The 51163-nt window shown below is 42.5% G+C and overlaps 4 protein-coding genes across 4 annotated transcripts; 3 read left to right on the top strand and 1 right to left on the bottom strand.

Annotated features, from left to right (window-relative positions):
- Window positions 1–289: 289 nt before the first annotated feature.
- LOC139651621 (splicing factor U2AF 65 kDa subunit-like) lies at window positions 290–11632 on the top strand. Its single transcript, XM_071528622.1, has 11 exons — window positions 290–408; window positions 1315–1489; window positions 2357–2460; window positions 3374–3525; window positions 3645–3761; window positions 4458–4596; window positions 4711–4790; window positions 7599–7721; window positions 7811–7897; window positions 8757–8999; window positions 10036–11632. Exons 1-11 carry the CDS (start codon window positions 360–362, stop codon window positions 10165–10167), a joined length of 1401 nt encoding a protein of 466 aa, XP_071384723.1. The 5' UTR covers window positions 290–359; the 3' UTR covers window positions 10168–11632.
- Window positions 11633–12612: 980 nt separating this feature from the next.
- On the top strand, window positions 12613–34462 carry LOC139651617 (protein outspread-like). The gene is made up of 22 exons (XM_071528615.1): window positions 12613–12771; window positions 14292–14369; window positions 14475–14540; window positions 14975–15126; window positions 15892–15976; window positions 16086–16260; window positions 17699–17909; window positions 19933–20062; window positions 22910–23008; window positions 23830–23886; window positions 24024–24092; window positions 24199–24288; window positions 24372–24481; window positions 25090–25627; window positions 26232–26336; window positions 26481–28997; window positions 29677–29824; window positions 30568–30685; window positions 30996–31155; window positions 32544–32645; window positions 33197–33283; window positions 33398–34462. Exons 1-22 carry the CDS (start codon window positions 12646–12648, stop codon window positions 33539–33541), a joined length of 5367 nt encoding a protein of 1788 aa, XP_071384716.1. The 5' UTR covers window positions 12613–12645; the 3' UTR covers window positions 33542–34462.
- A 1679-nt stretch (window positions 34463–36141) lies between these two features.
- Window positions 36142–41889, top strand: LOC139651609 (uncharacterized). The gene is made up of 5 exons (XM_071528599.1): window positions 36142–38250; window positions 38347–38440; window positions 39150–39199; window positions 39609–39677; window positions 39861–41889. Exons 1-4 carry the CDS (start codon window positions 36142–36144, stop codon window positions 39648–39650), a joined length of 2295 nt encoding a protein of 764 aa, XP_071384700.1. The 3' UTR covers window positions 39651–39677; window positions 39861–41889.
- Window positions 41890–47383: 5494 nt separating this feature from the next.
- Window positions 47384–50927, bottom strand: LOC139651618 (serine/threonine-protein kinase SBK1-like). Its single transcript, XM_071528616.1, has 2 exons — window positions 50729–50927; window positions 47384–50330 (listed from the first exon to the last, which is right to left on the bottom strand). Exons 1-2 carry the CDS (start codon window positions 50921–50923, stop codon window positions 49509–49511), a joined length of 1017 nt encoding a protein of 338 aa, XP_071384717.1. The 5' UTR covers window positions 50924–50927; the 3' UTR covers window positions 47384–49508.
- Window positions 50928–51163: the final 236 nt, after the last annotated feature.

The raw sequence follows: 51163 nt of genomic DNA, 5'->3' as shown, positions 1-51163 counted from the left end.
GAAATCATGTCTTTTGCTCAGTGGGAAGTTGTCAGGTATACGTTTGGTGTTAAAACTGTGATTTTTGGTAGATCTAGGGCAATCATAAAGCATTTCAATTGTTTTTTTCTGACTGCTAATTTTTAAAATAATTCATTTTTTTTTTATTTCACAACTACTAAACGTAAAAGCCAATGTTGGACACCAGGGGTTTTATTTTGAAAGTTTAACCGGAATTGATATGTTTATTCCTATCTGCCTTGACACTGGAAAGAATTTTGTGGTTCCCCCTGTAGTGATACAGCACGGCAGGCTGGTTTATAGCTGCCCCAACATTAGCCAAACCTGCAGTCATTTTATATATAAAGATAACTGCTAAAATGTCGGATTTCGAGGAATTTGAGAAACAGCTGAGCGAGAATCGACAAGGTGAGTGTTGTGTTCTGTGCTCCAATTTGGTTTGCAGGCTAGCATGCTACGTAGCTCCCCATATTATCTTATGCATGAATAACCTGACAAGGGCTTTACTGTGCAGTTTTCTAGGCTACGACTGAGCCTGCTTATTGCCCATTTAATGTAATTAATATTAGCTGTGGCTTTGTCATGCCGGTAACCTTAACCTCACCCTAGCCGCAACCTAGCCTGCATTGCTAAACCTTACATACAGGACTGAACAGTGTCATGGACCAGTGGATGTAGTTATTGCTAGGTTATTGGAATCCCCGCTACCTGTCATTCTCCTGCACAGAGAACAGCACGCCAAATTCTATTCAAAATCGGGTTATACAATATGGTATTGTTTATCGGCAAAGACACATACCTGATAGAACATAATTTAAGACATTGTCTGAATCGTTATGATCCACTTTTCAATTCGGCATACATTGAATACACCGAGCAGCACACGTTTAAATAAAATTTCACCTTTTAGCACTGCTTTGTCAGTTATTCCTACAATCTTCTTCCACCAAAATAAACAAATTCTAAAAGTTGACATTTTATCGAAACAGTGCTACTTGGTGGATCAGATGTATGCCGAAATGAAGAGTACCTCTTATGGATTCGGTAAAGGTCTGAAGTCATGTTCCACCAGATATACACGTTTGCCGACAAGCAAGGCCAGATTAAACTGTCCGATTTCTGAATGAAGTACGACTTGATGTTCTCCTCATGAGAGAGAGAGAGATAGAGAGAGACAGAGAGAGAGAGAGAGAGAGAGAGAGAGAGAGAGAGACGTGAACGTTATCAGGGCTAGGTTATTGGTAGTTAACATGGATGAGGATGGCTGTAATACAGCGCTGAACCATTGCTCCATCTCTCTCCCCGACTGCACAGAGCGAGAGAAAGAGAGACACAAAAAGCGGAGCCGCAGCGGATCTACCGGCCGGGGTGACAAGCATCGTAGCTGGAGCAAAGACAGAGGCAGCCGCAGCCGAGAGAAGCGGAGCCGCAGCAGGGACAGGAAGAGCCGCGACCGGAGGAGCTCCTCCCGGGACCACAAGAAGCACAGGTCGGTGTGTTCAACCAGCCTCCAGCAGCCCAGCACTGAGCCAGCTCACCGGTGCAGAGCGTTGTGTCAAGTATTAAAGTTGCACTAGGCAAGATTTTTATGTAAAAATACACCCATCTTATCTGCCTAAATAACAAAGTGGGGCTGCAAAAGAGAAAAGCGCCCTATATATTTGTCTAATTTGGGCTATGAACACTTCCCTGCCCACAGTAAGTGATAAATCAAATTTAAGGGAAAAATCTATAAACACTGTTGGAACAAACAACTATAGTGATGTGCATTTCTGGCCCCATTTTGTTGGTAGTATATTTTAATTTCTTTCTTTTCTTTCTTTCTTTCTTTATTCCTGTAGATAACTAGCTAAATGTAGACGATGTGACATCACGTAGAGATATTTACAGTGCAGCTACAATTTGGAGGAGGTTTTGGTGTCAGTCCTTCAGAATCAAAGAGCAAAGGGTTTCTTTCTAGACTCACCATTTTGCACCAACGTTCAACAATCATACAGGGAGAAATCCACCGTAGAAGAGGCAGATACCAATTTCTCCACCAACAGTTGCCTCAATAGACCAGAATGCAATGCACAGCTTGTATCTTTGTGGATTTGTCAACTTCTATCTCTCTCGTCCCTTTGTTATCCTTTGATATAAAGCGTCACAGACCGGCTGGGTTGGTAAACATGAGCATGTTGTGTGCAGTTTACTGACATCACCTTAGATGAGTTCTGGGTATTGAAGTTCAGATTTTTCAAGCAGTTACCTCTCGTTGCCATTTGGAGCCATCAATGTGCGAAGTTGACTAGTGCAGCTTTCTTATCCCCTCTGCTTGAGCTTCTTTTTTTTTTTTTTGCTCATTTCTTGTATTTAGCTACTCTCCAAGAAGAACAAGGAAGAAAAGAACCTGCAAGTACTGGGATGTTCCTCCTCCTGGCTTTGAACACATTACACCAATGCAATATAAAGCTATGCAAGGTATTTGTCCTCTTCTCTTTGCTTGTCAGCCTTCTTCAGAGTATTTCTTGTAGGAGGTTTGCAGTGGTTCATGCATTTTAACTTGTATCCAGGGGCCTGAGCAGAGCTGCAGTCAAGACCACCTTAGTCGAGTTCATATCAGTTCCAAGACCAGGTCCAGTTGAGACCAAGTCAAGACCGAGACCAGAGCGAAGCAAGTCCTACTGAAGACTAAAATAGGCAATAATACATTTGCTACATTTCTTTCCAAATGCAGGCATAATGATTAAGGAGTTTCTTAAGGATTACCAGAAAAGGAGATCTCTCTGTAGGAGCTGTTCGCTCTGTCTTTAAACATCCAACTCATCAATGCATAGGAATTGACTAGAAGTTTTAGGACCGGTGTCTAAAGGCAAAATCCCTTGAATTGTTTGTAACGCTGGGGAGAAAATAAACCAAACATCAGGAAAAGTACACATTTTTGACATTTTTAGATAGGCAGGAAGAAGTTGAGTCCACATCCAGTGGTGGCAGAGACCAAGACGAGTCAGAGTCAAAATAGGCACAAGAACCAAGACAAGACAGTCCAACAAGTCAGAAAAGGTGTTCTTGAGAGCTCTGGGCCTGAGTGTCTGTCATCAGCAGTCAACTGTGTATGGTGTTACTCATTTCACACAGCCTCTCTGGCTCTCTGCATAATCACAGGAGAGCAGCATGGATTCTGCTGCCTGACCCTTTTATAAAACCAGCTGTACTTAGTTGACATTTACATGACCTGGAGGGGGTTACATTAACGCTCGCTCCAAATGAGTCATCTGCAAATTAGTCATCCCTATTTTCTTCTTGTAAAAAAAATATTAAGGAGCGGAGGTTGCAGACAGTCACTGTGGGTCATGCTAAGTTTCCCATGCTTCTCTCTTTCGTTCTCCCACAGCGGCTGGGCAGATACCAACAATAGCTCTGCTGGCAACATCCACTACCAGCGGAGTGGCTGCAACACCAACCCAAGTGCCCATAGTTGGCAGTCAGATGACAAGACAAGCCAGACGCCTTTATGTTGGCAATATTCCCTTTGGGGTAACTGAGGTAAAGTTCCTAACGCGGCACCTTTGTCCTCCTATGACCAGACACTGATATGTTTTAGTCACGGTATTTCAAGCCAGGGCTTTGCAAACACGTTGGATTTCATTTTCTCCCTCTCTTAGGAGTCCATGGCAGAGTTCTTCAACGCCCAGATGAGGCTTGCAGGCCTTTCACAAGCCCCTAGCAACCCTGTGCTCGCTGTGCAGATTAATCAGGATAAGAACTTTGCATTCCTAGAGGTGGGTGATTACAATTCTGTCATTTCTACAAAGTCGTTCCTTAAAAGATCCCATTATAACTAAAGTGGTTTGATGTTAAAGGTGCAATAAGTAAGGCGCAAAATGACCATAATATATCTGTGCGGGGTTGATAGGGTTGTTGATCAATACCAGTGACTAAATAATTAGGGCCCAATCACACAGGATGCGTTTTTAGCAGCAGATGACAGCTTTTGCTAGTTGTTTTCAATGTGACTGAAGCTTTTTGCGTGCTGCTTTTGTGTTGTTGGTGCCTCACGTTTTTTCCGCTCTATGTGGCTTTGGAAGAGCAGCTTGAACTCACAGTGGAAGGATCGCCCTACATCACTGTCGTGTTTTTCTCTACGGTCCAATCGGATCAACGGAGGTGTGGTGACTCTTGTACACAATAAACATGGCGGATGAGCGAGAGCTTTAGCTCAATTTAAAAAATGACTATTTGTGTCAATTACAGGCCACCGTATGCCAGAGACCTGTCAGTGTTCTTGCAATTCCTTCGTCACCATAGAGCTCGATAAACGTCATAGATTACTTAATGCTCCTTTAACATGTTATTATACATTTTTATCATGTTACTGCAAGTGGATGTGGACTGAAAAGGACACTGTTACAGAAGGACAACATACCAGCTCGTACTTATTTGCTTGTCTCAAATCTCAAAGTTATTTTCCTCTCTAGTTTCGGTCTGTAGATGAGACGACGCAGGCCATGGCCTTTGATGGAATCATTTTCCAAGGTCAGTCGCTGAAGATTAGAAGACCTCACGACTATCGGCCTTTACCTGGTATTTCAGAACAACCTGCTTTCCACGTCCCAGGTTTGTTGCTGACAGCTTTTGTCGTTGCCTGGTAATTGTACGCTATAATATAAGACACATAACACTAAGGTGGGATATTTGACTTTGTTTTGCTTGTTGTTTTGGTGTGTGTAGGTGTCGTTTCCACAGTTGTTCCTGATTCCCCCCATAAACTGTTTATAGGAGGCCTGCCTAACTATCTTAATGATGATCAGGTATTTAACTCAAAACCGATAAAACAGGTGCACTCATGTTTCCTCTTTTTTTTTTCTCACTTTTTGAGGTTGTTATCACACTTAAACATGCACAAAATATTTCTTTTTTTTTTATTTCCTTATGGGACAAATAAGTCTACCACACTTTAAAATGTGTTTTTGGTAGAGAGAGAACAGGAACAACATGTCATCCTATAGTAGCCAAAAAGCCTAATGAATATGTGTCATATCCAAAATTAGAACTTGACTCCATAGTTTTTATGCAGTGAGATCATTCTGGGACAAAATTAACACATCCACCTTACACTTCTGATGGTGGTCAGGAAAACAAGGACAGAGTTGCAAAAAAGTTTATATCCGCACTACGGGAAAACCATTTTTTTGTCATGCTTGTAAAATCTTTACATAAAGGAAAAACTGACATTCGAATAGGTTAGGATTTAATTACTTAGACCACATAATACAAGATTATCATAATATGTACCTAATATTTGAAACTTCACAATTTCTGGGCAATTCTGCAGATCTTTAGCTCTGTCAAAATAAGTCTTGATAGCACACTTGATTATATTGTTGCTGTTGTCTCACATTAGAGCTACAGTATGTCTTAACCATAAGTAACAATTATAAAAGGGGCATACAAGGCTTTTTGTGACTTGGCTATCTAAGTAAACTGCTTATATATTTCTCATGTTAAGCATACTGATTTAAGAAAGGTAAGCAAAGTTCAATTCATAATAGGCCTGTGAACTATCATGCTGTTGTTTCTGCGTGGTATGCAGGCCTGAATGTTGTTCCCCATCAGCTTGAGTCAGTTGTTAAAGGAAAAATCCACCCTAAAACACTTCAATGCAGTTAGAAAATGGTTATTGGTGATGTATCTTGCATTTCTGGACCCGTTTTGTTTTTTGGTGGCGTATTTTTTCTTATTCCTGCAGATAAGTGGGCAAACGTAGACAACATGACGTCGCTTCGAAATATTTCCAGTGCAGCTTGGTAGCAGAAAAATTGTAAACAATCTGAAACATTAGCAGTAAACATCAGATTTTGGTGTCAGTCCCTCAGAATGAAAGAGCGAGAGCTTCTTTCTAGACCCCAAATTTTACGGCACCATTCAACAATCATACAGGGAGAAATCCATCGTAGAAGAGGCAGAGAAACCATTTTCTCCTCCGACAGCAGCCTCAATAGACCAGAATGCAATGCAGCCACAAGACATGTTGTGTTTTGAGTAAGGGGGTGTGGTTGCGATCATAGACACGCCACAATGTTCATAAACTAGTTGGCTAGCTAGCTATATTTATTTGCCCATACGCCCATTTTTAATTGAAAGTTCACACCCATTCTCTTGGGGTTGTTAAAAGGCATTCTGGGAAATGTAGGAAATCACTGACTGACAGAAGTAGACGAGGCAGGTTGAGGGAATGTGGGTACACCAAAACAGTAAATTACAACACTTTTCACCACAAAGTAACTCCTGGAATGCATTGAATATCACAGATTGATGATACATGATACATAACAGTGTAACAGTGTGCAAGGGTGGATTTTTCCTTTAAGTACATCAAAAGTTAAGTAAAAATTTCCTGAAAACACGGCCTAGATAACTGACCCTAATAGACCAAACAGTTGCACAGTAGAGGCCCATGTTTGCTCTCAGGTGGGGAGATGGTGTAAATTTGCAATGTCATGCAATGAATTGGATTCTAACTTTCCATTCTGTCTCATTTATTCTAATTGGTTAACATAGTGAATGTAGCCTGGTGTTTATTATTCATTGATTTATTTCTTATTTATTTTTTTTATACTTGCAGTCACTGCTACTGCGTTGATACTCACAGCTCTTTCATTTTTGTTCCCCCACTTTGTCCCCAGCTAGGGGCCTGTAAGATCGTTAAGTCTGCGCTCATAATTTGTTCAGTAGTACTGATCTACTGCTGCCATGCCAACATGTAACACAAGGCAAGTAAGACATTCTGGTCCTCACACGGATACACTCCTAGCCAGCAGGCTCCCTTACTGGCTACTTTCTTTCTCCCATCATTCTTTTGGAGCGCGTTTAGGACCCAGGGATTTTGGGTAAAGGATTGCTTATTAGGACAGGCTTGGGCTTGGGGTTGGTGGGGGGGGGGTTGTATTCAGCTTTAAAAGTAAAGGTAAGACTGTATAAACATATAAACATGCTGTCTTCTCACTGTTGTGGTGCATTTTGCCTGTAGCTGGCAAAATACAATAAAAGGCAATCTTGTTTTTACTTCTATAAACAAGACCAAGTCAGTTTTGTTGATTTCTTTTACCTTGCATCATTTACAGCACAGGTTGTGTTGTCAAAATAATAAGTTTGGATATATGAGAATATTATTACTCCCTTAACTGTATTTGCACACATAAGTACACTACAGTATATCTCAACACAACACTCAAGACTAACTCAGTGTCTTTCTCTGTGCCTCTAACATTTCATGCAGCAAATTATTTACATGTTGTTACCCAGACGACTTCTTTACGCTAAACCCTCGAAAATAATGTATTTTTTTTCCTAAATCAGCATAGCAACACGCAAACTTATTTCCAGAATACGCAAAGACTATCAAATGCACAAATGTACAGATGACCTGAGCAATTTATAAGGAATTTGTATACATTTTGTTTCCATTCATCATGTCATTAATTAACGCTTTTTCAGTCCATTCACCATGATATGATTTTGAGTATCAAATGGAGATTTAGAATTCATTCAGTAGGTTGTGGCAGGCTGACATACTGATGCCTGCCTCATGTCTGTGCCGGTCTTCGTCTCTTGTGCAGGTAAAGGAGCTCTTGACATCATTCGGACCCCTCAAAGCTTTCAATCTTGTCAAGGACAGTGCCACGTCACTGTCTAAAGGTTACGCCTTCTGCGAATACGTAGACATCAGCGCCACTGATCAGGTAGGGCTGGATGTGCTGTGTCTCTGTGTGGAGATTGTGACTGTGCTGTTTGAGCTGTTGCTTAGCGGTCTTTGTGTATTCTTTGTCAGGCAGTAGCTGGGCTCAATGGAATGCAGCTGGGCGACAAAAAACTCATAGTCCAAAGGGCTAGTGTGGGGGCTAAAAACGCCAATCCTGTGAGTAGGAGTCTGTCCTCTTAACCCTTAGCCTCCTTAGAGGTGCTACATGTAGCATTATAACATGGATAAATTATTCCTGCAATAATTTTGAGATATTAGCATAATTACGGTAAACAAATGAGACCATTTCTGTGAAGACTGTCAGCCTCTGCCGGCCTCTACACTGCATTTTCCATTGTGGGACGGATTTGGCGGGAAATCTGCTGGATTGCTTTATGGCACAAAACAGGAAGAGGTTCTGTTCTTTCAAAGCGCAAACTGAGCTAAAGCTTTCAGAGTTTTTGGCAACGGCAGATGGTGGAAGGAGTGAAAGGCCGATGGGGAAAAATCACTTCCAACATGTGTACCCTCTTCAGTAAAGACAATGATGCAAGTGAAAAATTTTGAGAAACACTAGCACTTGCAATACCACTGGCGTGAGATAGAGGCTTCTAATCATCTGGTGCGTCTCATTTGTTTACAGTAATTATACCAAGGTGCCTCAATTAATTTTACAATGATATATTGATGTTTAAAGACCCCATGAAATGGCATCTTTACTTTTTGGATTTGATACATGTCCTGTTGAAACAGGATGTTGGGGCGGGACATAATTCAGCGAGGGATCATTCAAAAGTCTAAACCAATTTTATTTGATGGGAGGGGCAGAATTGTTCAAAAATCTGATGGTTTTATTGGTTAGAAATTTATACTTATGCCTACTAGTGCAGCATGAGGTCACCATGAAAGATACTGTGTTTTCCAGGAAGTAAAAGTAATGGAAGCTCATTTCATGGGGTCTTTATCTTAAGATGAATCTGAGTTGTAGCTGTTGTTTACATGCCCCCTCTGAGCCATGTCCCTCCTCCCCTGGCAGACCTCCATCATAGAGACCCCGGTGACGCTGCAGGTCCCCGGCCTGCAGAGGCTGCAGAACTCGGGCATGCCCACAGAGGTGCTGTGTCTTCTCAACATGGTGATGCCCGAGGAGCTGGTGGACGACGAGGACTACGAGGAGATCCTGGAGGACATCCGCGAGGAGTGCTGCAAGTACGGCAGCGTTCGCTCCATCGAGATCCCTCGGCCCGTCGACGGCGTTGAAGTCCCCGGCTGTGGGAAGGTGAGTCCCGTGTCTGTAGGATACAGTGTGTTTCAGGGCGAGAGGGTTTTCCATGACGCACTGTGCAGCTCTTTGAGGCTTTTTGCACTTCATGTGTTGAGAGTTTGATCAGAGTTCCAGTTTAGACTCAACTGTTTCAACAAAACTCTCAACAAAATTATCTAAAAATCATTGTACACTGTAAAAACCAAAGCTACACTCAGAAAATGGAGGGCTCTTCAAGTGTTCTTTGTTTAGGGAACCAAAATGACTCAAAGTACGCTCTTATTGGTTAAAATAAAAAACTGTTGAATTTGAATGAAGAAGCCACACAGGAGAAAAATCGAACAACAGGAGCAGAGGTGCAACTGCAAAAATAATTATAAAATAGTTATTAGATTTGGTCATGCTCTTTGATAGACACCAACCAATCAACAATCATGGTGTGTCTCTTCCTTTCTTTTTTGATACATATCAGACTGTTTGAATCCTAGTTTATGATTGGCTGTCTGCTTTATGTCCCCACCCAATTGGAATGACTCCAGCAATTCGGTGATCACTTTGTGTTTCCCCCCCACTGCCTTTGGTGTCTATTTATTGGTGCGTTTTTACCATTCTCTGCTTAAATAAATATCACTTTTAATGGAGAGTGTGGTACCTATCCATTTTGTACTTGAAATTTGAATAAAGAACCCAGTGTAGTTCTTAAAAGGTTCCTATGTAGAACTGTTTTAGCATGGAAAGAGGGCTTATAGCACCAAAAAGGGTTCTACAAGCCTAAAAAAAATGTTCTGGTGCCTTTTTGTTAAGAGTGAAAGCTGCAATTTGCATCAGCTTTTATGAAAACCTGTTGGATTTACATAAAAAGCTACTGTCAGTAACTGCATAATTTTGGAGCACTTTGTCTTGGACACACACATAGAAGGAACTTCACAGATGTATGAGGAGGTTTAATTTCTCTGTGCTCACTAGATCTGATGTTTGGGTTTTGCCCTGCTGATTGAAAAAGTTGTTTTCATTCATCCTTTGGCAGCTCACCAGCTGTTCTTTGTTCCAGATCTTTGTGGAGTACGTTTCCGCCGCAGACTGTCAGAAAGCCATGCAAGCCCTCACTGGCCGCAAGTTTGCCAACAGAGTTGTGGTCACCAAATACTATGATCCAGACATGTATCACAGACACGAGTTTTGAAAGCACAGAGTCACGAGTCTGACGGCAGCGTGTCGAGAAGGTGTGTCCGCCCCTTCCTTCTGTTCTTCAGCTTGGTTTCAGCACATTTCTTTCTCCAGTATTTACTTCTCTGAATGTTGTGAACGTGTCTTTAGAGACTAGACCTGGAAAAGACTTGCTTTGTTACACATTTATCCACTTCTTCTGACTCCAGAGTGTATTTCTCCAATACTGAATATCTAACTCCCAGCCTTAGCCCTAATACGTGTACAGTGAACTGATCTCATTCTGAGTAATAAATAAAAAAATACTGTAGTATACATTACATTTGCAGTAGAATGAATGTCACATGTATCTTACCTAAACCCTACTAATATTGCCTGACAATGCCAGAGTAGCAGTCTCTCAAGTATGCACTATAAGAGAAAATACAACAGTCAAATGTTTAGATTTCCCTTCTGAGCACAATTTATTTCTCTGTGAGATGAGAAAGCCATCATAATGTTTGTATTGTTTGGCTATGAGGAAAAACTATGAATATTCTTTTATTTATTTATTTATTTATTTTGCTAACTTTACGTTTTCCTCCATCTGTCACACCTTAATGTTATTCCTTAACCTTATACAATGCTTAACTCAGAAACTTGTACTGCTTATATAGGCTAGCAAATATCTAATTGTTTTGTGAAAGAAAAAAAAATAGTATACATTTTGCTAGAAGGCCTCAAAGGTCATTCTTTGACAACTGTAATTTTGTACATAGTAAATATTAATGTCAAAAGATGAATAGTATATCAAATTGACAATGCACACTTTTGTTGGAAACGACCTGAATTAGGAAATGATTTGCATAAACGTGTTGAGCTTCCATGTTGTGGTTCAGGAGAGTAGGAAGAGTCTTGGTTGATGAAATAATATATCAGACACTGGTAATTGTGTCCATCTTACCAGCAATAGACTTTTAATTCCACCGTTTTAGTTTTCAAAATCATCAATCTGTTCTCATGGTCTAATTTAAAAAGTAAAGGAGATATGCACATTTTACGAAACGCACCTTTAAGTTCTGTAGATAACATACAGTACTGTATGAAGTTTTTAATTATGTATCAGGCTTTATTTCTTGTGTGCTGTTCTTTTGCATCCCTTGGAGAAACGGTATTAATTTAAAGCATTAATTTATTACGGAATAGGTTTTTAGCTGCTTGAAGAGTGCAGGCACGAATATATCCAAAACAAATCGGTGTGTGGTGTAATTTATATGAAATATACCAGAAATGTGGATATGAGAAAATATGCATTTGGATATTACCGGGTTTGCAGACACAGCAAACAATCTGCTCTATTTAAGAGTGAACAAAATGTATTTTAATGTAATAAGTGCAACATATCAAATGATATTCAACAACTACTGTATTTTATACATTTTTGGATGGCTAAAAATTGAGAACATTTTTAGTTTGTATGTACAATCCCTGCCACTGCCATTGCCTTGAATAAATGCTTGCATCCACCTTCAGTCTTCCTTTGGAGGATTCCTTTATTGTACATTATCTGTAAAGATTGATTATAATAACCTGATTGAGATCATTTATGTTACCGATCTGGTACATACCTGTAGGAAATATATTGATTACAAGATGTGAAATACTGACTTTACTTTCGCATTAACATTTTGTTGTCGTCTTCTTTTTCTTTTTCTTTTTTTTACTGCCGCCTTTTTTCTTTTACTATTATTATTATTAGTTGTAGTAGTAGTAGCAGCAGGTAAGAAGTCACTAGTAAGAATAATAGTAGAAGCAGTAGTAGGCCTAGTTATAGTAGTAGTAGTAGTAGTAGCAGTAGAAGTCTGGTAATAGTAGTAATATTGGTAGTAGCAGTAGTAGTAGTCTAGTAGTAGCATTTGTACTGCCGCCTTTTTTCTTTTACTATTATTATTATTAGTTGTAGTAGTAGTAGCAGCAGGTAAGAAGTCACTAGTAAGAATAATAGTAGAAGCAGTAGTAGGCCTAGTTATAGTAGTAGTAGTAGTAGTAGCAGTAGAAGTCTGGTAATAGTAGTAATATTGGTAGTAGCAGTAGTAGTAGTCTAGTAGTAGCATTTGTACTTTGAAACCTTTATTTTGAAAGTTTGTTTAACACGTTAAAGCCGTGCTTTTATTTTTTATTTTTCCCTTTATTAGCCAGTAGAGGGCGGTAAATGCAGGCTACCGGTTTTCAGTTGGTCAGCTGTTTCCTTTCAAAATAAAAGCACAATTATCACCCAACTCATTGCAACGCATGCTCTTCTTCAAGAGCACGCGTTGACGTTTTATTTTGAAGGTTATAAACGAAAGTCCCATTTTGCTATTCTGTTTAGCTTGACATAGTCAACACAACGCAGACTGATCTGACAGATGTTCCTCTTCGCTCAGGAGGAAAAGCCGCTCCGTTCAATGCCAAGCGAACGGCAGAGCGTTTTGCGTTTGGATTTATGACCGAGGAGAAGCACACTGACTGAAACATGTCAGGGGAAAAGGCTACGAGTCCCTGTAGTAAATTTCAAGCCAATATTTTTAATAAAAGTAAATGTCAAAACTGCTTCAAGTCTCGGGAGCTGCATCTGTTGACTGACCATGACATGGAACAGGTAACTACGGCTGGTTTTAATTGTTTTAGTGAAAAACTGCAACAGGACTAGGCCTACAGTAGAGAAATTTATTTGCCTTTACTTTAAGTCGTTTCTTGAGAGTGAGTCCCGTTTCATAATGAGCTTTCATTCTGAGTCAGCTTTCGTTCTCAGCTTCTGAGGTGAAAACGCGCTGTTTTTCTGTTAATGTGGGAAGTCACGTACAGTGTCTCCTGCTACATGTTATATCCTCACTGACAAACGGACTATTAGTTGAACATTACCTTTGTTTTAAATTGTTTTTTTGTAATTCACTTTTCACAGATAAATTAGCTCAGACTCAGCCTTCATTCAAAGTCAGATGTTAAATACAAATATAGGAATTAACGTTTCGTATTGTCTCCTATGTTATTGACATCCTTTTAACTGACTAATTGGTGTTGTGTTAACAATCTCATGCCCCCCTCCAAAAAGAATATTTTTACAGCCGGGTGTGTGTGAAGACAGTCGTGTCAAGGTGATGGAGGGAAACTGTCATGACAGCTTAGTACATGCCGCACATTGTTAAAATATGTTATTACTAGTCTCTCTGTCCCCCTGCCTCGTTGCACTGCGCCCTGTAATTTAAGCGGTGTTGCACAACCAGTAAACATTACACACTAGTTGGCTCATACGCATGGTATTACCCTGGCATGGTCTACTGTGCTTTACAGACATCTGCTACTGTGCAGTCTTTGTAAACATGCTGCATCTTGATTGTCTTCTTTTCCACGTCCTATAAAACATTAATTGTGTAATGTGCATCTATCTACAATTACTTTGATAACCTGTGTACAATCAATGAAATTTATCTTGCCAGGGTGTCGATGCATTTCCTCTTTTCCCCTTGGTTTGCTTAAATAATAGAAAGAGGAATCTTTGCACTTTCTTTTCCTGCATAAAGCGAAATCAACTGGCAGAGCATCGAAACATCCCAGTCCATTTGGGGACTTCAGGAGAGCACAGATACTTGTTTATTCTCTTTCATTAACTTAGTAAAAACCAGATCACGGATGGGACGATATGCTTTTCTCATGGTGCGATTCGATACGCGATATGGGGTTCACCATTCGATACAACCACGATATGATGTAATACATAACAATTCAGTGACAGCAAAGTCTGACTTTGCAGAATTATGTTTATTTCTGACAAATCTTTCTAGCGATAGAATTGGCTTGATAGAATGTAAACAACGATTTAAAAATGTCATTACAAAGTGCAAATAATATAATTTAGATGGAGAGTTTGTGAAATTGTGATGGGCAAGCGTCTCATTTGAGATTACTACAGCAGAATAAAGCTAATATCACTATTCATTTTTGTGTCCCATGGTATGTCACATTTTTGTAAGGCGATATATTGAATTTCGATATATCGTCCCATCCTTAGCAGTTTGTATCTGAACAAGATGATACTGCACATTTGCCATATTTTGGCTAAATTACACAGTTAAGCTCAACACTAACCAGCCAGTCTCCACTTTCTCCCTCGACCGATAGGCAAAACCCGTCTATGGCGGCTGGCTCTGCTTGGCTCCCGAGGGGACGGATTTCGACAACCCGATGCAGAGGTCAAGGGTACGACATGGAAGACACCGCAAGTGTGAAACTGAGTTGAAAAGGAACTGTTTGGATGTGATGTTGTTGATGACTGATTCTTTATCATGTGTCTCTCAATGGCAGAAATGGCAGCGGCGCTTCTTTATCCTGTATGAACGCGGCAGCCTGAGCTTTGCCCTGGATGAGCTGGTGAGAAATAGCTCTTACACTGTAAAACTATAAAACTGGGCCAACACACACACACACACACACACACACTCCAGTCAACATCAACACACACCAGGTTGCAGTGTAAGGTCTACTCTGTATCTGTGTCCACATTTACAGTATGTAGGGATGTAGCAGGCATATTTAGGCCAGATGTTGTGTGCAGAACCGCAGCAGATGATTCGGGCTTAAGTCTGTCCTCTAATGCACACATCCCCCCTCTCTCTCTCTCTCTGATCTCCTCAAATCTCATTCTGTCATCTCTTTTCATTTCACACTTCACACCACAGGCTAGTTTCCGGCCTGACTCTCATTTATCTGTGTTCTGATAATGAATAGTAGCAATACAATTCAGGAAATTTTCATAACTAGGTTCTCAAAGTATACCCCCCCCCAACTCTGTAACTGTCCTCCAGCCCAGCACTTTGCCTCAGGGGACGGTGAACATGAATCTGTGCACGGAGGTGGTGGACGCCGAGCCCAGGACGGGCCAGAGGAACGCGCTCTGCATCGTCACACCGGAGCAGGAGATCTTCATCCGTGGGGAGAACAAAGAGATCATTAACGGGTCGGTGTGAGGGGTTTGATGTTACAGTGCCTTTCTCACCTCTGAGACACAACTCAGCACATGTTTCCATGTTGAGGACCCCCTAAAAGATCCACATTAGAGCAGCATGGATTGGATTTGGTCCCAAGCCCCATCTGACATACAGTATATACAGAATTATATAACTGCATATACTGTAGACAGGAGAGTGAAACTTATGATCAGAACAGTCATTGTTATGCATTCTCTCATTGGACTAACGTCTAGTGAGTTAAATTGTTACTTGAGATAAATTAAAGGGGCATTAAGTACTGTAGGAATTACAACAACATTGATGGACCTTATCTCCTTGCATGATTTACGGTGGCTTGACACACAACCAATAACGTCACATTTCCACAGTAGAGAGGAGTAAGCCAGCTAATTAGAGCAGAGATTCAACAAAAATGTCTAGTGAAGAGGTGATATATTACCATGATAAATACTGGAATATAACTGCTTCGGGATTTGCTTTTTTGGCTTGAGAACAAGGCTTTTTAGCCTTTGTAGGTCTTGGAAAGGGAGTTTTTGTTCCAGTTTTTGTTGTTTTCGTACAGGCCGGAAAGTGGGTTTTGAAAGCCAGAAATCTCAGCACCTGGTCAAGTAATCATTAGGTTATTGGTATTGATCAACAGCCCTATTAACCCCCCCGCAGATACATTATGACCATTTTGTGTCATTTCACTGAGGACCACCTGGAGTCTAATCTAATGGGTTTTCTCTGCTGTCTCTGCTTTTCTTCACCAGGTGGAGCGAGCAGCTGACGGTGTATCCACGGGCCAACAAGCAGAACCAGAAGAAAAAACGCAAAGTAGAACCTGTTGCCTCCCAGGTACCAAAGAAAACATCCATCCAGTGCCTCAACACACATTATAAAACCCCCTTTTTGTTTCATATCTTTCTGGATTGTCTCAGTGGTTTTGGTTTTTATTGAACATCAGGAACCCAGTCCAGCAAAGATGGCGGCGACGGACCCATGTTTCCCCACCATGGAGAGCACTGCAGAGCCCGGCTCCAGCCTGTGGCAGGAAGAGCAGCCGGGTAGGGGAGCGGATGTCACCCCTGTCTGGACTGTCACACACACAGATCCCCTGGGCCCGGACCAGACTGCTGCAGGTGCTGCAGAGAGGCAACACACACACACACACACACACACACACACACACTAGAAAGAGACATTGGGCTTTTATGTCCGTCAGCCGCTCGCAGCCATTTCCTGTCCTCTCATACTGTCCTAACGTCCTGCAGATGTTCACACACTTACAGTTAAGACATCACATCACATTGTATTTATACATTTCATTTTAACCCTTATTTAACCAGGCATGTTGACTAAGAACACATTTTGTGTTTATGGGAACGGCCTGAGGGAGTTGCTGTTGTAGCGGGAAGCAGAGCTGCGTAAATACACACATAAATACACACATAAACACACACACACTGGGAGATGTGCAGGAAAACCCTGTTTTTTTTTGCTGAGCAGCTCCACTGGGGATGAAATGCTTTGCTCAAGGACACATCAACAGTATTTACTACAGTAAAGGAGAGGCTTTCCTTCTCGGTCGTGGAAAACTTGCCTCTCTCTAACCTTCAGGCATCATAAAAGCCAAACTTCAGACATAAGCTATAAAAGACTGTTTAACAAGCGCTAAGAGGCTTGCTGATTAGCGCAGAGCAGATATTCCTCCGTACTGGAGCTGGCTGGTGTGACTGGAGTGGACACCAGTTTGACTCTGGCGTCAGTCTCATTGCAGGGTCTGGGAAGGTCTTGTAATAAAGGCCTCTGGATTAACCCCTGCTGACTCTGCCTATAGGCTGCTTCATTAGACTGATGGAGATTACAGTCATGGGCCGATGAGAACAAACAGGGAGTCTCTCTAATGAACGATGCTCTGTCAGGATTGTCGCGCAAAACAGGTTTCCCACTGGTCATTGAATTCCTGGAGTATCATGGAATTGCGAGAGGTGTTTTCCAGACAGGGCAAGTCAGGGAATTTGATAAATTATCTGAAGAATTCAAGGAATATCAGGAACAAATGGAATAAGCCAGAATGTATTTTACAACTTGTTTCACACATTTGTTGCATTAGATGGTTTTCAGCCCAACTGGAGTGGAAACCAGACTGTTAATTCCTTCAGAAAAACAACATTAACAACCCAGGAAGGAAGAGCATGTTTAGGTCATGGTAGCCCTCCGACTTAGTTATGGAAAGTCATGGAAAAGTTAAGGAATATGACATCAGGGCCACAGTGGGAAAACTGAAATAGCCCTGTGCGATTAAAAAGAAGGAACAAATTCAGCTACTTTTGGTAAAAAAAAAAAAAAAACATCTTTAGTGGTAGAGAAAAAGCAGAAACCTTCCATCAGGGTTACATGACAAAGAGACAATGGGTTTTCAATACCTTTCCAAAATGGCCAACCAATCACCCTGTGTGATTACATGTTACAAAATGCGATCCACACAGCAACAAGTGTATGAGATTGCACTTGCAGTACCTTCAGTATTTCTTCAATTCCAGTTTGAAGTCTCTCTGTGTCGCTCTCTGTATCCAGGCAACATGTCGCGCTACCTGTGCCCAGTCTCCAGGGAGTCCTTGGCCTCGGACAGCAGCTGGCTCTCCGGCACTTTCAGCGGCTCGCTCAGCTCCTTGGACTCGGTGGCCAGCGGCAGCACCGACCCTGGCAACGACAGCCAGCCGGCCGAGTCCGGGCCAAACAACATGCACACACCCACCGACAACAAGAACCAGAGGGAGGACACAAGGTTAGAAACGAATCCAGGACAGTCCAGTCATTTTTTGTGATAATACAGTGCAATAACTCTCCTACACACAGTATTCAGCAAAAATCTAATGTTTATATTTTATGTATGTTTGCATGTAATCTGTCAGTAATGCAAGCAGTCATTTAAACTGTCCTGGCAGAGGAAAAGGGGGCAATGTGTAAGCAATTAGCACAAAGGACATCTAATGCCTCCCTGCCTTCCCCTCAGCATAAAGTCGAACAGCCATCACACACCGCTAAACACCAGATCAAAGGCTCGTGCTCTACCCCTCCATTAGAGATCTGCCTGCCGCGTTTTTAAATTTAGCTTAAAGAAACCCTCCCATTCTGAGCCCCAGCAGCATATAAAACGGTCATGTGACAAGAGTATCTCAGTTCCTCACTCATTGCCTTTTTGGGAAACAAAAACACAAAATACTTTAAACCCCCCTCCCTCAAATAAGGCCAGAAATTCCAAAAGGCTGGTGTAATTAGATATTCGTGGCATTGTTTCTCAGGACCTTATTGCTGACTGTCAGAGAAAGTAGACTTCATCTTAAAGTTTATATTCAGGGCACAGAATGTATTCCAGAAGAGGAAAGAGTAAGAGCCTAATAATAACCTTTATTTGTATAGCACCTTTCATGCACAACATTCCAACATGCAGCTCAAAGTAATTTACATCAATACAAGGCAGATAAAAATCATCTAAAAAGATAATATATATATATAAAAGAACAAGCAAAATGCATTGCATTAAAAGAATCAAATCAAGTATAAATAGAAACATAAAAGAACACAGTTAAATTACAGTTAAAGTATCCTGCTACAGTTAAAGTAGAAGTATTGTTACTTTGCTGAAATTGTACATATGTACATATACAATTACTGGTGTAATAATGTACTTAAGTAAAAATAACGTTTCCCTATTTAAAATGTACTGAGGGAAACTTAAAAAAACAGGTAATTTTACATATGATTTTTCCCATCCTAAAACCCATCCAGAAAACTCAATATATGTGATATTTCATGTTTTTTTAGACTATGTTGAGCTTCGAAAATATGTCATTATTCGATCCGTGATTAAGAAAACCTAAACAAATTCCCATACTTGTATTCAATAATGCTACTACTTTGGTGGTTCTTTTGCTATTAGCTATTTTGCTATTAGCTATCCTGTCCAACTAGCTAGTAAGGCTAGCAAACAAGCTAGCAAGAACCAAACAAATGCAAACCAATATCTGCACGTATAGCGTTTTAGCTAAATGTTAACTAAGCTACTAAATTTGAGCATTTAACCTCCATATGCTGGCACATATACAGTTATACAGTTAACAGTTACGCCAGTTTCTGCTGCAATGCTTATGGAGAGCCTACAAAATTGTAACGGACATAAAATCCAACAAATTATAATACTGCAGTCGAAACATACTGAAGTAAAAGTAAAATTACTGACTTCACAAATACTCAAAAAAGTACAATTACAGAAAAAGCTTCTCAGTTACACTAACAAGAGTAAATGTAATGTGTTTCTTCCACCCTTGGCGTCATCTTCTTACACACATCACACACATGTCTCAACAGATATTCACTGGTCTTGCTATTGCAGAAGAGATCCTAAACCAGCCATAACTAATGCCCCCTTTTCACTGTTTTATATTCATGTATTCACAATATCAGGTTACTTTGGGGTATTCAGCTCATGTTATACCTGCTGTCCTTCAACACAAAACACCTCTGTCACCGCTGGGAAGGATGTCACTTCTTATTTTGTCTCTCAGCAGCAACAATAGCAGTAATGACACTCAGAGAAACACTCAGAAACGGGCTGCATGAGTCTCCTCGTGGCTCTTTTCTGCAGTACAGGTGCTGTTTGGACTCCATTATTAAGCTGTCATTCTCAATGTCACACTGGTGGAAATGATGTCAGAGCCCACCTGTGTGTGAGGGGGGTCCGGGAAGCCACACACTGTGTTTTTCCTCCCGTTGAATGATTCACTAATTTGTTGTTCCCCGTTTTCCAGCCACCTCAGGCCGACAGAGGGGCCGGTGGGTTTGGAGCCGGCAAATTCGAAGGCAACCGACAAAGAGCAGGAAGGGGATCCGGCTGTTTCCAGGAAGGGCAGGAGTGAGACTCGCACCACCAAGCGAGAGGTAACCACACCATGGACCTGTGACACTAACTGTGGGAAACACGGTTTATTTCACATGTTCAGTGTTGATACTAGGGTTCGGCCGATGTGTTTGCTGATATATCAGGACAGTATTTGCCTTTTATTAAAAATCAGCTATCAACCAGTCGGTGTCATCCACCTCCAATACGATGGATATGATGCAGTTTCATCACATGTTTATTGTAGAATTGATCAATACATTGGCTGTCTATAGGAAGGAATATGTATTCATTAGTATTAGTATTAGTATTCTGGGTTTCAATGGAGAGTTTTCAGTGTCTCATGTTCTAAATACTGTTTCAGAGCCTTTTCTACCTTTGACAAGAATCAAATTCAGGGGGAAACGCTCAATACTTGTAATTTTTTGGCATGAAAATGGTCAGATATCAGCCAGACATTCAATATCAGCACAAAACATCAGCTATCAGCAGCTTCAATCAAAAATTATCAATATAAATCTTATAAAAGTCGAACCCGAGTTGATTCACAAATACAGTGTTGCCGTGTCAACAGAAAAAGATGAAAACCCGATTTCCAGATGTTGCTACCATATGATATTAATAATATTAAGTAATGCGGATTGATCTAAACATGGGTTCGGTCATCTGTCATTATTAAGACCAGTCACACTATCCAGCTGGTTGCACTGGGCTTGACTGGTTTGAACATGACTCATGAGACCAGGTGTTATGCAGTGAGACGTCACCTCAGCGATAAAACTCTGGCCTGATTGTACGCTGTGCAAGGCTTCTGGACGAAGGAGGGATGGAGCGCTTACATTCCACACTGTGACTGTATGTGTGTGTGTGTGTGTGTGTGTGTGTGTGTGTCTCTCTGTCTGTGTGTGTAAGCATGAGGGAGAAGGATATCGATTCATTCAAGCCTTCGCCTCTCCTCTCTCTCACCTCTCACAGCTGGGTGTGTTACGCCTTCAGAGTCCGTGCTCAGCAACGGAAAGGCGGGTGATGGGAGTTTGGCATGAAACGTGTGGATAAGTCAATCCTCCCCTGGTCGGCCCTGTCGAGGCATGTGTTTCTGCATGTGTGTGAGTGGGTGCGTGTGTCAGCAGGTGGGAGAGGAGCGGTGATTCATTCGGAGCTGTGTTTTGTTTTCTAACAAAACTGGTTCTGATGCCCCGGAGGTGTTCAGTCTGCCTCCTGTTGTGTGCTGTAATCTGGGAAACGGCATTCCTCTGACAGACATTTTCCAGGGATTCCTCATAGCCTAAACAAGGATACGGTGTACAATGTTAGGAGCAACTCTCTCGACTCCTGCTAGCTCATTACTAGGATCTCGGTCCTTGGGGTTTAATAATTTCTCTGGGGACCCGGGGATCCAAATTGTAGAATCAAAGGACGGCCGTAAGCGCGGACATTAAGCGAGCTCTATAAACTCTGGGGAAGCTCACAGAGTAGAGCCTCCATTTGCTTCTCCTCGCCAAGTACACATCTGTTTGTGAATGATAGTCACTGTGTGTTGTCAGGCTAACTCCTAGTGATTAAGGAGGTGACTAACCCTTAACAGTGTTAAGGTTTAGTCACAGTGTTAAGTGTCTGTCTGTGTGTGACAGCAGCAACAAAACATGAACATGTGGCATAAACAGTTCAATACCTAACATTGAAGTGGGAACACGATGGGTTTGTATGTAGAAAACAGCGCTAAAAGTGTGTGTGTCCCAGAGCGTATTGTATGGTTATATTCATTCGGACACAGCAACACAGATGGTCATCACTGTGGGCTTAAGGTTGGCTGTTAATCTTTGATTAAATACACAGGCTCATTCCAAAGGATGTTCCTTTTAAATACTCCAGCGGCACATTTTATCCCATATGGTGATTTATGTGTCTTTGGGTGCGTTTGTTTTGGTAGGCAGGAGAAGGTCAAAGGCCTGTCCGGAGTTCATTCAGGCCCCTGGGCTCAGATTCCCAAGATAGGCTCGTCCTTTTCCCCTCTCCCAGCTTGTCCTTGGGAGAAGAGGCGTCTTCACAAAGCAGGGGACAGACTCTGTCTGGAGCGGTCAGCGTTTGTTTGGGAAGAAAAAAAGGGCAGCTCACACTGCAGCCAGAGCAGAGCACAGTGTTCCCCCATGTTTTGTGTCCTTGGATAGTTTTCAGTGTAAATGCCTGAAAAAAAAGACAAAGAATGTTCTGTATCTATTAAAGTGTTCATTTTTTTCCATTAAGGGAGTTATATAAGAGGGAAGAATGAATCTTTTGAAGAGCAGAGGAGCTCAAGTAAATAAAAAAAAGCGAACTTACCCTTGTTTCATTCAGCGGTGTGTAATCTAGACTTGAAAGAGACCCTCTGATATGCGCTATTAAAGCAGATGTATTAGCCAGGATGAAACCTAATAATAAGAGGGATGCAGGAATCCGGTTCAGACAAAGATTTTGGACTTGTAGCATCTTTTTGAAATGTAAGACAAGAAAGCCATGGAGCATCAGGGATTATGTAGCTTCTAAAGCCTTTTCATGCATTCCATCGCCAAATCCAGTCATCCATGTGCAATTCACTGGTGATGTGAGTAAGAGTTTACCAGGCACTGTAGAAAGCCTCTTCGGCTCCCTGCGGTGCTGTATAGCAGGCCTAATCCTTACAGCTGACATCTCTGCCAAGGCTCCTGACTATCGGTTACTCTGTTCGATGGAATGCGGGCCGCACATACAAACTACCGCGGTCCTGATCGAGGAAACACATCACGTTTTTTCCCTCAATGAAAGCCTGGATCTCATAAAGCCAAAGGTCGCTGATGAAAGGAGTTGTTATAATTTCAATACGCGCCGCATGGTTTTCCACTCATTTGATTCTGACTTGTTGTCTCTACCAGAAACTCCAGTCGTGCGGAGACATTGCCCAGCTCACCGCACCCCCTCCTCAGCGAAGAGCCAAGTCTCTGGACCGCAGGACTTCAGAGTCCGTCATGACTGTGAGTGACCAAACAGATTTAGGCAATTCAGTAATCCTCCCTCAACAAATACTGGAATAAAAATACAAAGTATTCGTGTCTGGAAACGTATTTAAAGCCGCACAAGGCAACTTCACACGTTTGGCGGCTCCGAATGGCAGCGAGAGGTCATTTCAGTCACACTGACGTCACGCTACAGGACTCTACACACTACAGGACACACTCACTGCCGGTGTGGGCTGTGCTGATTCATGGATCAAATGTGTTCCATACAGCATGTAACTGAGACCCCGTTCTGTGAGTCTTCAGTTTCAGTCTTTGTTCCAAGGAAACTGCTGGGACTGGATTAACCAGGAACTGTATTTCCCTTAAATCTCGATGATGTTTTCCCGTTGAATCTCGTTACTTCTTAATGTTACTCATCAGTGATAAGAATGAAGACCCTGAACAGTATTAATGTCACTATGCAGGAACTAATGTTTATTCACCACTTAAGTGACCAAAGAGGGAGTTAATTATATGACTATAGAGGGAAACAGAGAGAAGTTGCAACCAGCTGCAACTACAACTGATCCATGTGTTCAGCTGATGTTTTTACATTCACATAGTGTTCTCAACAATAGCACAGCTTCCATATAATGCTTGCACTTAATTCCTCATAAATTCTCATTAGCCTTCCCTGTATATCCTATACTGGATGATTATTGTTGTTTATTCACTGCTAGCGGAATTGAATTTGCATGTCTGTTAGTCCACATTCAGAACTGGAAACTGAACCTTCATACCATAGTTTGCCTGTTTTTAATGACAAAAATGTGTCTATATGCTGTATCTTTTTTCAGCCAGATTTACTTAACTTCAAGAAAGGATGGATGGTCAAACTGGACGAGGAGGATCAGGTAAACAATCTTAACAATCCTAACTGAAAACTGATGAAGGTTGGAGTTTTACTGTTGGCCATTTAAATGATTGTCATAAATTGCTTATTATTATCAACCTCTTGCATACTTTCCACATGTCTTTTGCTTCCCTCTAGTGGAAGAAATATTGGTTTGTGCTGTCGACTGATAGACTGAGATACTACAAGGACTCTATAGCCGAGGAGGTATTTCAATGCTACTGTGCATGCACTCATTTGTTTTTAACAGAGCATGTTTATTTGTACTTCATTCAAGACTTTCAAATGAGTGTCTTCTGCTTTCTCCTCCCAGGCTTCAGATCTCGAAGGGGAAATCGACCTGGCGAAGTGTTACAGTGTCTCTGAGTACCAGGTGCAGAGGAACTACGGCTTTCAGATCCATGTGAGAGTTAAATAATCATTCTATGGTCTACTTTCTATTCCCTACATTTATAAGAAGTGAAGTTAAATGTTCTCGTCTCATAGACCCAGAAGGGTGTCTTCACGTTGTCGGCCATGACTGCAGGGATACGCAGGAACTGGATCCAGGCCCTGATGAAAAACGTACATCCATCTAACGCTCCGGATGTAGCCAGGTAAATTCAGATTACACTTTTGATATATTCCTGTAGGACAGTGTCTTAATAAAACGGCAATATTGTTTTGCACTATTATAACATGGGTGCCAATTGGGTATTGCCAGATCTTAGCCTAAGTGAGTCCAAATTTGATCCTATTATAAAGGAGAGCAAAAAGGAGAGCAAAGATCAAGTAAAAATTGTCAGGAATCTATTTGGAAGCCACATGTAAAGAAAATTACACCAGGGGAACATTAAAGACTAATGTTCCCTCTAAGCTGATAGTTTGGTGACCTACATCTCATAATTTATCACATTGACCAAATAATAATAATAATATCTTGAGTCAGTCATTGCTCCACTTATACCCAGAAATGTGATATAACTGGCTTTCGAACTTTGGATGGCAAATGATATTCATGATAATAATAATAATGCATTTTATTTGTACTACACATTTCATTCACAGTGAATCTCAAAGTGCTACAGAGTTAAAAACAAAGCAAAACAAAAATGAAGAAAAGCGGAGACTTTGCCATAGCTTAGGGTTTAGTGAAATGACACCTCTGCATTATAATATTCTCCCATTCTCATTATTCTTGCCATGCTGTTGCGTTGCGATACAGTTTGCCAGGACACCATGTTCCCTGCGGCCCGCCTGAAGCCCTCCCCAAGCCAGATGTGACCCAGGACTCCTCCTCCTCCTCCGCCGAAGTCCCCGCAGAGGCAGACCAGCACCCCAAACACAGGAGCGTGATGGAAAGACGGCGGGAGGGGCGCTACAAGACCTTCGACTGGGCCGAGTTCAGGCCGCTGACCAAGCCCGCGCTGGAGCCGGACGCTCAGAGGCCTAAGGGTCCGTGCTCATTTGAGTTGGGCGACCCGGAGAGGAAGAAGAGGCGGGAAGAGAGGAGGAAGAGGTATGAGAGCATGCTAGGCTTCCCTCTGGCCTGGGAGGTGATGGGAGATCGCAACGGAGTGGACGGCGGTGGCGGCGGCAGAGCGTCGAGTCCCCGCTCACAGCAGAAGGTGGAGGAGGAGATCGAGCAGTGCTGGCAGCAGGTGGAGAGGACTGTCTTCAGGCTGGAGAAGACGGTGCCGCTCCATACTGAGGCCAAGGACACCGCGGAGATGGAGAGGCTGCTGGACAGCTACAGGAAGGGGGTGAGGACTGTTAGCTATGGACCGATATGGGATTTTGAAGACAAATATTTGAAGACACAATATAGATGATATTTTGTTCTTTATATTTGACCATTTTTATCAGCCAAAAAATACAAGTATTCATTGTTTCCCCCAGAATTGTATTGTTGTCAGGGTGGAAAAGCCTTTGAAACAGCATTTAGACCATCATGAGACACTAAACCTCTCAAAACCCAGGATAATGAAATTCTTTTAGGTGGGTTGGAAGCTCCTGTTCAATAGTAGGGGATACTCTTGGATACTGTTGGGCTGTTTTTATGTAGCTGTGGTCAAGGAGGAATCTCCATCATATAGGAGGTGCATGAGATGACTGGCCAATATCCTGTGTATAATAAAAGGCCAATATCAGCCCCTACTGTACCTTGAGACCTTATATCCTATGGGGTAACATCTCCTGTCTCTGTAGTGTCAGGCAGGCTGATGCCCATGTTCGCCTCCTGGACAGGAAAGCATGGTTACACAGACCTGGATGTCTTTCTAAGTTCCTATCAAAATCACTATTGTAGCTACAAGCTTAGGATGTGAGAGGCCTTCATAGTAACTAGTTGGATTTGTGTTGTTGAAGGTTGAGGATCTGAAAGCCCAGCTGGCAGAGTCGGACCATCGCAGACTAGAGCTGGAAGCTGAGCTGAGTACAGCAGGATATCATCAACAGCACGTCTGCCCATTGGTAAAGCAAAACAGACTGTTTGGCTTGGGTTTTGTTACGGAAATATCGTGCTGTGATAGATTTTGATGATTTTGATCACTCTCAGTGCCTTAACATATGGTAGCTAATCCTCCCATTTCCCTTTTCTCTGTTCCCTTTCCTAAGCTTGACCCCCCGCTAAGTTCTGAAGGGGATTTCGGCCCGTTGGGGACAAATGAAAAGCCATTGAACAGTCACGCACAGAGCCTGAGAGACATGTACAGAGATACCCGAGAGCTCCTGCAGCAGCAGAACATAATAAGACAGAGCATGCAAGAACAGCTTGGCCATGCGTTGTCTTCATCAGCACCTCAGCACCCAGCTGAATGTCAGACACCCAGCATCTGGCTGCATGATACTGAGGGCAATCTGCGAGAACTGGTGGATTTGCTTCCTGACTGTCCGGTGACAATAACCACACCTTTACTGTCGCCTGCTTTAGACAGCCAATGCTCATTGCTCCAGGAAGGAGAAACCAGAGGGCCAAACATGGACAGTAAAACAACTGGCCACCAGAATCAGCTGGATAGAGAAATCCATCAGCAGGTTCTCAGCTCAGAAACACAAATAAATAGCAGCGAATGGAGTGCAGATCAAAGTTTGCCGATCAAGGAGAAAACCGAGGAGGGAGATGACGACTCTCTGAACTACTGTGACTCCCTAAACTGCGTGGAGGAGCATATGGTTCCAGACCAGGCAATGATGAGGGGGCTTTCCCAAGAAGTGGAGCTGCTCACCAGCCAGAACGAGGCCCTCAACCAGCGCAACCAGGAGATGCTGAACCAGCTGACAGAGGCAGACCGGGAGATAGAAAGGCTGAAAGCAGAGCTAAGCGGCAGGTACACCGAACCCCATCACCTGCCCGAGGTGGAGCAGCTGAGCCAGACGAGGGCAGAAGATCTGGAGAAGGAGCTGAGCGTGAGGAACCAGCAGCTCCTGGAGGCCCAATCGGTGATCGCCTCTCTGGAGGAACGTCTGAGCGACTCGGAGATGCAGCTACAGCTGAGAGAGGCCGCTCTGCCCGACCTGGGGTCAGCAGCAGAAACAGAGGAGGCAGGAGAGGAGAAAACCGAAGCTCTGCACTACGATAAGAGAGCAGAGGGATACTTTCTCCGGTGTTTTGAGGCCACCGAAGCCAAGCTGACGGAGCTGGAGAGGCAGCTCTGCCAATCAGAAGTGACCTGCAGGGAGCTCCAGGCCCGCAACGGGGAGCTGAGCGAGGCTGAGAGACTTTACAGCCAGAGAGCGACAGACGCAGAGGCTGACATCCAGAGGCTGAATCAAGAGTTGGAGAACGAAAGGTTGAAAGAGGGAGAGAAGTTGCCGGGTAGAAACGTGTCAGTTTCAGGCGAGGAAAGGATCCAGCAAGTGGTAGAGGGGATGGTAATGAGGTTGAAAGCCTTAGGGAAATTACTGGAGGTGATTGACAGGTTGGATTTGGGAGTGATGAAGAGGTCAGAGGAAAGTGAGCAGGGGGAAGAGAAGCCGGCGGTGGTCAGCCAGCTTAAGTGGGAGGAAGAGTTTTGGGGCGCGCTGCTGAATGAACTGAAAGTCAGCTCTTCCCAGCTGAGCGAGGAGAAACACGTGGATGTACTTCTCAGCGAGGTGACAGAACATTTGGTAGTGGAGAAGCAAATGCTGCTCTTAGCCCACAATCTGCTCTCTGAGACAGATTCAGGCGCAGAGGATGGGAGGGAAGGTTTGGAGGGGACATGTGAGAGCGAGCCTTTGAAAGACCTGGATATCATTGGGAATATCGCAAGTGTAACAGTATCGGAAAACGAAGAGAAGGATGATAATAGCGGGATATTTGATTTGAGTAGCCAGCATGGTGACAGAAGCATCAAGAGACATTTTACAGAGATCACACAGATGAAGATTTCTTTGCTAAACCACATCGCCTCCTCTGTTGGCGCCTCTGCCAGTGACAAACTCCAGTTCATGGCTCACAAGCTTTGTGACTTTCACATTTTGGAGCATCCCTGGTCAGGTTTGATTCACTCTGCAGCAGCTGAAGCATTGCACTGCTGTCACATAAGCAGGCTTCATTCAGCGTACCAGAGGGAGCTTGAAGAAACCAAACAGAGATTATTACTCACCTCCTCTCTCATCTGCAGCAACTGTGCCGGGCTGATGAGTGAAAATGAGGAGTTAAGGGTGAGATTGTCAAACCTAGAAGAACAACGGATTCCTTCATTGGACGCTGAGATGCCCACACTTAGCCAGACGGAGCACAATTACCTGCAGGACACAGATAATGAGCTGCAGGTAGCGGACAGCACAGATGTAAGTATTGCAGATGAAATGGAGGAAGAGAGCACAAAACAGGAGACGGCTGCCGAAGAGAAAGCGCAGGAATTCGAGATGGTCGAAGGAGATTCCTCGCCCAGCAGCGCCATGGAAATCCCTGTTTCAGGCGTCGAGGGTCAGAGGAGGATCCAGGAGAAGATCTCAGATGAAAACACAGAGACAGCCGAGGAAGCCGGTCCGAGCCTTGAGCCGGAGGAAGTCGTGTTGTTGAGAAGGAGAGTGAAGGAGCTGGAGGAACAGCTGTTTGTGTTAGCGGAGCAGATGAAAGCAGAACTCGATGGGGAGATGAGTTGTGTTCAGCTGCAGCATGAGAAGGAGATGGAAAAGCTTAAGGTAGGTAGTACTGGGGTTTGACTGATATGGGGTTTTGAAGGCCAATACCGATATTTTTGGGTTGAAGCTGCCGATAGCTGAAGTTTATTTAAACATTTCTTTAAAATGTAACCATTTTCACGCTAAAAAAAATCCCAAAAATGACAAGTATTCAGTGTTTCCCTCAGAATTGTATTCTTGTCAGAGTGGAAAAGCCTCTGAAGCAGTATTTAGACAATGGGACACTAAAACTCTCCATTGAAACCCAGGATAATAATAATGATAACATATTTCTGCATACTTGTGTGAACTCTGATCAAAATGTCACATTAGAATCAGTTCAGGTTAAGGTCTTCCCATAGACAACCAGTCTAGTATTGATCAGTTCTATAATAAATATCAAACAAACTGCATAATATCCATCATATCAGAGGTGGACAACACTGATTGGCTGATATCTGATTTTTAATAAAAGGACAATATCGTGCAGATATATCCCCAACGGATACATCAGTCTAACCCTAGGTAGCACCCGATTTAGATTGAACATTTTGACTAATGACATCAAATGTAAATAACCACAAATCTTCTCAAAACAGCACTTAGATGATAGATATAGATGTCGTTAACAGTAGTCCATACTGGAATATACTGAAGGTTCTAAGCGTGTGATCCATGTGAACGTCCCGTGTGCCTCCAGGTCACATGTGAGCGTGGGTTCGCCGCCATGGAGGAGTCTCATCAGAAGGTGCTGGAGGAGGTGCAGCGCCGACAGCAGCAGCAAGTGGAGCGCCTCCTGCTGGACCGGGACAGACTGCTGGAGGAGGAGGCCGCCGCTACTGCCACCGGTGAGGGAGGCTGTGTGTGTGTGTGTGTGTGTGTGTGTGTGTGTGTGGGGGGGGTTTGAGCAGAGAGAGAAAAGAAATAGAAATACAGAGAGGGAAGTAGAAACAGATGAAATTAGTTTAATGTATTTACAGTAGGGTTATAGTGAGATGTCGGTTTGCTGATATTGGCTTTTTATTAAAAATCAGATGTGTCATGGTATTTATTATAGAATTGATCAATATTACACTGGTTGTCTAAGGGAAGGGAACCTGAATTGATTCTAATGTGACATTTTGATCAGATTTGATCAGAAATATGCATTAATGTGTTATTTTATTATTACTATCATGGTTTTCAGTGGAGAGTTTTTGTGTCCCATGTTCTAAATGCTGTTTCAGGCGTTTCCACCCTGACATGGATAAAATTTGGGGGGGAAACACTGAATTTTTGTAATTTTTTGGCATGAAAATTGTCCAATCTCAGCCAGACATTCAATATCAGCACAAAATATCAGCTGTAAGATTCTAGGGGAAACACTGAATCCTTGTAATGCATAAAACAGTCAGATATACACAAAATATTATAAATAAAATATGAAGCTTTCGGAAGCTTCAGTTAAAAAATATCGGCACTTGCGTCGCTATCAGCCTTCAAAAACACGTCTGTCAAACCCTGCTTCACAGTAGGCCTATATATCAGGCGAAGGCACAAGCCGCTGGAGAATATGAAGTATCTCACATTGTGTCAACTCCTCTTGTCTCAGCGATTGAAGCCATCAAGAACGCGCATCGCCTGGAGCTGGAGAGGGAGGTGCAGAGGAGACGCAGATCAGAGGACAGCACAGGAAACACAGAGCTTGAAGAGATACGGCGGCAACACGGGTACAACTACTGATAAAAATGATTTTAAAATGATTTCCCAGCTTTTTTTTTTTCCTTCCATCGTCCAGTGTGTGCGGCCAAACACACTTTACGCCACCTGCTGTTATGTTTACAGTTAATTTAGACAGAATTTGGCATTTAGCATCATATGTTGTAGTTTGTAACGGACAAAACAGTCCACCAAATATACTGTTTTCCGTTTCAGTGTTGCTGGCTCTGAGTGTTTTTGGCCCTTCCAGCAGGACAACACATTCTTATGAACAGTGTGCGTGTGTGTGTGTGTGTGTATACTCTGTGTGTGTGTGTAAAGTGAGGAGCTGGCCTCCTGCGAGCGGGAGCTGGAGGTCTTGTCGCAGCAGTACTCTCTGAAGTGTCTGGAGAGCGGACATCTGGCCCAGGCGCTGGAGGCAGAGAGGAAGGCCTTGTGTCAGTGCCAGCAGGAGAACCAAGACCTGAGGACCAGAAACCAGGTGAGAGTCCGGACACACACACTCTGTCATCCGACCAGTGTGTGTTCTTATATATTATTGTGTACATAATTTATACCTGCACAAACATAGGGTATGAACACAGAGATGCTAATTGGTCTATTCTGGATTTTTCTCATGGTTTTAATTACCGCCCATATTCTGGTCCCTCTACCAGGGTATCTGCTGGTCCTGAAAAAGTCTGAAAAAGTCTTAAATTGTCCAAATATAAGGCCTTAAAAGTATTAAAATGTCTTAAATGCTGTAAAAGGAGTGCTGTAAAAGTGTAATGCAGGTTGTTTTTAGGGCTGCAACTAACGATTATTTTCATTATCAACAAATATATCAATTATTTTTCCGATTAATCATGTAGTCTATAACATGTCAAAATAATGACAAATACCCATCACAAGTTATCAGAGCCCAACATGATCTTAAAGTTGTTATACTCAGTCTGACCAGCAGTCAAGTTCAAGGTCAAGGTCAAGTTTATTTATATAGCACAATTCGTACAGAGGGCAACTCAAAGTGCTTTACATGACGAAAAGAGAGAAATAAAAACAGAGATCAGTCAAAAAACCCCCAATGTATTCATTTTATAATCATATGAAAAGGAGAAAAGCAGCAAATCTTAGCATTTGTGAAGCTGTAACCAGCAAATGTTTGACATTGTAACTTGATAAATGACCAAACGATTAATCGATTATCAAAATTATAATTGATACATTTTCAACTAATCGTTTAATCAACTAATTTCAGCACTCAATCAGTTTCAGCACTGTCGATTTTTAATTACGTGTAATTTTGCTGCAGCTGCAAAATTAAATAGTGATATATAGACAGATTGTTTACATTTGTTATATCTAGTTGAGGCAGAGTTGGAAAGCACGGCAAACGAAATAAGGCAAATGGCAAAAATTGTGCTGATTCATCAAAAGAGCTGAATGGGACCAGCAGCAGTGTCAGACTTTATCTTCTCATGTTGTATTACCTGACTTCCAGTTGGTCACATTATGCATTTCCACTCTTATTAATACAGGACAGAGTTAATACAAAATGCCAAACATGTTTTGCTTTCATCCCATTATGCTTTAATAAACACAGTTGAGCATCTTGTCCCTATACATTTAAATTCCTGGTGCCTTTTTTTTCTTACACTGCTGATTTATAGTTTCATTAGCTATGTGCAAGTGGAAGTAAATCTGTTTTTGCTTCTTTATTTTGGCTGTTAAATTGGTCTCCAGTTCCAGATAGCATTAACAAGGTCTTAAAAAACAGTCTTACATTTGGCTTTCTGAAGCTTGCAAGATGCCCCTGATTTATCTTTGCAAATTGACTGAGTGACTGTACAGTAAGTGAGAATCCTAAGTGTTGTTGCTGACCTGTCTTAGGAGCTGAGCGCTCACCTGGCTGCAGAGATCACCAGGCTGTGCTCCCGGGCCAAGCAGGACGCCGCCCCACTCCGCCACGGGACGGACGTCTACCAAATGGAGGTGAGTCTGTCTGCCTAGTGTAGCTTTAAATACGTTTTGTCAAATGTCTCAAATGTTGATTGTAATTAACAGAGGTGGGACTCGAGTTACATGACTTGGACTCGAGCCAGACCCAAGAAAAGACTTGACTTGAGGCATGAAGAGAAGACCTGAGACTTGAGATCTTGTGTTTGTGTAAATGACTCAGATTGAAAGTGATGAGATTTGTTCCAGCAGACCACTGAATTTAAATTCTGTTTTCTGAATTTGTATGGAATGATTGAATTTATTGAAGTTGAAACTGATTATAGAAATCAAACTCACGATGCTCTTACCAAGTTTTTATCCTATTAAAACCATATTGCATTGAAAAGTATTGTTTTCGACCACTAGATGTCACCCAAGGCAAATACACTGCTCAATATCAACCTCGTCATAATGCTCCTCATGTGTTCAATGTGAAGAGGTTGTTTGATTGCTATACCTCTATAACTATAACTATAACTAACTATATATCTATATTCTACAAGTGTCATTGAAGACATCCAGTTGACTCTAAGTTTATTTCTCAGATCACCCTGCGAGTGAAAGAGTCGGAGGTTCAGTGTCTGAAGCAGGAGATCACGTCTCTCAAGGACGAGCTCCAGTTGGCCCAAAGGGTGAGACAGTCACACCGCCGGAATAATAATAATAATAATAACAACAATAACAATAACAGTCTGGGGGTCTAGAGGAAGCGAATAAACAAAACACAAATCTCTGTAACCTTATAGGACAAGAGGAGCGCCACAAAGACGTACAAGGACGCGTGTGCCGAGCTGAGCGCGGCGAGGGCCAAGGCGGAGCGGGACCTGGGTCAGCTGAGGGAGAACCTGAGGCTCGCCCACCAGGCCCTGGGGGAACAAGACACACCCTGAAAACTCATCTTCTTTCCCCTCATCTTTCCAGCTCTGAAGATACCTACATCACATGATCACACCTGTCACATAGTGTATTCCCTGTAGTTTTGCCCACAAGGGATTTATTTGAAAGGCGAGATCTTATATAAACCTTCCGTAACCTGTCATTGACCTATTTAATACGTGCAAGAGCTTCTTTTTTTTTTTATCTGTGATCCCATCCCACACTCCTGTTTTGGTCTCTCAGTATTGTTTTACCTGTTATCTGTCATGCCTACCATACCAAATATTAGCCTTTACATAACTGATAAATGGTGTTTGTGATTTAAATTCATTGCTTTGGTTACTGTTTATTTCATGGAAAAAAAACTGCACAAATTCTGGCATTAGTACAACAAGAGTTACATTATTTTTCTTTTGTGTGTCTGCTGAATGCAACAATCAAACGTTATCGTTAAAGAAAATACTTCATAAATAATCAGAATAGATTAAAAAAAGACATTTTTTTTGCCACAGAAGCATTCTTTGCCTAGGAAATCCAAACTGCAAAACTGTAGCCCACAATGTTGTATAAAATGTTTGTACAGCTGCGTAAGGCACACTTATTTTGTCATTGTAGTAGACCTATCTTTTATTTTATTTGTCTTACCTTTACAGTATGACATTATATTTAATTAGAGTCATTCAGGAGCAAGATTACATGTCTTTTATACATCACATATCTCGTTTTCCTTCCTCGTCATTTTCCCTAAAGATACATGCTGTATGTGTTGTTGTTATACTGTTCAGTTCTTTTATATAAATTTCATTTTTTAAATTGAACTCATTTTTTAAACCTTTCTGGTAGTCGATAACTGGCAGATGACACTGTCATACACAAACTGTAATTTATATTTGTGCAATTCACTGCTATTCTCCTAAATGGATTTTTTCATTAAATGGCACTTTTGGACATTACTGTTGTTTTCTTATCCTTTATATTGTCCTTGTAGGCTACAGGTTTCTGAGCTACCATTGGACAATCGCATGGTTGCCAGGTTTAAACACTGCATTCACGTTTTTGGGGCCTCACTTAAACACTTGTCATGTCATTGAACCGTAATGGAAGCAGATTCTGAATCGACACTGATAGCAGTCGGTTTATTAGCGTACAGTTCATACAGTCAGGTTAATCTGATGTCTTGTTAGTGGGCAGCGAAATAATATTCAAGAAACCCTTGTATTCATCTGGCTGACGTCTGCTCCACCCTCTGGAGGCGGAAGACCAGTGTCAAGTTACACAGAATAATAAGTACTTCCGATCACTTTGTTCAAAATAAACGCCCGAATTGACAAACGCTTGTAACGTTTTTTTATTTTTTATTTTATATATAAAATTAACAGTTTAATACAGGCTTTTCAGATAACAAAAGGCTGTCCTCTGGCAGTCATATCGGCTGAGTTCAGCTGACTGCATTTCTAACTCTGCTGCCTCAGCAACAGTAAGTAACGGTTAACTTCTGTGCTATTTTGGCTGAACTTAACTTTTTGTCACTGATGCACCTGATCAAATCTGTGTTAGCATAATGTTAGCTTGTTAATTCACTAGTGTCTGGTCAGGTAGTCTTGTTACTATAGTATCTGATTTGCACAATAGCTAATGTTACATTAATAGGTGCCTGGTGGTCGCATGTTAACATTTAACAGTATTTAATTTGTTGGCTTGCTACTAGCTTACTAGCTTGCTGATTGGTTAGCGATCCTAACAAAACCACAAAAGACCAACTGCTTGTTTAAGTCAAGCAAGCTCACTTCTCAAACTACAACTTCTAGTGCTTATTGGAGTAGAGGCTGTGGCTAAAGACAAGACAGTTTAATGTGTCAGTGTCCTAGATTTGGAAATTAATCTACGTTATCAGACCAGTTACTTCTACTTGAAACATTACTGAATGGACCACAGCCAGTTCTCCACTGGACCTCCATGGGTTGCTAGGAGATTAGTGTGAAGCCTGGTGAAGCTTTTATATTGAAGGCAAATTGCGTACTTCCGGTCTTATTGTCGCTATCTCCGGCTGGCTTGACGCTACTAGGAAGAGGGTATCCATGATGACAACTTTAAAATACCAAGAGTATGGGCTTTAATTGCTTAGCTACACTTAAGGAAAATGTTTATCTATCTGGCCGTTGAGCTGCACGTCGTCTACATCTAGAAATAACATGAGCTTGCTAACGTTAGCTAGCGTGCTAGCATGAAGTCGGGCTGTCGCTGCTTTTGTTTACATCCAGTCCTGATGGGCCTGAATAGGTGTGTTAGCTAACGCAGCTACCCGAATTGTTTGCAAGAAGTGTCATCCTCAGCCAGCACTTTGAGCACTGGGGTCAAACACCAACACTGCTGGCACCCTCGGGGTAAGATTACCAGTAACGTTAGTTTTAACTTTTGAAATCCGATTTAGATCTACAGCACTTAAGAGTTATTAGTTACAACCCTGGTTACATTTTCTGTTACAGTACTGGATGCACGATGTGATGCTATGTAAGCTCAGTGTGATGGTTTAATGCTTTGTGAAACACTGGTTATAAATAGGCAAAACATTGTCTGTAATAGTAATGTCCATATGTGATATTTTTTCGCAGTGATGGAAGTGTCCTCTCAGGATCCATCTCCCATGGCTATGGATCTGTCAAAGGGCTACTCAGTCAATCCCCTGACCCGCGGCCACACTGAAGCCATGGACCTGGCCAAGAAGCCGGAGTGGTACCACAGACGGCCCCCGAGCTGCAGCACAGAGGTCAGCTCCCCTTACAGGACCAGGTCCAGAGCCACGTCCAACTACAACTCGCTCTCCACTCGGATAATGGACAGCAGCATAGGAGATGGCGGCGTTATCCAGCTGCACCCCGAGGCGGCCGGGCCTGTCCACTGCCGAGACATGGAGCCGGGCCCCGAATCTCTGGGCAGCTACATGAATTCGACATTAGCTCAAGGGCTGGGTCTTTACCACGAGGGGGTTCACGGCAACCTGTGGCATCCGGGCTTCTACCGGCCCGATCAAACAGGTGGCCAGATTCCCGAAAGCAGCGGCGGGGAGGAGAGTGACAGCGGCTCCGATGTCATTTTCCTCGTTTCCTCGGCGAAGGATTCACTCTTATGTAGTTCTTTCATGCAGGAGAGTGTGAGCCATATCGTGGAGCCCCTGTCCCCTGCTGCTCCCTCGCTGGATGAAGGGAGAGGTTGTTATCTCCTACCTCAGCCGCTGAGCTCGCCCAGTCCTGACAGCACGTACTCAGAAGACTCCTCAGACAGCTCAGCAGACATACCTGTGCATCACACCAGGCCCATAGTGCTACTGTCAGACCTAAGCGGCGTTTATGGCAACGCCGTCGAATCCCCTGTAGATATTTCCAGCGACGACAGCGACGTTATCGAAGTTTCAGTCACCAACGAAAAGAAAAAGAGTCACACTTTCCCCGGCAAAACTCCTTGTAAGAAAAGCCTGGTAGGAGAAACGTGTCATCAAAGTGAAGCCGATGAACCTCAGCCCAGAGAGTTGCGACGCAGCACCAGAATTAGGAAGTCCCCCCCAGAAATGCCTAAATTCACCCCTAGTGTCTCTCAGCACAATTTGAGGAGCCAAGTCAAAAATGCTAAGGTAGGTTTATATAATGAATGTTATGATTCTGATGACGTGATGGAGTTCACAGAGAGGTTGTCCAGTTCAGAGGCAGAGTCCGTCCTACAGCCAAACCTCACGCAAAGAGACAGCAGTCATTCAGATGACTCTGATACTGACACTCAGACAGACAGTAAACGTCCCTCCAAATCGTCTCAGAGCGAATCATCCCATGCCCATCAGCCTCGCCGCAAGGCCTCCTACGTGAAAACCGTTAAACGGAAACAGAAAAAGGCCCTTAGCGTTCATAAGGCTAAAACGTTGCGGACTGAACAGAAAGCCCGCCAGAGAATCCCCTCAGAGCAGCACCCAAAGGTCTCAGGGGGCAGTAAAGCCTCAGGAAACAAAAGCGCCGCCGCGAGGCGGAGGCGAAAGAGGCGCACCCAAACCGGGCCGTCCGCTCTGTTTCCCCCCAGAGAGCCGGAGATCAAGCTCAAGTACGCAAAATTCAAAGAGGAGAAGAAGGACAAATCGGACGGCTTTCGGCCTTTCATCCACATGGAGCGGAGGCTGTGCACCGTCGTCAACTACCAGGAGGAGGAAGCGACCGTGCGGTGCAGCAGAGGCCAGCATCCAGCAACCGCCACCTCATCCCTGTCCGGGTTTGTCCCCAAAACCTCTTGTTTCCAGCCGGGTCGACTCAGCTCAGAGAGCAAGTGTCGGCCCTCGCAGGTGTGCTGCCTGTGCGGTCAGACGGCCAGTGTCATGGGCCTCGGGGACCTTCACGGCCCTTATTACCCCGCCGGGCCGCCGCTGCCGGACTGCCAGAGCCAGCGGCAGAACTGCACAGCGCCGCCACCGGAGGAAAGGCAGAACAGAGAAAAAGAGGAAGAAAAGTTACAAGGACTCAACAACAGCCACGCGGTAAATTCCACAGATGAGTGCTGCGATGGTGACGGCTCCACGGTGCCCCGGGTCAAAAGCCCGCTTGGGAGTGACGGTGTCCCAAAGGTGCCTCTTCACCCCGATGAGTGCTGGATCCACGAGGACTGCGGCATCTGGTCCGCTGGTGTGTTCCTGGTCAGAGGGAAGCTGTACGGGTTGGGAGAGGCGGCTCGGCTCGCACAGGGAACAGTGAGTGACAGAGACTTACCTTTTTTTTTACTCAGGATGATCATTAAAAAAAAGATGTCCGCTCTGCCTTTTTTCACCGTATGCTCCTCTTTTCAGATCTGTTCGACATGCCAAGAAACAGGTGCAATAATGGGTTGTTTCCAGAAGGGCTGTCCCAGAAATTATCACTACAGATGTGCCACTCAGTCAGGTACAGTATAAAACATATATATAAACTACCAGTTAGAAGTTTGGACATACACATTTTTCTTTATTTTTACTATTTCCCACATTTTAGAATATTAGTAAAGACAACAGAACTATGAAGTAACACAAATGGAATCATGCAGTGACCAAAAAAGTGTAAAACAAATCAAAACTATCTTATATTTTAGATTCTTTAAAGTAGCCGCCCTTTGCCTTGATGGAAAGGCAAAGGCTTTGGAAAGAAATTCATACATAGGCATCAACTTCACTATTTATATTTGTCTAAGAAACAAATTTCAAGCATTTAAGCATAAGCCTTTAGATCAAAATGGCTTTAAGAGAATGAAAAACATAGTACATTAAGTCAGGTGTGTCCAAACTGTTGAGTGGTAGTGTATATCAATCATGTAGTGAAAGTGTTACCCAGTGGGCTTACATTGTCATTATTTCCACTGTATGTATGTTCCAAAATTATTGTACATTCAGGATTATGATTTTATACTGCGATTTTAGATTTAGCAACGGTTGCCTAAATGTGTTTGTGCCTGTGCTAACACTGGCTGAGATAATAATGCTGAAAATGCTGCATCTTTCCAGGGCGAGAGCTTGACTCACTTCTGCTTTTCTTCTTGTGTGTGGGAAGGCTGTCATTCTCACCCTGTTTGAAATGATGAATCCTGAAGGATAGTTTTTGTTTTTTTCTGTCTTTTCAGGCTGTGTCTTAAATGAAGACAACTTCTCAATGAGATGTCCAGAGCACAAGGTAAAGACTCAGGGTTTTTGGTATCTAGCAGATGATGAACATTTGAACATTTTCCTCCCTGTTAAAGACGGTGTCAAATATATTTGCAATGGGAGATCAAGATATGAATTTGGTGGGAAATAACACTTTTGTCATACTTATTTGAAGATGATGAAATTAAATCTTATGATCATGAAAGTTTTGTAGGAATTAAGGTGGGTTGAACAGAGCTTTACTGATTGGTTGTATAGAAAAATCGATTACAAGGCAACCTGGATTCATTTTGTTTTCTACTGTTTTGTACTAGTTTTCTACAACATTTTTTCTACAACTCAATGCATTTATCAGATTTTCACTGCATGTCCTGGTTTGGCAAATATGAATATGGTGAGTGAGTATATTCCCAGTGATGTGTGTTTGTATCCATCAGAACAAACTGTTCACAAGTGTAACCAGACAATCCAGGAGGTGACAGGAAAGACATGTGGGGCCAAAGGAGGTATGTAGTGCTTATTTGATCATTTTGAACCAATATAATTGTAGTAGAAATAAAAAAGAAGAAGAAAAAGGTAGCTTACTTCCAGAAATACTTTTGGTCTTCTTCAGTTTTATTTATTTGGTGAGGAGCTTTTTAATGTTGCATTAGTTTCCCAGCTGTCAAATTTTCCTCCTTTTACCTCAGATGTGTGTGTGTTCTGGACCGGACTCCATTTTGACATGCCCCTCCTGTGTTTGGGACATTCGTTCCGGGTCGATTCGCACATCTCCTCAGGCTGCGATGCGTGGTTTCCCCCGATTTCACCTCTGCTGTTTTTATAACACTAATTAAGGCCAGCATGTTTGCCCGAGCAGAAGGCAAACCTTGTGGTAAGATTCCACCCATCATGAGACAAAGATCAACCAGGGGCCACTTTAGGGTTTTTTAAGATGTGTCTGTTTTTTGTCTCTATTTCTGTTTTCGTAGGTCTTTAACACAGGCAGTTTCACCAATTGGACTGACAAACTGAGCCGGGATGGTGTGTGTGTGTGTGCGTGCGTGCGTGCGTGTGTGTGTTTATTTATTCCTCTCCTCGAAGATCCACACTTGGACTAGCCGCGTCACAAATGTCATTTACTTTTTAAACAGAGTAATTCTACAGGGGTTGAACGGAGCTTTACTGACAGGTTGTATAGAAAAATCGATTACAAGGCAACATAGATTTGTTTTGTTTTCTACTGTTTTTTACTAGTTTTCTATGAACTGTTAGTGTTTCAGTCATCACATAGCCTAACTTCTGTTTCATCAGTTGCATGCACAGTTGATGTCTGTTTTAATACGATGCACTTTATATATAATTTTTAAACATCAGTTACTATTTGTGTATGTTAAGTATTTGTAGACTTTATTCTTCCCTCTTTACTAATGCAATTCATAGGAATAACCTGAATTTTAAAGCTGCACTATGCAAGAATTTTATGTATAAATTCACCCGTCTTATCAGCCTAAATCACAAAGTCGGGGCTGCAACAGAGAGGAGCGTCCCATCCCCACTGACTGAGACGTTATAGATTAGCTCTGTTTGACCAGGTGAAGTAGGGACACTATTCTGCCCACAGGAGGTGACAAATCTAAACTGAAGAGTGAAATACAAACTGTCTCCTAAACAGTTGGGTGAGCGCTGGACGCCAACATTAGAGCTGCATCTGGATCCACATGACCATGCTGTCTTCCCCTCACTGAGCCCCCTAGTGACAAAATGTCTGACGTACAATAAGTTAAATCCTTGTGGTTCTCAGCAAGGGCAGAAAGGCGAGGGATCGAACACAAGTCAAAACTGAACAGACTTCATAACTTTATATAGTAAGGAAGTCTGATACATTTATTACTCTCAGAAACAAAATTTAAAAAAAGGCTTTTCCAAGGAGAAGCTTTACTCCTTTGAAACCAAATAAAATGTAAATAAAAAGTTTAGTCTCTATAAATTGTTTAGTCTCTATATATCAAATAAAGCCTTTTAGAGGATATTGGGTTATTGAAATCCTTAAAAGCTCCATCTTTTGACGACCTGCCCACTTGTGAATGGGGCAGAATTATGAGAAAATGAAATGCAGAAACTATATAAAAAATGGAAGCTGCCAAATCCAATACATTCAGTGAGGATTCAAGCTTGTATTTTCTACTCTTTGTGGAAAGGGTAAATGCTCCCTTGTTAAGCAGAAGTTGGAACCAAATTCCACTTTGTTTTGTCAGCCATTTTGGGGCGTTCCTCCCTCCATTCAGGGGAAGACGATATCCAGAAGAAAGCATGTTATGTGGAGTCGAATGCAGCCCTGATCTTTTTCCTCTCATCTCTTTGGTATCTTTGGTCTAAAGCATCACAGACACACTACAGGATTTCTGGGTATTGAAGTTAAAATTTTTAAAACAGTTACCTCTTGCTGCCATTTGGAGCCGCTAACAAAATTGCCTAGTGCAGCTCTAATTATTATTAAGAATTTTTGTCCTCTTATATTTCAGTTCACATGACTCGTGTCAAGGCTGATATGAAAGATGACTGTTGACAAACAATCAGTTAAATGTATTGATTACTTAAAACGTAAGGGGTTCATTAAGGGTCTCAAAAGGGTTCTTTGGTGGTTTGTTCATTTTTTAGATTTTTTTTTTATTTGAAGAGCACAGATAGTTCAGAATGTTATTTAATACACGTCAATAAAATTGAACCCATGTCTTTCTCCTGAAATAAAAAAAAAGTGATTTATAAATGATAACCTTGTCATTTGTTAATACTCTGTTTTAGTCATTTCAAATATTCTGATATGTGATGGAGAGAGGTCTTGGAGACAATTGATTAGATTGATAGATTAGTCATTCCTCCTACATGTGTAAGAAAACAGTTTGCAGCATGAAAGCCTGTGTGGCTGGGTTGTGGTGGGAGTAGATTTACTAATCTTATTTTTTCCTAAAACAAGTGAAAAGATCTGCTAACTGTGTGAGGTAATACCACTTGCTTCCAATGCAGTTTCTATCTTTCTATCTATTGTCACTATCTTGAAACGAGGCAGAATAAAGGAAGATCACCATGCTAGTATCAAGAAAATGACACTTCAGTCAAGACAATTCTTGGAAATTTGAATTTAGAAATAAGTTCAGTCTCACCCCATTGGCGTTTTTTCCCCCACTTCTTTTCAAAATGAGGTTTTAAGACATAATACTAAATTAAATGACTTATTAATGGAGAGTTTTTGCAGTGTAGAGGAGCAGGCTTGTGACCACAAGGCTGCGGGTTCGAATCCGAAATGGTAGAACTTTTGATACACTACCAGTCAAAAGTTTGGACACACCACAATTTTCTGTATTTTTACTATTTTCCACATTTTAGAATAAAACTAAAGACATCAAAACTATGATATAACACAAATGGAATTATGCAGTGACCAAAAGAGTGTTAAACAAATCAAAACTATCTTATATTTTAGATTCTTTAAAGCAGCCACACTTTGCCTTGATGGAAAGACAAAAGGCTTTGGAAAGAAATTCACACATAGGCATCAACTTCACTATTTATATTTGTCTAAGAAACAAATTTCAAGCATTTAAGCAGAAGCCTTTAGATCAGAATGGCTTTAAGATAATGCAAAACAGTGCATTCAATCAGGTGTGTCCAAACTTTTGACTGGTAGTTTATGTGTAAATCTATGTTACAGCTAAATGTGACTTATTACTGGGGGGTTTTCAGTCTGGAAAATGGTTATTTGTTATTGTCTGTGAAGTAGAAATGCATCGGTTATGAATGGCGTTTGAGAAGATGCAGAAATCTTCTCTTTATCTTCCAAGTCCAGGCTTTTATTTTGGAGTATACTGTGTTGATGAGATGCATTATGTGTCGATGCAGAGCAGTTAATATCCGAGCATATGTCAGCGACACCGAGCACAGACGTTCACACCGACTCCCAGCTCTGCGTTTTGAGTCACGTCCCACTTCACTGGAGACATACTCCTCTTCTTCCCCACCACATTTTGACAGTTGAATCCACCTCCGGTAACATTCTCCAACACTTGTCTGCCACACAATTATCAGGCTGCCGAGCTGACCTGTGGGAGCGGAGGGAGGGCGGCTGTTTCTCGCCCTGTTGAACCCAGAATAGACTCCCTGCTCTCACCTGCTGAAATAGCCTGGCAGCCAGCGACTGTGTGAGGACACCGATTTAGTTTCCATGGCAGAGAGCATCATTTCACGCAGTTTTTAACAGCCTTTTTTTTTTTTGCCAGTGGCAGGACAGCTGCTGTGTTTCCTCCCTGTGAAAGACGGTGTCAGATGCATTTGCAATGAGAGAGAAAGATATAAATTAGGTGGGAAATAACACTTTTGTCATACTTATTTTAAGACGATGACGAAATGAAATCTTATGATCAGTAAAGTTGTGTAGGAAATAAGATATTTAACAGATAGTTGGAATGCAGTTTATCTTTCCAACACCCCCACTTGCTGATTATGAAGTTGATGAAAACTGGGATCAGACAGTGAATTCATATTCACTTATGAATTGATATTCACTTCATCACTGAGCTGCCACAGGAGAAGTTGTCACATTGCTCATCCAAATACAGCATTTTCTATAAAACACACGTCAGTGTCATCAGCCAAGATCTGTGTCATGTAAAGAAATGCTGCTAACTAGAGCTGCAACGATTAATCGATTAATCGATTAGTTGTTCGATTACTCGATTAGTTGTCAACTATTAAATTAATTGCCAACTATTTTGATAATCGATTAATCGGTTTGAGTAATTTCTCTGATTCCAGCTTCTTAAATGTGAATATTTTCTGGTTTCTTTACTCCTTTATGACAGTAAACTGAATATCTTTTGGTTGTGGACAAAACAAGACATTTGAGGACGTCATCTTGGGCTTTGGGAAACATCGATCGACATTTTTCACCATTTTCTGACATTTTATAGACCAAACAACTCGATCGATTAATCGAGAAAATAATCGACAGATTAATCGACAATGAAAATAATCGTTAGTTGCTAACCCTTTAAATTACAGGCCATTAATTAGGCTACATAGTAGCCTAATTAATGACTGGAAATAATGACTGGAAATAACTAAGTAAGTAATAATAGTTATAGCATTAGAATGACTGGTAATTACTAGGTAATGGGGTTTCTGTTGTTTTCTGTTGTTGTTTGTGTAGAGTTGGTATGGAGTAGGTTTGAATACCTATGTGAATATTGTACATAGTCAGTACTGGTATGTCTTTTATATAATATATAATGTATTATTGTATGTATTCTACATAATGAAAACCTAATGAAAAAACATTGTTTCTGCACAGGTGTCATCACTTTCTTTTTTTCACTTGTATATTACTCAGCGATTACCAGTCATTCTAACGCTCTAACTAGTTATTACATCTATTTTACTTGGATATTCGGTCATTAGTGTGTAACTAATGGCCTGTAATTTAAAGGCTTACTGAAACGCTGCTCTATATGGTTTCTGTAAACTAAAGCCAGTGAGCAGTGACCTATATTTCAGCCGTCTGTAAGTCAGCGGTGCACTTTTTAATTGATGGGTCTTCTTCTGGGGGCGGTGATGCCGCCCGGTGGTGTCGGTGCTCAGAGGACCGATTGTCTGGGTTTATATCTCAGATGAAAGAGAGACGTGCGTCTTATCAGTCCGTCTGGTTAGAGTGTTCACACCTGAAGCCTCCTGCCCTCTCTCTCTCTCTCTCTCTCCCTCGGCCCTCGTTTATTCCTCCCTCTCATTTATTGCTTTTCCCTCCCTTTTTTATTGTTTTCCTTCTCTCTCGCCATTTTCCCTTATCTCCACTTCCCTTAGCTCCCCCCCCCCCCCCCCACACACACACACACACACACACACCCCTCCCTCGCTCAGGGCCCAGGCTTATCTGCTCTTCCAGGACTGACAGGCTCTTTCGATCACAATCCCTCTCACTATCTCCGCAGCGCAGCTCTGTTGCCTTTGCAGATTGTTCAGCACAACCTCTCCCGTACACTCTGCACAATTTACATAAAACGCTGCCGCCAGCCTGATGCCGAAGCTGACACAAGTCAAATATGCAAATAACGTTCAGATTTACACTCTGAAAGCAGTATATTCCCGCCCCGAGCTACGATTTGTTGCATAACGTATAAAAAAAATAACTCTCTCTCCCACAAGATGTACCTGCAGCGGCTGGGGAACGTGTTGCAGATCAAACTCCACAGCTTCAAATCATGTCAGTAAGCCCACAGTAGATCATGGAGACACAGTTTTGTGCCCCTGTACTGTGTCAGCAGTATAAATCATCTCAACAGCACAATACCTCAATCAATTTCCCACCCTGTTTACTACAGATCGGCATCTGCTGTCGGGGCTCAAAGTAAGTCTAGACAAATCAGTATTGCTTGCCTGCTGGAACCGACTGACTGATGTTTAGCAAAAAGACCCCAAAGATCCTCTCTCCTCTGGACCCAGCGGTTCCTACAATGACTTTGTGTGTCATTGGCTTTAAGAGCGAGGCTGATTTATTTTCTTCTTCTGGGTTTTCTCCATCTTTACAATCTTCTATCTGCCAATTAGATCGGCTTAAATGAAGGCCGGCCATGATCTTAAGCGAAATAGGGCCCACAGTCAGACGCCATCGGTAAATTGGACCAGGAAGGGCTGGGGAGGAAATTAACTTTAAGAATGAACAATTGCAGCTCTATCTCATGATCATAAAGCATCATTTTGATGTCTTAAACCTGATTCTGTGTGCCTGTATTTGGTAGGCTATTGCTGGAAAGACTTAACATTTTGAAGTTGAATGAAAAATGAGACGTCCATAGCTGCTACCTGCATCGTTTTTGTCAAATCAGGACCTAAATATCAGTATCAAAACAGTTTCCAAAGCTATACTTAAAAATGAATCTTTGCTGTGCCATATCACATTGCTTGCTTGGGTTGACATTGAACCCGGCCGCCTCAAAAGCTCGCCGGATTGCTTCTCGTCTTTGAAAGGAACCTCGCTGCACACTGGTCTGCGGAGACCCAGCTGTCAGCGGAGCTCTTAAAAAATGAATCCAATTTCTTTGCCTGTTCACACCACAAGGCCACACAGCCTTTCTCAGCTCTGTGACCAGCATCGACCTGACGCTCACACCTGAACAAGCACCAGGGTCAAGGGACAAGGAAAGGAATTCTGAATTTTTTTGGAGGCCTTGAAAATAATCATACTGATCTTGTGCTTTTTTCCTCGCTACAGAAACAGAAATGAAGCTTTAACCTGATGCGACTTCACTATTTGCCAGCTTAGCATTGCTCTCACATTCCTGTCTGACTGCTTTTACCTCCTCAAGTGCCTGCACACCACATAGCACTTTGTTGGAACTTATGTAAATACCAAACTATCACTTCTGCCTCCTCGCTTGTGCTGAATATGTAAACATGGCGGCGGGAGAAAGCACTGAGATCAGTGAGTGCGGCGCTCTGCGGTAATTGCTATGCAGAACATGCAGCGCCGCCCGATGATTCCCTCTCTCTCTCCGGCTCGGGGTTTGGGTTCGGTGCCTTTTATACCCGAGCGGATCCGCAGACTCCGGCTGGTTTTGGGTTGGGCTGATGCTGCGATCCCTCCTCCCTCTCATCAGCCTGTAAATAAGCCGTGAAGTTCACAGCTGACTGCAAAGAGAGCCGATCTGCATTCTGGATGAATGTTGCTGTTCCTGTGCTGCATAAGCAATACGGTTTTTAGCCTCAGTTGGCTGATGGTTAGCTCAACAATGAAGCTTGTAGATTTTTTTTTTTTTTTCCACTGTAACAGCCAAACTGCCTCGGTCCTACCTGGGTGGGTGTGTTATGCAATTCAGCTTTAAACTAGGTTTTGGAGGCTCTCACTGCTCATTACATCCGAGCCAGAAAAATGCCTCAGTGGTTTCAGCGCTTTGTGGGGCATCATGAGTTTATTGGGGCATAATTATTTGACCGACATAAAGCATGATTTATCGCACAAAATCGTCTATGGCCTAGTGCATTTTTGTGAGGGATTTTATTATCATTTGGTTGAACATGCTGCTTGATAGAGCTGACCTCTGACTTTAAATCTGCCGTCTGACACATTGCAATACGAAGGGATTTCCTGTTGGCACACCGCCTCACGGCCATTTCACACTTCAAAGTCACACAGAACACATTCGGGCTCCATTACCAAGAGCATTATTTCATTTTTAATGAATGGAGAGACAGACTCGAGGAGGATGATGTCCCAATGGATCAACTAAACCCCGATATTGTATCCTGTGGTGCTTCACCTACAGTCTCACACGCTACACAGTACAACGACACCACACAGCACAGACTGTCACATCAAACAAAAACACAAGGAAAAGATTTGTCACTAACAACACAACACATGATGTCATGACACAATTATGAGGCTTGAGAGTCCACAGCTGACGAAACCGCTGTTTTCCATGCGCACTGACTTCAAAAGTGTGGTTTATAACAAAGCATCGTTATATTTCCTCCACTCAAAACAAGTCTCATTTCTGAACAGGGGTTTTCGTCATTAAGAAAAAATAAAGAACAGTGGCCACTTTTGACTCTAGGGATGTTTATTTCAACAATATTCCACCAGAGCAATATCAATTCATGCAAATATTTTTGGAAAAACACAACAGAGAGAGGGGGAAGGGGCGGAGGGGAGGGGAGGGGGGGTGTATTTTTTTTTGTGGTGTCCATATTTGTCCATCATGTTTCACAGTAGCCAAAAGCTTTACCTTTCAAACAAACTTCACAGCAAAAAAAATGTAATAAGAAGTTGAGGAGAAAGCATCACTGCCTCTATTTTGTTGAGGTTGAGGTTCTGTTGGCTAGGTAGAATCCCTCAAGTCCCCAAGTACTGCATTTTATCTTCCCCACGTTGAAAGCATATTCCAATTATGTCATTTCTATGAGAATTATTTTCACTGCCGCACAAACTTTAAGTTGAGATTTCCATTTTTCTCTATAAACCATGCAAGTAGAAAAATGAGGGCTACTCATATTGCCTCAGTATGCTTTCCTCTCCCGTTTGCTAATAAATCAATTTACCAACTAGATAAATATACGTGAGTGTGAACGGTTCAGTTTTCCCTCCTTTGAAATGTACGTTTCAGTTCATTCATCACATAGGCCAACCTTACAAATGAATCATAAAAAATGGTAAATTACCCCTATTCATGTCACTATGATAACTTGACTGAATAGAATTGGCAGCCATCTCAGTATTCAGTAATGGTTCCAGTATACTGCAGTTTTTCAGGGGAAATTGCTGCAGCCCTCTGTGACTTCTCGTATATATCTAACTTGGAAATACCTAATAAACACTGAATGTTGACCATGAGATGTGTTTTCAGCCGTTCCTGTTGTGGTCTGCTACTGTACAGTAGGTTTAGGGGTCACAGGCAAACATGAAAAGGACATTTTAGGTGAACAAAACACCGACTCAGTCATCTACATCTAGTTACATGGAGGTCATGGGTTACAGTACACCAACAACGACTATTCAAACAAAACTGAAAGCAGCTCCTGACAGGATGATTAACATTTCCTTTTCCTTATTTGGGGAGGAAAATGTAATTTCCACTGGTAGATGGAGGGCTACATGACACAATAAATGAAACATGGGGAGGAAGAGGTTTAAAATAGGCTTCAGATCTCTGATGCTACTTTATAAAACAAATCGTAAATATATTCATCTGACATAAATTAATAATTTAAATCAAAATTCAAAACAAAAACATACTTTACAGAAACGTCCTACCTACCAAACATGAAAATGGTATAGTTTACTACAAACACACAATAGTACCTTCGGTCACATTAGGTCACACTGGAGACCATTTTTATGCACAAGTTTTCTTACCGATGCAGTTAAAGCAGGTTATTTCTTTCCCCTTTTCTTCACATATAATTTTTGCAGTGACTGGATTGTTCCCAAAATGTTGAAGATATTGCTTGTGGATCATGACTGTTTTTTTTTTGTCCTGCAGCTCTTTTTTATTAAAAGTTGTTGTTGACGTATAAACCACATGAGGAGGCTACAGCTTGTGATTGTCTCACTGTCTTGTCGTTCCCTCAGAGTGCATCTTCATCAGAAACGAATGAATCCACAGTGAAGCTACAACCAATCTCAGACCGGCGAGGAAGTCTCACGATGCACGAGCACCAGCCGCCATACTTCCTTCTTATTCTTCTTTCTCCTCTTTCTCATACTCGGAAAGATCTTCCTCCTTTGCACATACCAACCCTCGTATTACACAGGCGCGTTCACAACATCTACATGTGTGCGCACGGAGCCCAGAAAGTAGCAGCAGCCGCCTCTACACACAGATCTCGATGGGCGTGGCTACCAGGATGCGCCCGCCGCCGTTGTTTTCCCGGGCGACCCGCTCGTAGCTGCCCGTGGAGGAGGGGGAGCTGTTAGTGGACATGGAGGAGTAATGTGTGTCCATTAGGATGCTGCCCTTCCCCACCACACAGGCAGGCGACAGGGTCTGCTGCTTCAGTCTGTCCACTAGGACGTCCTCTTCAGACGAGGACGAGCTGATGTCCAGGGGCGGCCCGCTGCCCCCCAAGCCCCCGCTACTACTGTTGCTATTCCCGTTCTCTGTGTCCAGCATCCAGCACTGGTTGAAATAGCTGAAGACCTCTTTGACGGAGCAGCGGCGCTCCTGCTCGATGGAGAGGAGCCTCCGAAACATGCGCAGGGCCTCGTCGGTGAAGCGGCGCCACTGCGAGGGAACGGTGCCGGTCCGGCGACGCTGCCAGCGGACGAACTCCTCGTAGAAGGCGTCGGCCGGCATGGCCTTCTCCCAGGGGAAGTTTCCCGTCAGCATGCAGAAGAGCAGCACGCCGAACGCCCACACGTCCGTGCTGTAGTCCACGCAGAAGCCCTCGTGCCGCGAGGTGTCGCACAGCTCGGGCGCGGTGTACGGGATGGTGCCGCTCACGCGCTTCACCGGGGAGCCGGCGCGCCGCGTCATGCCAAAGTCCGACAGCTTGACCTTGCGGCACTCTTTGTCAAAGATGAGGATGTTCTCAGGCTTGATGTCCCTGTGGACCAGCTTCTTACAGTGCAGGTAGTCCAGGGCGATGGCCACCTGGTGAACGCAGCGCTTGGCCACCGGTTCAGGAAGCCCCACCTGGAGAGAGCGGGACAATGAGTTGGCTTTCCAATTCTGAAACACTTGATCCATCTCATCACAACACTTGATCAACCATAAACTGACAATTTACTGTCATGCAGAAGGATGCCAGGTTGTACTCCACAGGGACTCTGCATATATGGCATTAGCAGCGGGTGGAAATGACTAAAAATAGTTTTCAATATTTGGGGGATTAAGAGATACTGATTTGGATTACGGTACAATGAAATGTCCTTTTCCAAAGATACAATCATGGAAACAGAATCGCATGTTTGCTGAAATATTTATCATGTAACACTCTTACATTATTCTACAGCTGCAGCACGACTCACTCGTGTTTATACCTTTTATCGGCTACATTATGTGTCTTTCTGTATTGCTTCAGCTCATCTCACCTGCGGGGGAATGATGTCAAAGAGATCTCCTGCCAGGGCGTACTCCTGAGCGAAGATGTAGTAGTCGTCGGTTTCAAAGGCGATGCCGAACATGTTGATGATGAAGGGGCAGGGCGACAGGTACAGGGAGATGCTGTACTCCCTCAGGAAGCTCTTCAGCTTGGTGGTCTTCTTCCTCAAGAACTTCAGGGCCATTTTTGTGCCTAAAACGGGAGAGAAACGGGTTACATAACTCACGATTTTCCAATCCCATTCCTCTCTTCTTGTTCTTTCTCACCCTATTAAACTGTTGGGGGATTTATTTCATGGCTGCATTAGTTGTATACATGAAACCTAATTAAAATAATTTTCATTTCAAATTAAAATCAGCAACGTCACAGAATTAAATCCTGACTTCTTTGCGAGGGATTTATACTGTAAATATTTCAAATCCTG

This window comes from Centroberyx affinis, unplaced genomic scaffold, assembly GCF_046629955.1.
Source record: "Centroberyx affinis isolate AG114_WGS23_722 - 3 ecotype Tasmania unplaced genomic scaffold, CSIRO-AGI_Caff_v1 ptg001691l_1, whole genome shotgun sequence".
In the NCBI taxonomy this organism is placed as follows: Eukaryota; Metazoa; Chordata; class Actinopteri; order Beryciformes; family Berycidae; genus Centroberyx; species Centroberyx affinis.
The sequence above is the reverse complement of the archived record's forward strand: the minus strand, read 5'-3'. Positions and strand labels throughout refer to the sequence as shown.

Bases quoted from the DNA above. Each gene is read 5' to 3' on its own strand.
- LOC139651621 (XM_071528622.1), top strand. From the start codon at position 360: ATGTCGGATTTCGAGGAATTTGAGAAACAGCTGAGCGAGAATCGACAA. The intron at 3,762-4,457 runs GTGGGTGATTAC...TTTCCTCTCTAG, and splicing joins AGAACTTTGCATTCCTAGAG to TTTCGGTCTGTAGATGAGAC. The intron at 9,000-10,035 runs GTGAGTCCCGTG...TCTTTGTTCCAG, and splicing joins AAGTCCCCGGCTGTGGGAAG to ATCTTTGTGGAGTACGTTTC.
- LOC139651617 (XM_071528615.1), top strand. From the start codon at position 12,646: ATGTCAGGGGAAAAGGCTACGAGTCCCTGTAGTAAATTTCAAGCCAAT. The intron at 29,825-30,567 runs GTGAGGGAGGCT...CTCTTGTCTCAG, and splicing joins GGCCGCCGCTACTGCCACCG to CGATTGAAGCCATCAAGAAC. The intron at 33,284-33,397 runs GTGAGACAGTCA...GTAACCTTATAG, and splicing joins AGCTCCAGTTGGCCCAAAGG to GACAAGAGGAGCGCCACAAA.
- LOC139651618 (XM_071528616.1), bottom strand. From the start codon at position 50,923: ATGGCCCTGAAGTTCTTGAGGAAGAAGACCACCAAGCTGAAGAGCTTC. The intron at 50,331-50,728 runs GTGAGATGAGCT...CGCTCTCTCCAG, and splicing joins TTGACATCATTCCCCCGCAG to GTGGGGCTTCCTGAACCGGT.
- LOC139651609 (XM_071528599.1), top strand. From the start codon at position 36,142: ATGGAAGTGTCCTCTCAGGATCCATCTCCCATGGCTATGGATCTGTCA. The intron at 38,251-38,346 runs GTGAGTGACAGA...TCCTCTTTTCAG, and splicing joins CTCGGCTCGCACAGGGAACA to ATCTGTTCGACATGCCAAGA. The intron at 38,441-39,149 runs GTACAGTATAAA...CTGTCTTTTCAG, and splicing joins CAGATGTGCCACTCAGTCAG to GCTGTGTCTTAAATGAAGAC.